Source organism: Glycine soja, chromosome 11 (assembly GCF_004193775.1).
Source record: "Glycine soja cultivar W05 chromosome 11, ASM419377v2, whole genome shotgun sequence".
NCBI classification, from domain to species: Eukaryota; Viridiplantae; Streptophyta; class Magnoliopsida; order Fabales; family Fabaceae; genus Glycine; species Glycine soja.
The window spans coordinates 36,902,971-36,955,449 of NC_041012.1; the positions used below are offsets into that span (position 1 = coordinate 36,902,971).

General features: G+C 30.4%; 6 protein-coding genes and 1 non-coding gene across 9 annotated transcripts in view; 4 read left to right on the forward strand and 3 right to left on the reverse strand.

Moving 5' to 3' along the window:
* Positions 1-746: 746 nt before the first annotated feature.
* LOC114377037 (probable RNA 3'-terminal phosphate cyclase-like protein) lies at positions 747-3,140 on the reverse strand. Its single transcript, XM_028335416.1, has 6 exons — positions 2,893-3,140; positions 2,613-2,765; positions 2,338-2,516; positions 2,077-2,252; positions 1,721-1,937; positions 747-1,313 (listed from the first exon to the last, which is right to left on the reverse strand). The coding sequence occupies exons 1-6, from the start codon at positions 3,095-3,097 to the stop codon at positions 1,104-1,106; spliced, it is 1,140 nt and encodes a 379-aa protein (XP_028191217.1). The 5' UTR covers positions 3,098-3,140; the 3' UTR covers positions 747-1,103.
* Positions 3,141-8,730: 5,590 nt separating this feature from the next.
* On the reverse strand, positions 8,731-11,415 carry LOC114374736. Its single transcript, XM_028332406.1, has 3 exons — positions 11,042-11,415; positions 10,065-10,296; positions 8,731-9,378 (listed from the first exon to the last, which is right to left on the reverse strand). The coding sequence occupies exons 1-3, from the start codon at positions 11,324-11,326 to the stop codon at positions 8,906-8,908; spliced, it is 990 nt and encodes a 329-aa protein (XP_028188207.1). The 5' UTR covers positions 11,327-11,415; the 3' UTR covers positions 8,731-8,905.
* Positions 11,416-17,540: 6,125 nt separating this feature from the next.
* On the reverse strand, positions 17,541-17,611 carry TRNAG-GCC. The gene has a single exon. It is a non-coding gene; the product is annotated as a tRNA-Gly (tRNA).
* A 5,267-nt stretch (positions 17,612-22,878) lies between these two features.
* Positions 22,879-29,647, forward strand: LOC114376712. 2 transcript variants are annotated; one of them, XM_028334956.1, is made up of 9 exons: positions 22,879-23,558; positions 24,186-24,422; positions 24,642-24,855; positions 25,028-25,137; positions 25,216-25,415; positions 25,759-25,862; positions 27,921-28,108; positions 28,195-28,394; positions 29,001-29,647. In XM_028334956.1, exons 1-9 carry the CDS (start codon positions 23,384-23,386, stop codon positions 29,220-29,222), a joined length of 1,650 nt encoding a protein of 549 aa, XP_028190757.1. In that variant the 5' UTR covers positions 22,879-23,383; the 3' UTR covers positions 29,223-29,647. The 2 variants fall into 2 exon arrangements, with proteins under 2 accessions (XP_028190757.1, XP_028190756.1); XM_028334955.1 differs by having other exon boundaries at positions 22,881-23,572.
* Positions 29,648-31,382: 1,735 nt separating this feature from the next.
* LOC114377489 (GTP-binding protein At2g22870-like) lies at positions 31,383-34,439 on the forward strand. The gene is made up of 4 exons (XM_028336020.1): positions 31,383-32,025; positions 32,160-32,229; positions 33,275-33,437; positions 33,530-34,439. Exons 1-4 carry the CDS (start codon positions 31,551-31,553, stop codon positions 33,737-33,739), a joined length of 918 nt encoding a protein of 305 aa, XP_028191821.1. The 5' UTR covers positions 31,383-31,550; the 3' UTR covers positions 33,740-34,439.
* Positions 34,440-39,793: 5,354 nt separating this feature from the next.
* Positions 39,794-42,994, forward strand: LOC114373685 (50S ribosomal protein L21, mitochondrial-like). Its single transcript, XM_028331199.1, has 5 exons — positions 39,794-40,282; positions 41,048-41,128; positions 41,411-41,512; positions 42,431-42,505; positions 42,595-42,994. Exons 1-5 carry the CDS (start codon positions 39,857-39,859, stop codon positions 42,712-42,714), a joined length of 804 nt encoding a protein of 267 aa, XP_028187000.1. The 5' UTR covers positions 39,794-39,856; the 3' UTR covers positions 42,715-42,994.
* A 7,234-nt stretch (positions 42,995-50,228) lies between these two features.
* The window catches only part of LOC114376506 (probable ubiquitin-conjugating enzyme E2 24), a 7,747-nt gene continuing 5,496 nt past the window's right edge, over positions 50,229-52,479 (forward strand). The window contains exons 1-2 of one of the 2 annotated variants that reach the window (XM_028334669.1): positions 50,229-50,951; positions 51,650-52,433. The gene's annotated coding sequence lies outside the window, so the exon portion shown is untranslated. Of the gene's footprint in view, positions 50,952-51,614; positions 52,434-52,479 lie in introns of both variants that reach the window. The other variant, XM_028334670.1, reaches the window with a different exon arrangement.

The window sequence follows — 52,479 nt, forward strand, 5'->3', positions numbered from 1 at the left end:
TTATTCCTATCATCCACCATATCACACATTACTCTCAATACTTACTCAAAACCAGTTTAACAGAGGAAAAAACACTCAAGCCTAACCCGAATTCCTCCCTAATTGAACCCACAACTTCCTAGTGCAAACTGCATTGTATCCACCTTTCCCTTTCAGCACCAAAAAGTCAAAAACTTATACGAATCCAAGTGTTATCTATCTCCCAGTAATGACGAAAAGTGCAAGAAGCAATTAAACGCAGAATTTTCACCTCAACAAGGAACTTCACTGAACCTTATCATTCGAGCCTCCAACAATGTAATCACCATCTTCTACGAGACTCCATTGTCAAGTAAGAACCGGCCTACCATGGATTTGAATTCACATACACAACCCATTGTTTTTGTTCCACCACCTGCATTCACAAATAAAAACTTGACACCAATGACCCATGCCAAATCAAGGGCCATAAACGTCAAATCCGAGCATGCATCATTGTCTCCATGGATTCTCCCACAAACCAACTCGAGGGCCATAGTTCGATGATTACACATTTTGAAATCATTCTGACAGACGATGCTCAGAATAATGTTTAGAGCTCAAGGCTCTGGCAAATTTATTTATCTTATTTTGAAATTCAGATTCTTCAAACTATCAGTTTGTTCCAAGAAATTCTACTTAATTGCTAGTCATATTTATGTGGCCTTTTTGGAAAATGAAGCTCACAGATGCATTGAAATAAACTATGGTGCAGCTTATCTGCATTAGCTTTTGGAGAATCATAGATTATAAACTGCATGATCTGGTATACACAAGGATTTCTTTTATAGTACTTCAAAATGGAAAAGTGTTTGGTGTTCAGGATCAGAAAAATGCTAAAAGGAAGTAAAATCATGTGAAAAACACTTAATTATATATATTGCTAGCAATGGGTTACAATTGAAACCAAACTTCACCTGTAATTCATTTGGGAGTAGGGGGAGCGGGGTAGGCCATTATCATTGGCATAATACTATATATTGAAGCTGCTTGAGTTCTTTTCCAGGTGCTGAAGTAGCAGTTGCTTCAAAATTACAATTCTGTCAGACTCGTATTTTGAACTATATCAGACTGTTGACCCCACTTTATGATACCTTTCGAGAAAGGTTCTTCATGCCATAACCAATACACTTTAGAAAAACCGACTGTGAGTTTGGATCTGGTTTGATAATAAACTTCAAATCAAGAAAATCCCTTAGGTTTCTGAGAGTTTCAACTCCATGCTGCGAAAGTTTTCCTACACGAACCTTGGAAACATCTTGAGGGCATAGAGCACATAGAAGAAATAACAAACCCTATAAACCAAAACATTAAAAAATATATTAGGTAAGCCAAAGTTCCACAGATGGAAGCAATTTTCATCTTACTAGTCCTACAAATCCAGGTGCAAGACAATAAAATTGAAATAGCTACTTATTTCAGCACCAAAGAATAGAATTTGAGTCGTAAAACTTCCAGGGAGGGTACATCTCTGCTGCATGTTCTCTTTTCTTTTCCTTTTTTTCTACCTGTTCCATAGCTTTTCATCTCTACTATCTAAAAAAATTTAAGTCTATATTCTCTCTCTTTTACCAGTATCAGTCAACCAGGGTAATAGTTTTATGTTTGTTAAGAAGCTTTCATCCATAATTATGAGTTTAATACCAGTATCAATCATTTGGTAAAGAACCATTAAAGGGGATGAAACTGCTAATAAACTAACCTGATGTGTTGAATCTACCACTCCACTTTGAGCTATCTCCCCTAGTAAAGCACTAGCAATCCCCACACCAATATCATCTGGCGGCATTAAGTCTCGTTTCGCATCATCTGCAAGGCCAGAAGTATCGTCATCCCTCACTTGAGAAACAGCAGTGTCTACAGAAATGAAACAACCAGACGTAGTTTCCGCAACCAGAGAAATCCCATATCCAGGAGAGCTGCAACAGCAAATGACAAATAAAAGGAATTACAATTTAATACAATACAATATGACTTACACTTTTCTACCAAATATATTTCCACAATTCAAATTTAAATATTCAACAATTTCCACTGAATGGAAGGAATCATACTTACTTTCCAGCCTCAGGACCTGATCTGTGATCAGAGAAAATGTGCACATCAGAAACCAGCGGATTGATGATTCCACGGGCAGCTTTAATCATGCCATATTCAAACTGAACAGACACTCTTGTTGAAAAAGAAGTTCCCCTAATTTTCCTCACAAAACCCTCATCAATCCAACTAACCGCCTGTTGGAAAGAACATACATATATAAGGCATTAAAAAAATTTAAATTAACCATCAAATCAAATTATCAAAAATTCAGAAACTTACCGTTAGACTCTGAACAACAGGAACAGACAAAAGAACTTCACCACCACCATTGGGAGGTAATCCACGACTCTCTACTTTAATCTCCAAGCCTTCAGATGGAACTCCAAAGCGCTTCAATATAGGTAAAGTCGTTGACTTGAAGGTATCAACAGATGGATCTTTAGAATCATTTGTAATTCCTGTGCGAACAGTTTTTTTTAGATTTAAAGTTTAAACCACCACAATATCTTCGTTTTTCTACATAAATAGGAAGTAGAATACAATTACTATTATACCTTTGAGCCTGATAGTAAGGGGCTGCTTGGCAAACAAACACAACACAATGAGTGGCTCCAGAAAGTAACCAATGGACCGTGAGACGCCGCAATCGTGTGCACTGTGTTGTCTGCCACCCATAATAGTTCCCGGTTTGTACTTTAATTTGGTACCTGCCCAAACCAAACAGAATGAATAATCAAACGGTCGTTGGTTCGAATCCCCTCGCTAACATTCTAATATGAAACTAAGAAACAAGAAACATAAGATTTGGCGATAAATAATTAAGAAAATGGTTACCGGTTTCGTTGATTTCGACGTGGCAATCGTCGCAGACGGTTTCGAAGAGTCGGAGGAGAGAAATTTCGTGGTTGCGGAGGCCGGGCCATGTCTCGTCGGCGCGAATGTCCTCGATGAGAATGGGAGTGGAGGAGAGAGTAGAGAGAAGAAGGCGTTGCCTGAAGCTCTGGCTTCCCTTCAGCCTCTTGTAAGCCGTTTTCCCCATTCTGTGCAGCAACTCAAACTCACTCGTGCCAACTTTATCAAGCTGCACATATTTATACGGACGGTTTTCGGGTTCAGACTCGGTCTATTTTTTTGTTGTAGGGTTTCTAAAGTGTGACTCAATCTGGGCCAGTCGCCCATTCTTATTGGTCCCAACACTATTGCTATTTGTCCCTTTCAACTGGCTCAATTTTATTTTTCTAAAGATACCCTTTCCACATAATCATGTTTTTTTACGTGAAAATGTGTTTTCATTTTATATTTTGTTCGCACCCCGCACTATAATGGAAACATGATTCTCTATACAAATTTTGAAACGGAATTACGATTCCATTTTAGATTTTGAACACGGAATCACAATTTCATTTTTTTTTGTTTTAACTTTAAATAAAAAAACAAGGAAAACATGATTCTGCGTATAAAATATAAAAGGAAAACATGATTTTGTTTCAGATTTTATACGCAAAATAAGAAAAGATTTGGTTCGATGAATGGGAAAAGAAAGGGTGCAATGGGTTTGAATTAAGGGGCAAAATTATCTCTCCATGAGCTTTAAAAGTTGATAAGGGTCCATAGCAATTATTGTTGGAGTCAATAACAACTCTTTGTTTGGTTTCTCAAGGAATTGGACTTCAAACAATTACTAATGGCCCAAGCCTTATATGCTGAAGGGAGTTGATATTGGCATCAACCAAAATTGTTGTTGACTCTTACAAAACTTTAAAATCCCTAAAAAAAATTATTTTATCCCTTTGTTCAAACAGTCTATTCCTCCTTCTGTCTCCTTCCTCCTACATGTGCCCCTTTCTTTTCACCCAATGTTAAATGCACAACAAAAACACAATTACACTGATATTTATTGAAATACACAATAGAATTATATTTTTATTTTATATTCTTAAAACAATAAACAAATAGATAATGTGAATATGATTTTATTGTGATCTTCATATTTTTGTTTTGTTTTTTTTTTGTTTTTATGATTTTTTATCAGTTATAAATGTAAGTTACTTTTTTTAAAATAATCAAATTAATTGTGATATAATTTATCATTTTTAATAGTACTTAGTATCTTTTTGGCTAAAATGTAATGCTTGTTTCTCTAATTTTTAAAATTCGTGACTTTGGTCCCTGAATTTTAATTGTAATGTTTGGTCTCCCTCCCCAAGTCTTATAAAGCGGTGATTTTGGTCTTCCAGATAGACGATTAACAAATAATTTAGATTAGTTTAGGTATTAAGATAATTATGAATTAACCAAAGCTATTAATTATTAAAAAATGAATAAAAATTATTAATCATAATTTCCCATAACACTATATTCCTCTTCTTCTCCACAAACACTTCTTCAACCTCCTCCACTATCGCACGTGACAAATAGATAGTAATACCACATTAGGATTAATAGTCTTTTATTAAATTTTTTAATGATTTATAATTTTTAATTAATTTAATATCTCTAATAGTCTTTTATGATACTAAGGGAACTAAATGTTACAATTAAAAATAAAGGAAATCAAAATCATGGATTTGAAAAATTAAAAAACTAAAATTACAATTTAACCTATTTCTAATATTAGAATTAAATTAATTGGATACAAGTTATCATTTATAAAGATAATCAAATTAATTATTATAAGAATTAAGTTTATTACAATTAAAAAAGTAATTTATGTCATCATTAATTTAAATATAATTTATGTAATAATTAATTTAATTACTATTAAAAAAATAATATGTGTCATCATTAATATAATTTGTATAAAAATTAATTTAAGTTAAAAAGATAACTTATTTGTTACAATTCGTAAAAAAATACCTAACGGTATAAAAAGGATCGGAGGTACTATTTAATAATAAAAAATTTCAACTCTTATGTGTGATAAAAAAACGTATTCCAAAATCATTGTTATTTTAAATTTTTAATATAATATTAACTATTTTTTATTTATATTCCTTATAATATTAATTATATGATCTATGAAAACAAAAAAAAAATAATGAGAATAAGATTAATTTTGTAAAATTATTATTATTTTTTATTTATTTAATGATTTTCCATGAATGAGACAAAATAACATAAAGATATTAATACATATAATAATTAATTTTAAAAGTTTTACATATAATAATTAATGAATATAACATTTAATAATAACATTAAAGATTATTATTTATTACATATAATTAATAAAATATTCAATACTAACATGAAGTCAATTTTACTTCTGTACATAAATTTAATCAACATACATTGCGTATTATTTAACAGTAAGAATTTTCAACTCTTTTGTTGACATTATTCTTGACAATTCAATATACTAATACTTGCATTTAGTTTTTATAAGAGTAACAAGGAATTCATTTATAAAACATGTACAAAAGATTTGTATTTTTTTAACAAAACAAAAAAAAAATATTTAGTAACATAGAGATATTAATACATTTATAAGTTATAACAAACAATATATTTTTCTTGGGACGGCAGCAAACAATATCTTGGAACGACATATCAAAAACTTTATAAAGTTATATTGGACAACATATTTTTAACTATTTTTTACTTTTTTATTAAGGGAAAAACTCATTTGATTGTTTGATAAATAATTTTTTTTTTATTTTTAATGTTTTTTGAAATATTATTTGAAGTAACCCTTTTTAAAATATTACCTTCTAATTTTTATTTTTTTTATATTTTATTTCACTTTTATTATTGATATATTTATTTAAATTTTTTATTGTCTTTCTTAAATAAATCATAATTTTATTATTTTTATATTATTTTACATTTTTCAACTTTTAATTGTTAATTTTATCAAATACTTTTAATTTAATAAGTTATTTTTTTAATTTTTAGTTACTAGCTTGTCTATATGTTTCAGTTAACTTTTAAATTAATTTTATCAAACATAACCTATATCAATTTCTTCATAAGTATTATTAATAATATGTGTTGGCAAACATTTTTTTAACTAATTTCTAACTTTATTATTAACTAAAAGATCTTGTTTGATCATATTATTAGTGTTTGATAAATAACTTTTTTTAACAACTTGTAAATTTTTTTAAGACATTATTTAATTTTAGGTTCTTGGTTCTTACATTTTATTTTTTTATTTTTGTTCTATTTACTATATTTATTTTATTTTATTATAATAACATTGTAATTCAAGATATTGATAATTGACTAGTAGGATAATACTAATATGTAATCATATTTTATATTGATATTATCATACCAATCAACATAATAATAAAAATATAATGTCTGCTTAAAAGTATATTATTTTAGTTTAGTTTAGAATTGATGGAGAATATTTAAGAAATAATATAAGATTAATAGTAGAATGTAATTTATGAAAAAAAATAATAACTAAAAATTGTAATTATAATAACTTATCTTTATATAAAACTATAATAATTAAAAATATTTTTTTAGCCTTGCATAAAATTAAATTAAAATTTATATAAGAATATAAATATGTCTATTTTTATTATTTTATATTTCTTAACTACTTCAATAAATAATTTTATCGAATATCTATGATTAAATAAGCTAGTTTAAAATAGTTTGCAGCAATTATTAACTTTTTTAACTTTTAATTGATTTTTTGGCTTTTAGTTAATTGTTTACCTACATTTGACAAACATAATTTAATCCACATAATTAAAAAGTTACTTTTCGAACATCGTCTAATGCAAACATAACCTACTTTTGTGAGAACACATTTTTATGGCAATCCCATACATCTATGTAACATTCACGGCTACAGAAACACGTTTTATATCAATTTTGGAAGACATTTTACATTGATTCCAAATTCAATGTAGTATAACGCGATGTTAAATGTAGGAAAGATTCTGCATATATCACAAAACAGATGCAGAATCCCCAATTTCTACATCAATTCCTCCAAATTCTCCAATCCAAATAACTAGGACATATATGAATATTGAGAAAGTGTAAAAGTATAAAGAAGTAACCTTCTATGTTAAAGCATGTGAAATTGATCTAGATGTTTGATTTGTTGGATTGGAGAATGGTGAAAATTTGATTTCCGATAAAACTAAAGTTGTTTGACATTATGTTTCAAGGTAGAGAAGGATAGGACTATCCTAGAAATTGAGGCTACAAATTATAACAAAACTAGTCTTCGAATAACAAGCACTAGAATTGCAGAATGCTTATATACGACATGATCATGATCAGGGGCGAAACCAAAATAAAGTGCAAGGGGGAAAATCTTTATCGCAATATAAGTAAAATTACCAATAACGAATTTCATTAATCGTTTAAATTTAGACTAATTAATGAAGAACAAAAGATCATATATCAAATGAAAGTAAATATAAGTATTATTGATGCAAAGAAGACACGCATACAAACAAACAAAAAAATATATTTTCAATCGTTAAGATTATGATTTTTAATTTTTGATTTGATAAAACTCTTCTATAATTATTTAACAAAGGCCAAGCAATCTTGAGTGATTATTCAGAAGAGTTTCAGCAAGTAGACACTTTCTCAAACACTTCATCACCAAATGTTTCATGAATTATGCTAAGAGCATATTGAACCATATATTATGCTAAACACATTTTTTATTCATTCAATATGATGAGATGTTTCTATAGAATTCTTCTCTTAATCTCTAAGATCTATTATAACCTTTCTTCTCCCAAACTTATTTAAGCTTTTTTTTATTGTCTTGATATTTTTATTCTCTTATTCTGATTTTTAATTAATTTATAATAAAATAAATAACATTTGAATTATTTTTCATTGATGAATAATCTAATCCGTGCACAATACATAATAATAAGAATTTATTTGAATAAACTTTTCATAGGCAGATATAGAAGGAGAAAACTAAAAAGAAAAATGAAATAAGCTTATGGAAATATAAGTTAAAATTACTTTATGCATAAAATACTTTATAAAAACTCTCTCATATATGTTTTAACTTTTGTAAAAGATGATTTTTAACTTATACGTGGGTTAATAGAAAAATCTATCCTGGCATACCCAAATTATATAATAAAATCTCTTCATAGCTAGTGATCAATTTGATAAATTGATAATATCCTAATGAAACAACAAATAAAGATAAAAATAACTATTGTCATTAATCTGCATTTCCAGATATTACTTTTCATGCTACTTTGAACTAATAAAGGAGCAAAAATTATTCATCCCCTTGATCACCTATATGATTTTATAAAGAGATTAAAGCAAGGTCATTAGATTTAATTAAACTAGCCCACCAAAGGAAAAAAGAAAAGATTTTGAATTTATAAAAATATTAGGTAGATCTCTTTAGGAGATTGGCAAAATAAATATGATTTTAACCTTAGCTTCAATTGTGTCATTATATATGTAAAACAATCTACTATTCCGAACCTAATATAAGTAAATTAACTAACTTAGGATTTAAAAAATTAGTTAATATCATTAAATTCTTTTAATAACATTTAAAAAATATTTTTTTCTGAAGTACTGTTCATTAATTAGTACTTGATATTAAGAATAAAAATGAGTTATTAAAATTATAATCACAATAAATTAAAAAGTATTTTTGTGAATGACGATGTCAATAAAAAGGATGAAAATAATTAAAAATACTTATATTTGAGATTTTTTTTTTATTATATTTAGGTCTAAAGAGAGTATCAATCAACAAAATAGCTAGGTAAATTGTTTAATGGATCTTCCAAATTCAGGGCAACGACTTTGAAGTACCAACCTATTGCTACAAATAATTTAATTAGAGATTAGAGAAATAAAACCTACTTTTCTGTAGTAATTACAATCACAAAACTTCAACAGCTGTACAATGCATATTGGGAAGCTTCAACATTTCTGTCTTAAAATTATTATTTTCTAGCATCAGATCCACTGTTAGCAGTGATGCTCTAGGCTTTGGTTTTGGCATCACCACCTCGGAATACCCCATCATTGAATTAAGTGATGAAGTAGTTGTTGAGGTGTTCCTTTTGCATGAACCTAGCCACTTAGCTTGCATGTACTTGTGCTTCCTCCATGGTCCCATGTGCATTTTGTTTTCCTTCATGCACTTTTTTGCTCCCATACACAACACCTTGATGATGTTGCTTAATCTCTCTATTTTCCCCACGTACACCTCAGGGAGCTTGCTCACTAGCCCGTTGTACTCTTCACTTGCCCTTGCCATCTCAAACTCTGCTCGAAAATTCAGTTCTATGATCACCCTAACTTCTTGCTTTTTGCTTGTGCTGTCTATTACATCTAGGAAAGTATGCTCTCCTGCACAGTCAATGGTAAAATTAAGTTAACTTTTCATTTCTTTAACTGCTACTTATATGTGTCTTTTTTATTCATAGAAATTTGACTCGTATATTTTTTTTTTACAATAACACATACTGTTTCATTCACTAACTAAATTAGACACTGAATTACATGTATCCGTCTATCAAAAAGTTTGAAGTTATTAATTATTTTTGTGAGGGACTAATAAATTTAAAGTTTGTTTGTACCGAACACCTTAATTAAATAGTTACTAGGAAGCCAAGTTGTCCTAGAAAATATGTATGCACCTAATGCCTAATATAAATTATAACTGACATGGAAAATGATATAATTATTTTTTATAATAGAGCTACAAAGGAAAGTGACAATAGCTATTGATATGAAAGTGATTTCTAGATTAAAAAATAAATGAGATAACGTTGTTAATTAATAATAGTTTCTTTCTGATTATATATGTTAATTATACATACATACATATATATATATATATACCTATCAAGAAGGCTTTTTTTTCAATTTTTAAAACATGAAATAGGAAAAAGTGTTACGAATGTCAAAAAGGGAAAAAGAATCAAAAGGTACATTTGTTGGAATGAATGTATATTGTCTTTGACTAATTCTTGAATAGGGAACAGATAGAGTTTTTTTGTTTATTATTTTTATAATGCAATATAGCTGTTTACCTGATGGAATATTACTTGGTGAGCTTCTCCATTTTGTTTTGCAAATGGCACTGTTATAACCAGAATTCTGAAGGCGTCTTGAGACTTCTATAATGAAGCAGTTTCTACAGGATCTGGAAATTATCTGTCTACTGCAACTGCACACTATTTCTGCGTTTTGTATTTCCTGAACGGCTTCTTTGGTGGCATTCCTTATCCTTGACTCAATAGAAGTTGATCTATATAGGTAGTTCTGCATAATTAAATAGAAAAACCAACTTGGTCAAAACCAACGCGTCTAAAACCTCATAAGCCAACTAAGATTTTGGAGCAACAAAATGGAAATGATAAAACTACTAATCAAAATTACGTTTTAAATCAAAATGAAATTAATTATTAACGATGTATTAAATTCTAATTAACAAGATATTTCAAATTTTAATCATGTATTTCATGTTCATATTTTTCAGTATATATACGTTAAACCCAGTTTATTTTAAAAAATATATTTTTTTCTTTTTTTCTCAAGAAAAAGTTTATAACTTAATTAGAATGCATCGAGAATATGGAAGAAAAAAATAGTATATCATCTACTCACAAATTTTCAAATATAATAAGTTTGTCGATGTTAAAAATAATTAAAATCATATCTGATATAAATCTTGTTGAGTTGAAATGATAAAAATCTCTATGCAAACAATGGATATATGGAATTGGATACTAAACTCAAACTTTTGAAATAAAAGAATTGGATACTCTAAACACAGGCTTTAGCTTCTGTAACTTGAATTTAAATTTGCAGATTTCAAGTAGTTCAAAACTTCATTGAAACATGCATGTGGGAGATAAGAATTAATGAAGTACCAATAAAATTAATTGATTGATTAATTTCCTTTGCATGCATTAACATTGATCTATTGAACAAATCAAACAAAGAAAGAATCAAATACCAGAATCAATTAATCAAGAACATTATGCCATGTTAGTTAATTAATTACCTGCAAAAGCTGGTGTTGATTATCCCAAAAGCTTCTATTCTCCTCAACGCTGCCACCATCAACCCTCTCACCATCATCATCATCATCCAATTCCATTTCATTGGATTGACGAAACTCATCGCCAGAACTTTCATCACTTTTGACCAACGACATCATCATCTCACCATCATCGAGAAATTCAAACTCCACATCTCCAACTCCAAGTTGTAGTTTCTCGCACCCCAATGATTCCCTTCGGGGTAGAAACCTCGTGACTCCTCCTCGGACCATAGAGGTAGCACCCATTTAGAACAACACAACAACCGAACAAGGTGGTCTTTTTTCTTTTACTAAAACAAATTAGAGTGTGGAAATTGGATTAAGGAAAGGGTTATTTATATATACGAAAAAAAAGTGAGTAGTGGTGAGATATATCAATCTCTAATCGCCGCGCACATGTAAGGGTAGATTCTGGTAGCATATACGTAGTGGCGTGACCCTATTGGTTCATTTATTAATATTTGGGGTGAAATTCATATACAGCATGGATCCACGTCAGTGGTTTGCAATAATTTCATCCAACTCATCATCATCACACTGTTGCAAACCATGTTGATCCTGATCTAATTAGAACAGCGGAGAATGATAGAGAGAGAGAAAAGCTTATACGTTGCAATTGCAAGCTCAACTATATTTTGGGCTTATCTCTTGTGGGGCTTACTTGTCGCTTTGTCCTTTCAAATAAAAATTATAATCATGCATGTGTATGAAAAAAAAACTGCCATGTCATAATTAAACAGCAATATGCATATACGTTTCTTCATGATTGTTCCAATAACAGAAAGAGTTTTGGTTAATCAATATTAAGACATTAATTAAAAAAATATTTATTATTAAAATTATAAGAGAAAATAAAAAAAAATTATGAATAATATAAATTTACGTATCAATAATATTTTTTTTTAATTCTTTAACCAATGTGTGAAGACATTGGTTAGATTTGTCTACTAGAAATGTTATATAATTATTAGTTGTTAATTAATAACAAATAGGGGCGATTAACTAATTACAGATAGTTCAGTACAAATAAAACTGATTCAAATAATAACGTTTCTAGGTTTCTTGAAATTGTGACTCATACTCCCGCAAAAAGTTCACTTTTTTTATTTGGTAAAGATTAAAGAAAATTAATGTAATCATTCATATGTAACAACTACATATAAAATAAATATATTAATATGGTGTTAATAGATTGATAAAAAAACATTGTCTTTTTTAAGCATGTGATCATAAGTTTTATTTCCAGTTGAAAAAATTGATTTCTTTTTGTAATTAATATATATATATATATATATATATATATATATATGGTAGGTACCAGTCAGCAATACCAATTTTGATAACTCAGAAATTTCCCTCACTAATATTCTGCCATCATAATCAGCCAGACACATATTGCCATCAAGGCATCCCTATAGACACACTTATCCACAACTTCCCAAGGCCCAATACAAACAGACAGTAGCATGTCTGTCTGCATGTGTGTCGAGTACATGAGATGATATCTCCAAACACATTCAATTAGGCCACATCATACCTTCTGCTACAAACTCTGTAAACATACCAGTGGACACCTATGCCATTTATAGAATGAAAAAAGAGAAAGAGTTAGATTTGTTGGTGTTCCACAATCAAGATTTAAATGCAAGACTTTCGAACACCTTATCAACATCTAGTAAACTTTGATCAAAGATAATCCGATTTCTATGGTTCCACAGTTCCCACACTGAAGCACACCACATCCACCACCCACCACCAAGCAAGCAAACCTCCCTTTCTCAAGTGGTAACACTCACGTTGGAAGAAATGAGTTGTAGGATCTTCATGTTATGAGAAAGAGATGCCTACCCAGCAATAAATACAATTCCACATCTTAGTTGCAAATGTGCATGTAAATAATACGTGATTTACAAACTCCTCCTGATCTTGGTAAAAACTGCATAGATAACCCAGTTCATTAAGTGCCACACCTCATTTTTTGAGATTCTCTTTTATAAGTAATTTATTAAGAGAGATCCTCCAAACAAATGCAGCAATATTTAATGGGATATGCAAGCTCCATAACAGAATAAAACCTGGTTGGAACATTCTCTACCACCTCCATTTTTGTCAAATAAGTCGAGTTAACCGTATAAGTTGAGTTGAAAAAATTGATCTCTTAAAAAAAAATCTCTATACGTACCTCAAAGTATATTATATTAATCACGAGCTTTCACTTAAGAATATTCTAAAATCATAAGAAAAAATTAAAAATTATAAAATAAATATATTAGTGACGAAGAAAAATAAAAAAGACAAAAAGGGCAGAGTTTTAAATATCACTTATTGGGGGTATAATAATGAAAGAAGTTGAAGTACCAACCACTATCATGATAACTTTATTATAGTAAAGTGTACGTGGAATTGGAAATTTTTTTATTTGGGATTGACATGGATAAATCCGCTTGCTAGTGTCAAAGGATTTGTTTGTAAAAAATTCCTTAATTCAAAGTGGAGGGTTTATTTGTAATTTTGTTAAGGACACAATAATTGGATTGGCAGCACTGCAGTAGCGTAAGTGCGAAACTTTGATGATGCATGCTGCGCCGCGTAAGTTGCACAAAAGACAAATTTGAATGAACGTTCTCGTGGGGGAATCTCAGGTTGGGACTTGAAAGCCAACCTTTTTCTAGTTCAGTGTTTTCCTTGTTTTCGGCATGATTAATTGCTTCTTTCTCAGAGATTATTCATCAATATTTTATGTAATTATGATTGTTTTTTCATCTTATTCTTAACCGTCAAATTCTATTCGATCACTTGGGTCTTGTTTCAGAAACGTGATGGAAGAGTTTGTAAAATTGTTAGCATCATGGAATCAAAATATCACGAGGCAGGGTTGTTGCAATGTTACATTGAATCAATGAAGTTAGCCTAAAATCACCATTTATTTTACATATTCTTGATCATATTGCTTCTTTCGTGTTAGAATAATTATCGTTATAAATTTATATAAATTAATAAAAAGTAATAAATAAATAATTTTATAAAATTAACTTTATATCATCATTAATTTATTTATAAATTTTGTTATTTATCATTAATATTATAAGAAATATGAATGAAAAAAATAATTAATATTACATTAAAAAACTAAAATAAAAAATATTTTTGAAAAAAATAATCTTACACAACAATTATAATAAAACAAAAAGAATATGAAGAATTAATAAGAATGAAATTACAAATAAAACTCAAACACATATTTTGAAGTATTTTGGATTAGTATCTCAATGTACGACATGATTCAGTTGGGCTAGACCAACAAGCCGAGAAAAGGGCATGTGCAACATGCATTACCCTTGACCTTGAGGCAGGTCCCGAGGATCGTGTGACCATAACCAGGGGTGGAGCTTGAAATTTGGCTTGAGGGAGACCAAGAAAAAAGTATAATTTAATAAATAAAGTTTACATTTTTTTACGCATAAAATATAATAAAAAGTTATAATATATTATATATTCTATTTTTAAAAAAAATATGTTTATATAAAATATAAAAATAATACTATCTTTTATTCTTTAGATAAGAGACAATAGATTAATCTCTTTAGTTATCAACAAGGTCTAATACAGTTAGTAGATAATTGAGTTCCTTAAACATGTTGATATAGAGTTTGATTCTCTAGTCATGCATATGAAGAAGATTTTATTGGAAGAGACAAAACACTTTTATGATTTCTATGTTTTGAGGGTTAATTTATGATTTTCGGTTATGTGAATATCTTGTTTCTAGGGAAAAAAATCTCTTGATTCTAATTATAGAAACATAAACTCATTTTTAAATGTATTAATTATATGTTTTCTTTTATACCCTTAGATATTCATTCGGAAATTTATTAATAAGACACTAAATTATTTCACAAGTAGATACATTCATTGACCTAATAACATTTTAAGTTACACTCGGTGGTAAAAAAGTTATTCATTAAATTACAAATAATATTATCAAATATAACTACTATTAAAATTAATTAATTCTTGATATTATTAATTAAAATTAACTAGCTTAATTATTTTAATTGACTTTAATAAATTAATTATTTGTTATATATAAATAGAGATAGTAATATATGAGAACAAAATAAATTAGATAGATAAAATAATTTTGGATGATTATATATCGACATCTCAACATCACAAATATTCCATTAAAAATTATAATTTTTAAAATAAGAGTGAAATTTTGGTCTAACAAGAGATTGAAGACATGTCCCTTATTAGTTACTAAAAAATTCAATTTCCATTAGATCAACGTTAATTATTAAATATTAGATGACAAAAATAATATTTATATACTATATTTTTTTAAAAAAAAGTATATATTTTTATTTAAAATATGAAATATGGATTGATGATATTTTGTTAATTATATTATATCATATATTTTATAAATTTTTAATATATATTGAATTAATTGAACTAATTAGTAATCTACCGGTTTGACCTCTAATTTATTGATTCAGTCCTTCGATGGAATTGATGTTCGGATCAATTTTGATAACACTAATTTCATGTATAATTTTTTTAACATATATTTTTTTTTATAAATTTTAGGAAAGCCATAAAATTATTTTTATAATAATTAAAACACTTTTAAAAAAGTGTGTGGGGGTGGGGGATGGAATGGCCCCTACGAGTCCCCTTTCCCTCGACCTCTAACTCTGTTATTGCCTAACTAACTTTTCTTTTCTAAATTTGAGTATTTAAATAAACACTACAAGTATAACCATTTAACTTTGATCTCATTTACACACATTCTTCTTCCTCTGAAACGGACTTAAACATCGGAGTATTTGTAGATGTACCACATGATATTGTACTTTGCCGTTTGAAGTCAAGATCTACACCGAAACTTTGTATGAATTATAATATTGACTTAATTAATTAGTAGTTGAAAAAAGAAAGAAAAAGAAAAAAAATATCAATTCAAAATTTTCTTATTAAAAAAAATTATTAAAAAAAATTAATAAATTAATAATTAATATTTCTCTATAAAAATATTTTGCCGTGACAATGAATCTATGATTCCACCTAACAGCAGAAAGAATGTACTTAAGAAGGAATCACCACTAAAACATTTTGAATTTAGTTAAAGTCAGCATCAAGAATCAAACACTTCGGATCAGTTCAAACATAATTTTCTTTCGTTTAATATTTTTTTCACGTATCATGTGTGTGATGATTGACATATGGGTCAACATGTGCCAACACCAAATATTGAATATGCATCATGCATATATGTTTAATTTCCTTATATGCAATACATTAATTAATTGATATAACTTTTTCATTTATTATATTTCTTACCCTGTAATCTTTTTATTGGTGTATATCAATGTCGACGTACACACATGATGATGATGGAACACAGATCTCTGATTATTAGCAGAAAACAATGCCACCAAACAGATAAGATAATTAAGTATCATGTGTGCAATCTGGCCTTTCGATCAACTTCAGGCCATGCTGTTTGGTTATTTTTTAGGTGCTAGCTGTGTGAGTCAGTGAATGTTAGTGTTTCTTCTGTGGTGCATAACACAAGTCCACGTAGTGACCAATTCATTGTATGGCTATATATTGAACATCCAGGTAAAGTACCACGTGGTTTGTGTACATGTGCTTCCTTCATTTACAATCGAAAACATATAAATAGTCAAAAATATTTTGTTTGAGTTGATATCTAAAGATATCATATTATATAATTTTTTTTTAACTTAATCAATGAGAAATTATGTGAAATGCAGTGATCGACAATATATGAAATGCAGTAGTGACAATATGTACTAAATTATATGAAATTATTATGATACATAAGAACAATAAATATAGACTATTAGGAAGAAAGTTTAATAAATATCTGTGGAGGTAATTAAATGCATCCGTAATTTTTTTTTTGACAAACCCGTGATTACTTATTTAAGGTTAATGGTAAACTGTAAACTTATATACATTGCATTTTTTTATTTGTAGATTATTTTTTATGCTGATACATAGAAATTGAAGACACCTAAAAGAGAATTTACAGCAAATCATACATTTTTCTAAATCAACTAAATTAGATATCTTGGTGCATTTGAACACCTAAGACAATTTCCGGAAAAAAAAAATACACATCCTAAAATCTTGTAGTTACTGTCCAGATTACCACCCTAAAATCTCATTTTATGTATTACGGGGAACAAAAAAGTTAAACCCTAGTCGAGACAGATGGTGTCATTTGGATTTTAGTACTAAAAAATTGAAACCTAAAATCATCACTTTTTTTTTTCTTCAGAAATCAGCAAGGCTCGCTAGTGTATGGCCTTTGGGCTTCTGTTTCTCGTCTTTGGGCGATTAGCCTTTTGCTTCTGTGATGTAATGACCCAAAGCAATAAAACTTAAAAAATTGGCGTCTTTCAAAAATAATAAATAAAAAACGAAAATTTGCACCAGCCGGAAATCGAACCCGGGTCTGTACCGTGGCAGGGTACTATTCTACCACTAGACCACTGGTGCTTGTTGCTTTGTCCTTCTTATTTATTAAATAAATACACATATAAACATGATTAGATTGGTTTATTCACCTTGCATGTAACGTTGCACAATTAGGATGTGTGTGAGGACAATAATAATAGGATTGAAAAATTGTACTGCTTCCATCTGTCGTGAAATTTCAGCCATAAATTCTCACATTCCATAATTTACCTGCAATATATATATACTTTGGGAGTTGTTGTGAAAGCCTGAAACCCCTTATTCATGTCATTTATACAATTTCTAATCTTATATTTCTAAGAAAAGTTAAAAGTCAAAACTTTTATCATTTTATTTTACTTCGTTTTTTATTGTTCATTAATTATTTTATTTATTGGTCATACATTATATTCATCCATGGAGTTAGATTCGTTCAATACATATAATATATTTAAAAGAGTAAATTATAGTCGCACCTTTCTTGTTTTATGTGAAATGTGTCTAATATTACTTCTTTTTTGGGATTTACAGAAAACTTCCTAATTATTTGGTTTTAGTATTTAACAAGTCAGGTCAATTTTTTTTAAAAAATTAACATCAAGTCAATCTATGTAAATAAATTATTGTTGTATTAAAGGTCTTACACTTAATATTTTGATATTACATACTTGTTAATTTATTTAATACTTAAATTCATTAGTTTACAAATAAGTTTCACTTGTACTTATTTAGAGGTATGTTTGTAACTTATAAATAAATGAACCTAATTATAAAGTTTTTTTTTTGAAAGGCAAGCATCCAACTTATATAAATGATAACAGCCACAAAATGTAGCCCAAAGAGAAAATACAATAATCAAGATCCAAGAAAAACAGAAATAAAAAAGAATCAAGAAATGATTCAACTAGCAAAGGATAAACCACTTGAACAAAGCCCTTTGTACTTGGACCAAGTCCAAGACAAAGTTTGGATATGCCAAATCACATTCTCTATTAAACAAGTTTTGTCAAGCTTTTAGAAAGGTTAGGTCAAATAAAAATCTTTCGTACTAAGTAAATAGTTCAATTTAATTTGAAAAACATGTCGACTCTATCCTTATAAAATTTAACTTAATTTTTTTCTCCCTTAACTGTATTGGCTTAGAGAACATTTTTTTAATAAAAAACAAAAAAAATATGAAACCAGATATAATTGAATATTACATATTACAATTAGTCATAACTCGTGAATATAATTACGTATCACAATTAATTATACTATGTAATTATAATTGGCAATATATAAATTAACTTCTTGTCACCTAGGATGCTAGCAAAATACTCCCTGTCCATTTGAAAGGAGTATATGTTCTTACAATTAATTTGCCAACAACTAATTAACTGATATTGAATTTAAACATTTGAAATTTGAATGGACCATCTCCCATTCCATTTTTCTTCTTGGGAACTAGATCTGGATTCTGGAGGAGTTAAGCCTCAAAAGTAAAAATCATACAAGAAAGGAAACTCCAAAAGAAACTTGAACAATATAGAACAATAGCAATTCATCAGCCAATTCCAACTACCCTATTTAATTTCCTTCGCCATATGCACGAAAATACAACAAAGACAAGCTTCCTTGATCAAAGTTTGTTGCCTATGAAGCAATGCGTTACAGCAGTGTATACCATCATCAACTAATTCGACAGCTAACCTAGCTTGAATCACCAACCAGTTGCCCAATTAAAGTTATGATATGACTTCCATATTTACAGATGTACTAAAAACTTCGTACCCCATTGTCCAGAGGCTCTTCGCTATGTGAAGGTATGGGGGAGGGATGTTGTACGCAGCCTTACCCTTGCATATGCAAAGAGGCTGTTTCCGGATTCGAACCCATGACCAACAAGTCACCAAGATGTACTATAAGAACAAAATTGATATTAGTTAAAAATAACAAACTTAACTTAATTTCTTAAGATTTTTTCAGTTTTTAGTTTTCTAATTTTAATATTTTTAATTATTGTAATTTATAGCATTAGATTAGGTTGGTCTATGAACATTTTTTTATTCTTTTTAAAAAAATCCTATGCTAATCTAGTAATTAATCAGCGTTCTATAAAGTTTAGATAAAAGTATGGATTTGCTTAAAAAGTTGTAAACCAAGGGCTGGAAGAGGCCACAAAACTATCGGCCACAAGTCCCAAGTGTAGAAGGAGAAATGCATTTTGTTTATGTTTTTGTTTTTTAACAAACAAAAAACATTACAACTTGATGAAGGTCAATAATGTCATGCTAATTCAACACAGTCAAAAACTATTGAAGTATATCCCCGTCCTTGTTTTTAAAATATCTTCACTAAATAGACGGATATTATGTTAATATGTTTTTATTTAGTTGCATGTTAATATTTGTAGGGAAAGATTTTATTTAACAGTTAGATTTTTTATTATATTAATTGTCAAAAGAAGAAAGTATTTGAAATATTTTTTTTAAACACCATAAATATTTTTAACAGAAACAATTATGTTCTAGCCGTGAAAGATCATTATGGGCAAATCCTTCCTCCACTTTTTTACAAGATTTTTTTTTTAATTTGTTAATACGAGGGTACAAATTTGTTAAAAAAATTTCTTAAGACACCAGGGTCTAGAAGAATCGAGGGTTCTTTCGAGTTGGTATTTTGTTATGTTTTTTGCCCATTGCTTTTAGGCTCTTAATTGAGTGTTGTTTTGAAGAGGACGCAAGGATAATGAAAGGTAGTCTGCTTAAGGAGGCAATATTAAAGACAATAGTTTCACCAATTTGACAAAGAGACAGAGATAATGCCAATGTTCCAAAAATAAATATATAAATATGATGCACCTTGCACACACAAAAGGTAAGAAAAGATTATGCACTTAACTTGTACCAACTATCACTGCGACTGTTTTGGTTCCTAGATCTTGAAAATCATATTAGAAAATATTCTAACAACTTTGAAAGAAAACCCTAAAATTAAAGATTTGAAAATTGAAAAAGAAACCACTTCTCCATTTTAGGATAATATTAACCAATTACTCAACCGCTTCATCTAAGAATTAGGGGTGTTTTGATGCTAACGATCCCAAAAATTAGTCATGCCGTAATTTTATTATAATTCTAACTTCTAACTAGATACTGTTAGAATTTTTTTTAGTGGTGGAGATTCTATATTAATTAGTGATATGATCAAATTAATATATACAGGAGTTTTAAATGTTGGATTCAACCAGAGAAATATGAGTGTAAATTAAAATTAGAAATCATGGTACAATCGAAACAATAAAATAAACATTGTTACAATAAAAATGAATAATAATATTTAACGTGAAAAGTTCTCCAATACCCAAAGAAAAATCACAAAACAAACTCCAAAAAATATCACACTGTATTAAAGAATATTACAATATTTTTCTCTACTCTTTTTCACAAATAAGAAATACAATATAGTGTTTCTTGTGAGACTTGCTCCTATTCAAATACTATATTTTTATAGTACCAAAAAACTATAGAATTGATTCCCACCTTGTTGTATTTTTCCCACACTATTAGAATTTTCTCAACATTCTATTTTTCCTCTCACTATTTTCTCACAACTATCCAGAAAATTTACTTTGCTTCTACTCAATACATTCCTGCATTTGCAAAATCCTCTAGTTATAGAACAATTTGCTAAGCTTTTCAACAAAGCTTGCACCGTAAAAATGTTTTTCATACCTTTCAAAATTAATTGCGCCTCTAGCTATAACTTTAAGTAGGGCTAGTGTTTTTTTTTTCAAAGAGGCATGTAGTGCATTAAATGCATGGTGGACTTTGGTTGGACATAACACTAACCTTATAAGTTACATTTATAAAATTGAATTAAATATTAATCCAAAATTCTGAGAGAATATAAGAGTCTATTCTAACAATTGTTGTTAAGTCTATTGAATTAGTCACTATCAAATCATTATTGAACCATTGACAAATATTAAGTTTTTTCAATCCTCAACGTGAGGGGAGTATTGAAAATTCCGTATTAATCAATAATATGATCAAGATAGAGTCTTTAGAAGTTGTTCTCACCAAATCTTTGTCAAATTGAGGTTGAAGTATAACTTGTAAAAGGTGTGTAATGACTTAATGAATTAAAATTTGATTTTTTTTAGTTTATGATTATTTTCTAATAATTTGTTTTCATTTCAACCTTTTTTCTTACATAAAAATTGTTTTTTTAATCCAAGGTAGAGATTCTAGCTTAGCATTTGTTGTCTAATCCAATAAAATGTACCTCAACCAACATAAAAGCTATTAATCATCACAAGACACGTAAAGATAACATTTTGAAGACTTTTGTCCATAATCACCTGAGCTTGATTAAGACAAGAGCATTACTAAAATTCTATTGACAAGAAGATTATATTTTTTGTTATTTTAAAAATGTTTTCTTATCATATCCATTATGAAGTGTGTGTTTGATTTTGTGTTTGAAATCATCAAACTTGAATCTAAAGTCGATCAAATTTAATTATGACTTTGTTTAATATGTTTGTCACTTTTATGTTAATGTGATTAAGTGGAACAAATTTGAGTCTTTATTGATATTACTTTGAATAACTTTTGTATTGGATCAAAATGTTTATACTGATTTTTACTTCTAATTTGATTTCATAATAAAAATATCAAAATATAAATCATATCACTTTAAAATCAATTTGATTTAAAATTAATTTTATCAACACTCATTTAAATATGCAGGAACTGTAAATGTGACTACAAAAATAACACAATAATCATAAATAGTAAGCAATTAAGATTTCAATGTAATTGAAATAAACCTCTATTATAATCCATATCTACCAACATCTCTAAATAAGGTCTAAGCACACTATTTTCTCCCTTAAATTATCATCCATCTGCCAATTTTTTTTTTCCTGATGTAGGCATCGAAATATTAATATTTTCTTACAAGAATCTTCTCCAACAACCAAAAGACTCAGTGTCTTAACACAATTCAAAGTATCCTACCAATACCATGAATCAGTTGATCAATCACCACGTTAACAGGGAGAGGCAAAGCATCATGGTTGTCCACAAATTAGCCACTACAATACCGACAAACAAATTTTAAAATATTTTATTATCGCCAGATTCTAGACGCCTTTTGGCATTAAACTCTAATTACTAACACCATTAAGTTAACGAAAATAATTTATCATAGTTACCAGATGTCAAACTATGACTAGTGCTAGTGCCATTTTTAAATCCCACGTCATAATTGTGCACACTATAATCTTCGCAATTTACATATTTCCATGTTTCCATTTTTTTTAATTCTTATTTTTATTTCCAATAACGTAATTTACTCTCATATAAATAAACATTCTATGAAAATTTCCTGAGTCTGACTCTGAGATCATCATCATCATCCTCACTTCCGGATCAGCGGAAAAATAAACAATAATTTTTTGTTTTCACCACTTGAAATTTGCGATCTTGGATTTCAGAAGAAAAAAAATCCTACAGGGGCCAATCAGAAACCCTAGATTCATAAAAGGGAGATTTTGTTTTCAGTGTAATATAACCGTATTTCAGTTGATTTTTCAGGAAGCGCGAGTTTCAGTTGATTTTTTATTCTGTTATTTTGGGGATCTCGAATACCGAGAAAGAAATCAAATTTTGTTTTGTTGTTTATCATTGTTTGTTTTTCCCATTGTTGGAGTTGGGGGTGTGAGAGTGTGGGATTGGTGAGGGTGCAATTGGGAATTGGTGTGAGGAATGAGAGGAGGGGCATAAATGTCTGCTCCATTGGGTATTGGAATTCGTTCTGGAAGTTATGGGTCTTTGGATAAACAGGTACATCAGAACGGGACTGCACGGAAGGCTTCAAAGATGCTCAAGGAGAAGGAGAAGGAGAGGCTGTTCCTTTGGATCTGCAAGTTCGCCGGCCGCAAGAAGGTCGGAATGCTCTTCCTCTGCCTCATCTCCGCCGCGGTTTTCATCTGGGTTTTGTATGTTGGAAAAGGTTCCTCCTCACTTTCTCTCCTTCCATTTGTTTGTCTATGGTTACTGTGCTAAACTTTAATTATGTGATTGCATTAAGTGTTATGTTATAATTTGAGCACGAATGGGAGTTGGGTTTAGCAGAAAGGACTAGTTTCCGCATGTGGTGAATCAAGGTTCAAATAATGGCTGTTAGAAGAGGTGTCTAGTGTCTGACGGTGCATCGAACAGGATTGCCTCTGATGGAAGGATAACTAGGAGGTATTACAATAGTTAGAAGAGGTGTCTAGTGTCTGATAGTGCATCTGGATTGTCTCAGATGGAAGGATAACTAGGAGGGATTACAATAGTTAGAAGAGGTACCAAGGTTCGGATATATTTTAGAAGAGGTGGCTAGTTCTGATAGTGTATCAAACAGAATTGCCTCTAAAGGGGATATCCAGTAGGGGGGGGGGGGTTTGGATTACAATTTGAGCTTTTGTGTTTTTAGTGTTAATATGCCGTTGTTATCTAGTTCTTTTGATTGGCTCAACCGGGTATGCTAGAATGTGCTGTGAGTTGTGATTTACAACTGTTGCTTGGTTTCTACCTTAATTAGAACATAGCATGATGTTCGTGGTGTGGCTTGCTTTCAGCTGAAGATTCTCAGGACGGAAACACTGTGTCAAGCATTAATGTTAATGAAAGTGTATCTGCAAGTGATTCTACATCTGAGAACTCAACGACAAATGCAATGGGCTTAACTAAGAGATCGGTATTACCCCCTCCACCCGCGGGTTATTTTTTGGGCTACCGTCTTCCTCCAGGGCATCCGTGTAATAGCTTCACACTCCCTCCCCCACCTGCTGATAAAAAGCGTACTGGGCCACGTCGTAAGTTTTAGTTTACTATTTTGCTGGATAAGATATCTTTCTTATACACTATTTGACACTTAATAATTTGGAATAGTTCCCATCATCCATGCATATATCAATTAGTTCTTGGAAGTTGTGATTCATGACTGTATGTAGGGCATGAGATATATTTTAGATTGCGTAATGTGTATGGTGTTTCTACTTTGTACTGAATATTCGGGTTGTTTTATTTTTTAGCATGCCCGGTGTGTTACCTTCCTGTGGAAGAAGCCATTGGACTGATGCCAGCCTTGCCCTCACCTTCACCAGTCCTTGGGAATTTAACATATGTCTATGAAGAAAATTTAAGTAGAGATGGAGAATTTGGTGGTTCAGACTTTGGAGGGTATCCTACTTTGAAGCAGAGAAATGATTCTTTTGATATACGAGAGTCGATGAGTGTGCACTGTGGGTATGTTTTGCTTTTTGTTGAATGTTTCCCTTACTTATAAGTTACATCTATACCCACTGAGGAATGTTCTTTGTGGTTATAATTGTCCGTGCTAGTAATTAAGCATTCTTGTACCTTTTTACTGACATGAATTCATTCTCCATCTTCAATAATGAATGTGTATACCAATCAGATTTGTTAGAGGAATTAAACCTGGTCGCAACACAGGATTTGACATTGATGAAGCTGACCATTTTGAAATGGAGCAGTGTAATGGAGTGGTTGTTGCATCAGCCATATTTGGTCTGTATTATGTGATTTCTTCATTTGTTTACTTGTTTATAAGCTTGTAATTGATTGTATATCAAATTTATTGTTCAGGAAACTTTGACGAGATAAATGAGCCAAACAATATAAGTGATTATTCGAGGAAGACTGTATGCTTCCTTATGTTTGTTGATGAAGAAACAGAAAAATATCTGATTAGTTCTGGCAAATTGGGAATCAGCAAGAAAATTGGTTTATGGAGAATTATTGTTGCTCGTAATCTTCCTTACCCAGATGCAAGACGGACAGGAAAGGTCAGAATTACATATTTGACCCGAACCATTGTGACTGAAATAGAAATTAGCATATGGGATGCTAGCCATTTTTGTTACTGAAACATTTTTTGCTATGTGGTTCTTATGATCTGAATGTTGCTGTAGAAAAGTAATATTGTTTGGCTGCGGTTTCATCTTTCTGTAATCTACCATGTCAAGGTTAATATTGCCGTACTGATTTGTCCTCAATACACAGAAAGGGGACACGAAAATGCTATGTATGAATTGAATAAAATTAAACTTTTGCCTAGGTGCTGATGTGTTTTCTCATTCCTAAAGTAGTACTTTGCATACTCTGTAACTTTTACTACCTTTTCCACAGATTCCAAAGCTTCTGTTGCATAGATTGGTTCCGAATGCTCGCTATTCTATATGGCTTGATGGGAAGCTTGAGCTTGTTGTGGATCCATATCAAATTCTTGAAAGGTATACTCCGGTGAATCTCTTTGATACTGCATATAATATACCACTATACATATTCATTCTATATGCTAAAGGGATGTAAATATTCTCATTTCAGTACTATGCTTTGTTTTATATGTAGTTTAGCATGTGGTTTACTGTTCTATCCACTTCTGTATGAGATAGATATGATGTCCCTGCTATTTGGCTTTAAGACTCATTACATGTTTTCAAACTAGATCCACCGCTAGATGAGGTGATAAGAGTTTGATGTTTGTCAGTATGCATCCCTTGCTTTAACTAGATTGGTTATTCATGTAGTTTGCTACGTGTCACACTTGCTCTGTAAGTCTATATACTAATATTCTCTTCACAATGTGTATGATTTGTTCTCCAAGATTGAAGGTGCAACTCACACATATCTCCATATTATATGCTTGTTGCTCCATAAATATCTTTCTCTGATAACATGGAAATTCTTGAAGTCCAAGTATGGAATTTCTTTCCTGCCCTAGCTGAAGGTGACATATTAATCTATCTAGACACAAAGTCCCTTCAGATTGTCTAAAGATTATGTCTTCAGTGTAGTTGCGAGTTTTCAAAGAAAACAAATGAATGTTCTTACCACAGAGCTTTCTGCCTTGAAATGATTGCCAATACTCAAGCTGTAGATTTCCTTAGTTTTCTACTATTGTGTGTTGCTGAGTAGATTGCTAACCAATGATAAAATAGACTTTTCAGAGTATAGCAGTGGAAAGTGAGGATAACTTACTCATCAACTAGATTAAACTCTACTCTAGTTCCACTTTCAGTTAATCCCCGATAGACTGCTAGTTTAACTTTTAAGAACCTTACAAAACAAGCCCTATAGTTTATTGCACTTGGGACTCAACGTTTTCAGCAGCATGGGCCCAGAAACACCTGATGCACCAATTCAATCTCCATGTGCTTTTTTGGAATGAGAAAGTAGGGAAACAAAAAAAAGGAGAGTAAGAAGTCCTCTAAGAATAAACCAAAAGAAAAGAAACAATAGCTCTGTATAGCTCTTACATGTGACTCATTTTCCTTCCTCCCAAACTTCCCATCTGTTCTGCATGGCATGCCTGCTTGCATGTCCCAAAATACCATTTATGACAGCTTGGTGTAAAATTGTTTGTCTTGGGGGCTACAGAGGTATGGTAACATAGAGACTGGAAGCCTGTGATTACTGGCTAGAAAACAATACATGCTGTAGATAAGATTGGATCAGAAGTCTTGATCTCTACCTCTGTTTTGTTGATATTAGGATAATTATCATCTTGTGGTGTAGGTATCTCTTCAAATTGATAATTCTCTGACATTAAAGCTCATTGAGGGTTGGCATAAATGGAGTTTTCAGTTATGGAAAAGTTGAAAGTGAATTTGTCTCTGAAGCATACAAGTAAGGGTATATCCACTCTCAATTCAATTTAAAATACATTGTGATCATAACTCACTTAAATACAATGGTGGATATACCCTTCTTTGAGCACGAAAAAATAAGCTTACTTGAGAGAAGCCTTGTCCATCAATTATCTCCTTTATTGCCTTGCCTCTAGGAAATATTTATAGGCCTGTAGCATTAATATTACTTATATGCAAGTACTAGAATCTTGTCAAATGCCTACCTCAGCTCATAGGACTGTCATTTAGAGGTTGTGTAATTGAAATGTTAACAGCTTTGATGCTTTCATTTTTTATTTAGTTGTTTTTTACTGCACAATATTGTTGATTTTGAAATTGGTTTTGTTTGATTCTTATCTACCCTCCATTCTATGCTGAATTTACCTTCCATTTTGAGTGACTTTCCAAGGTGTAACAATTTCTTCATAGATGAACAAGATACTGATAATACATAACTGTATTTTTTCTATGAAAATGAAGCTTTAGATTTTACTGGATTTATATGTATGTTAATCTGTAGTGTACCAAATTATAATTAATTTGAGGTCATATTTCATACCTATGCTCTTTCTGACTTTTTACAAGCTATATTTTTGCTTTGCCTATCCATAAACCCATAATACATGTTTTGACACCTAAACTCCCTTCACACTTATCTAGGTTTTTGTGGAGAAAGAATGCTACTTTTGCAATATCAAAACATTATAGACGCTTTGATGTATTCATTGAGGCTGAGGCAAATAAAGCTGCTGGAAAGTATGAAAATGCCTCTATTGACTTTCAGATAGAGTTTTACAAGAATGAGGGATTGACACCATACACAGAGGCTAAGCTTCCTCTTATAAGTGGTAGGTAGAACTGCCTTCCTGTATTTATCTAGGATGAGTTGCACCTGTTTCATTGTTTTTTTAAAAACTTGTTTCAAATGCTGCAGATGTTCCTGAAGGATGTGTGATAGTACGAGAGCATGTTCCTATTAGCAACCTCTTTACTTGTCTTTGGTTCAATGAAGTTGACCGATTTACTTCAAGGGACCAGATTAGTTTCTCAACCGTCAGGGACAAAATTTTGTCGAGGGTAGATTTTCATTTTAACATGTTCTTGGATTGTGAGAGACGCAACTTTGTTGTTCAGGTAACTATTAAAATTGTTTCAATATCTGACTGAAACTTTCTATTGCATTGATTTCCAGAAGGTACATGCTGATTCTGAACAGACAAAACATTTAGTAGTGCAATAAAGATGAGCACATGCATGTGCATGATTCTGAAAATAAAGATTTGCACATGCATGTGTGCACTCTTTAGTAAGCAACTAATGTGATAACATTTTCCATATTGATGATTACCCTTTTATATTTTCAGAGATAAACCCCCTCTTTCCGTTTCATTATTTTTCTCTGTTTCTCTAAATGTTTTCACACTTAGATATGAACTTACCCTTATTTCACTATTTAAGTACTTGAATTATTTTTTACATTGCTTGGGGAGGATATGACCTATTCCATCATTAGTTTTATGATAATAGCATTTGCTTTAGTTCACAAAATTTGTGTTATGAAAAGTGTACTACAACCACCTTGGCTGGGAATTTGCTGAAAACCTTGTCTCAAGGGTTATTGTTTCTTACTTATTCTGAATGTTATATTTTTTATCTGAACTTCCTTCATTGGCAATGGAATTTCATGGTCACTTTTCTCTCTTGTTTACCTTATTATACTCTATTTTTGGGTGCTTACAGAAATACCACAGGGATCTATTGCTGCGCCTGGCTCCACCAGCTTCACCTCCTCCACCATCTCCTCCTCCTCCTCCTCCATTGCCTGTGCTTGAAACATCACCTGAAAAGGGTGCAAACTCTCCCATTAGAAGAGGCCCTGGAAGGCGTGGAAGAGATCGAAGAGCTGGTTCACGGCACCACCGCAAAGTTGTTGCTGGAAGCAGAGAGATGGAACCAAGTTAACAGTTTTGTTTGGGCGAGATTATATTATTAGTAGTTTTGTTTAAAATTCCACCTACGGAAATCATTCGTTGCAGAGCTGGAGGGAAAATGTGCAAGATGAGTGTTGTATTGTTTCCACATATAGACGCTCTCATTCTTTTGACTATCCGCAATTGTCCATTTTTGTTAAATTTTTTGCTGTATATATGGTAATATTTTCAATAATTATACGTAGCAACTCATTTTGCCATTCCGCAATATTACAGAAAAAAGTGTACTTCCTCTGTTATACTATACTCCAAAGATATATTCAAGACGGGTTAGTCTCCATTAGGAGAGTGAAAAATACAAGTTGTATGTAGGACCCACCTGAATTATTTTTGGTGTATAATGGTCGAGTTTGAACTTAAGATCTTGTGGGTATTATCTCAAACCTCTATCACTAAGTCGACTGTAATAGTTATCACCTGATTCTATTTAGTGGAGAGGATCTCTACTCATTCAAGACTTGTTCATTTCTATTAATAGAAGTAACTTTTTTACATTAATAGATTTCTTGACATATTAATGGCTAATAACTGGTGTAGAAGTCTCTCTTTCACTAAATTAATGGTTTATTAAGAAATTCTAAAATTATAGAAGGCCTGTTCACTTTACTCCATGAAAATAAAAGAAACAAGAATCCCATAACAAAATCACATTGTTCTAACATACATGTCAACATTTTATCACTCCTTTAACATGTCAAGAATGAAAATAGTTGAAGTTCTATAATTTCAAAAGAATAATGTTTTATTTTACAAATCTCATGGAGTAAAGTGAACGAGCCCTACCTTTAACATTCTTCTTCCTCTTCTTTTTTCTCCATGCAGCCTATCATTCCCTCCTTATGAGATCACCCATCGCCGTCTCTCCTTTCTTTTCCTCTTAAACATCTTTTCCTGCGAAATATAAATTCTGATAGTAGATGAGATCATGTGAAAAACTATGTTCAACACTAAAACTTGCACTTCAATTCTTAATATCAAACATTGTTACATAAATAATTACATAACAAATCTGTCTTTTTTTATTGCATAAAAAAGGAATATAAATTTAACAAAAACATACATTTCACACTTTCTTCCATCTAATAAATCACCAATTTCTTTTATTTAAATAATAAAAGAAAAAAATATTTTTTTTCTCTTAATTGTATCTTCAATTCATTTTTTCCGAACATTTTCTCTAGTCGTATTTCCTATAACTTACAAGTGAGTAACCACTGAGGGTGTGTTTATTTTACCGTTTCAATCTATTATTAGCATGTACTTTGATGCACTTTTTTTAGAATCGTAACCGTAGGTTTGAAGCTTATTGAACGGAAAAATAAATACTACACACTAACACTTAGGTTATGTTGGTCTCAGAGGAAAGAAATGTGGTGAAAGTGATTGCACCAATGGAAACGAACGAAAGAAATCGTTTTAGTAGAAAGTTATATAGAAATTTGTATAAAATCCGTGGGATCCATGCTTTTAGATTTCTGCACTAAACTGAGAAGAAATGCGAAGAAAGAATAAAATAAAAACGTTAAAATGTTTCCAAAACTAACCCTCTAAGCTAGGAGCACTTTTTTAATTCATCAGGCATGGAACAAAATCAAATATAGCGCGGACAAATTCAAATATGGGAATATGCCTAGCATAATATAAAATTGAATATGCCTATGCCTAGTAAAATTTAATTTCCATACAGCATCCAATTTGATGGCAGTAAAAATCGATTATATATATATATATATATATATATATATATATATATATAAAATCTAATATTAGTTAATGTAATAAAAAATATTTATTTTAAAAAAAGCAAAATCATTTTAAAAATAATATTAAAACAGAAAAAACATAAATATAATTAAAATTTCAAAAATACTTTACTTATAAATTTGATTATCCAGTAATTCAATTTATGAATTTTTTTTTCTATTTTGTAAAATTGTAGAATGTTGATCAACATCCAATTGTGATATAAGGAATCAATATTGCATTTTTATAAAATAAGAAGACCATAAATTAAATTATTAGAAGATTAAATTTAAAATTTAAAATAAATTAAAAGATGAGAAGTATAATTTTACCTTGATTTTATTATCTACCAAGTCGTGAGTTTCTTTCCTCTCATCAGATCTCTCCCTTTCATTTCTATCCCAAATTTTCATTTTCCACTCTCTTTGATATCTTTTTCTTTTCTATCATCACAACAAACGAACAGTGTTACCATCCAGAAAACACAATACGACGTCGATAAGAAAAACGAACCCTATCATCGCCATTGGAATTTGGAAGCTACGAAGTAGGAACGATGACAGCGCTGGTGAGAAGTGGAGTGATGAAGCTCACTCTCCAATTCCAAACCCCTTCTCCTTCTCTGTCTCTCTTCTCTTCTTCTCTCTCCATTACCAAAACACCATCACCACCCTCTTTCTTCTCCTTCCGCCACCCTCTTTCCCATTCGAGCAACGCCTCCAAAACCCCCACCACCAACCCTCTTCCTTCTTCTTCCTTTGAATCCCAGCTATTCATCCCTCCGGGCATTGAACCCGACGAGGTCGATGACTCCACGGTCCTTCCCAGCTCCAACATCGCCGTCGGACCCTACGCCGGCGATTCCCGAATCAAGGACGTCCAGTTCGTCAAGAGCAGCGCCCGCGCCAGGGATTGCCCCAAAGACGACCTACCCGAATTCGCCGTTCTCGGTCGCTCCAACGTGGGCAAATCCTCCCTCATCAATTCCCTCGTCCGCAAGAAAGAGATTGCTCTCACTTCCAAGAAACCAGGTTAGTCAGTTAGGTTAAGCTTCTTTTAGGAGATATAAGGTTCGTCTAGTGTTGAAGAGAGGTCGCCAACAGTCTATAACCAACGGTCTAAGATGTAATAATGTTGTGCTGATTTTTGGTAATGGTGGTTGCAGGGAAGACGCAGCTCATCAATCACTTCTTGGTCAACAAAAGCTGGTACCTTGTTGACTTGCCTGGTTACGGGTCAGTCTCTATTTCTTAATTTTTTTCTGCTTCATGTCTTCTTGTTCCTATGCTTCTTTATTATATATCAAAAAGATTTTAAATTTATAAAAGTAATAAGTAGTTATATTCACAAATTAAAATGCTCTTGCTGCATTTGTTTGGCTGATCGTTTTGCACAATTGGTTTTGGTTAATGGAGAGTTTAAAGTTAATGTTTTCAAGTTTTTATCATATAAGCAGAATTGTAGTATGAGATTTTCAAGTCGACGTAAGAGTTACATTTTTCACTTTTTGTCAAACGTGCTTTCTGTAGTAAAGTTAAGTGCATCTTTGGATTCACATTTTTAAAATCAAGTTGAAATACCAGTTAACATGACTTTAGGTACAAAATATCCTAAATTGAGGAATTGATTTTGACTTAAAATAACTTTAAGCAGTTTTTGCATTGGGTTCAAAATCTTATAGTTTATGTATAGTTTTACCACTAACTTGCTTAATAATAAAAACATTCAAACATAGGTCACTTTACTTCAAAACCAATTTTGCGAACGTTCACCCACCCACACTAATTTTAGTGAGATGCAACCAAACATTATGTTTCGTTGCAGAATCTCAGTGTTTGAATGTCTCAAACGCAAATACAAACATAGCATTAGTGAGAACAGCATTGGGGGGAAATAAAAAATATGACGTAATACATACTACATGGAAATGTAATTTTTATTAAATCTCAAAATTATATGGATAGATTCATATTGAGAGAGGTCTTCCGATTCCCTATTTGCTTAATAAAGCTGGTTGATGCAGGCCATAGATACCCTCTTTGGTTTTCAAGTTTCTCGAGTTGTTTAATAATAGTAGCAATTAATTTTTTTAAATGCTTAGTAGCTGTGTTGTATGTTTACTTGTATCTCCCCATTGTCGGGTTTCATATATGTTTTCTTGAATGATTTTCTTCCCTGTATTTCCACCTCCTTCCTGGATTGGAGAGGATTTGGGATTAGTGGTTGGTGGTGATACTGTTAAGTGTTTTATCTACTCGTGAAATACTGTTTTTTATGCAGCTTTGCTAAAGCACCTGAAGCAGCAAAAACGGATTGGTCCTCATTCACAAAAGGGTACTTTTTGAACAGAAGTACTCTGGTTGCTGTCTTGCTTCTCATTGATGCAAGTGTTCCACCCCAAAAAGTTGACTTGGATTGTGCAAATTGGCTTGGACGCAATAATGTATGATGTTTTATACATATATAGTCCCTAAAGTAATGTTGTCAAGGTACTGAAACAGGTCTAAATCCTGTAAAAACTTTTGTGAATTGCAGATACCAATCACTTTTGTTTTCACAAAATGTGACAAAATGAAGGTGGCAAAAGGGAAACGGCCCGATGAGAACATAAGGGATTTTCAAGAGTTAATCAGACAAAACTACAAGCAACATCCTCCATGGATTATGACCAGCAGTGTCACTGGAATGGGTAGAGATGAGCTTCTCTTGCATATGTCTCAGCTAAGAAACTACTGGGATCAGTAGGAGAAAAAGCTCAAAATTAAGCAAGATGTGAGTATCTATGAGAAAACAGGCCATGCGGGATCAAAGTTGAAATTACAAAAGATGCAACTATATGGAAGAATCATGTGAAAGAGCTATGGGTTGGGTTGAGCCTTGAAATATTTCAGCTGGATCTTTCTTCAGGATTCGGGATCTTTGTTCTTCTTGAACTGCAACAAGATATATAACTTGCATGGGAATCAAGTTTGAGTTGTTTCTGGATAATGAATTTCCACATACTGACACTGAGTATTAGGGTTAATGGTAACGTTTTATGCAAATGGGGATAAAAAATCACAGGAAATGTTGTATGCTTTCAACTGGGATATAGTATTGTGCTAGCTTTATTTATCTTTAGTTGCCTGAATACATGTTTTGGGTTACCATTGTATTGGGTTCAGATTGTCTTCAGTTACTGGATTTTTCCCGTTGGAGGGACACACCCATTGTGTCTTTCTCTCTCATACTGGAAAAATCCAGTACTGGAAAGGAGTACAATCCCATTGCTTTGGCATTTATTTAGGACTTTCTGGAGCAAAAATGATCTTTTTGCATTATGTAAACATTGTAGATGTTTTGATGTATTTTTTGAGGCTGGGATAAATAATGCTGCGAAGTGTGCGCATCTGAATTGCCGTAGCATTTATTCCGAGGCACCTTCAACACATAAGGGGTTCCTTCCTTTTGCCAACGTCCGGTTTCATCGCCTGATGCAAACGGTTACACAAACGCATGAAAAATGTTAGAAGGTTATTCACCATCTTATTTGCAAACACCTTGTTATCATTACTATTCCTCACAGCCACCACTGCCGAGAGCTTCAAGGTAGTGGACTCCTTAGAGATAACCTCATGACCCTCATTGAGTGCTACCATCATGCTTGCTGAGGAACTACTTTGCTTCCCCTTCTTCTTCACTCTTAAGTTTCATCTTATTACCACTCCTACTCAGTGTTGATGAGCACACTAATGGAATGGCCGAGACCAAGAAATTGGCAATTCAAATGAATTTTGTTGTGCAGCATGCCATTAATATTGCCAGAACTCGTGACCATGAGAGTCTTTATACCAGCCATTTCTGTATAGTGTATACAATTGTTAACCTTTATATCAGAAAACAAAAAATGATCTTGTGACACTGAAGGTGATAACATAAATGAGAAGTTTTGATGGGATATAATGACTTAAATATGTTACAAATTTATAATAAATGATCGAATTTTTTAAAATTTCTAATAAAAAAATTTGTTATATTAATTTTTTGATATATTAACTGATCGGTGCAAATTCAAAATAAAAGTTTTAATAGAGTAGAGATTTAATATAACTAGAAAATCTATTAGAAAGGTAAAACAAAGATCGAATATTTATACGACACTAAAAAATATGTAAGTCAATATAGTATTTATAAAGGGTTTACAAAGATCAAACATTGTATTAAGAAAATTAAGCACAATCACGAGTCACGCCACACGCCGACACCAAGGCCATAATTAATCATTTTCTAGTACGTTTAACTAAAATTTGTCCACGAAAAATATATGGTGTGTGAATCAGATTTGTACTTGAACAACGAAAATTAAACATAGGTCTCTTGACTTTTTCTAGTAGTGAAATTTATCCTCGAAATTTTGAAGACTAACTTCTACTATATGGTAAAATACAGATAAATTTAATAATATTAATTGTGAAAATTATATTTATTCTTTGAAAAGAATGTAATATTATAATAAGTAATTTTTATTAAATTAAATGATTCTATTAACAAATAAATATTTAAAGATGAGATATAAAATTTATTTTTGATTATAAGTTTTTTTCAATCAAACAAGTAAGTTTATAATTTTTGACTGATGAGAAATTTGTCTAATACTTAATATATATGGTGATAATAATTTTGGTAAAAATATTCATAGATGATTCTAATTATATCACATAATGGTTGGCATGATCATTTCTAATTAGATTTTATAATATTATTTTTTATTTTAAAGTTAATTTCGATAATGATTATACTTTGATAGTAATTTAAAGGATAAAAACATGAATTTATTAAAAATGAGAATAAATACATACATGATAGCCTTATGAACAATTAGTTAATTTCGATGTGCGATATTATTGATGTTTGAGGAATTAAATGATAATGATTCAATTTCTCAAAAATTGACAATGGTCTTATTTATGAATTTCTAATATTAATGGTTAAATTCTATAATTTTGACACCTGTATAATAATAATTCTAAACACACATATCTAATGTTATGTGATGTTTTCGTATAATTGTTTTTATAAAATATAGATAAGTCTCTTAAATATGTTAATCAGGTTTTGATTTCTAAATAAGCATATGAAAAATACTTTTATCTTTTGAATTTATTTTGAATTTTAGATAACGTTAATTTAATTTATAAGCTGAATAAAGAAAAAGGGATAATGTTGCAAAATACAGGAAGTTGCAAATTGAGATAAACAACAGCACAGTAAAAATTTAATACTTTTTTATACTTTCATCTCGCTTCATTTTTTTAATACTTTGATATTGATTTATTCTTATCAGTATAGCATCATCATGACATTTTTTATTTACATAAAAGAAACATAGAAACATGCTCTAATTAAAAATAAACATGTTGAACATTTTATAGGTTGTTAACTGTTGCTGTCCTTTTTTTGTAAAAAGAAAAGAAAAAGAAAAACTGTTTCTATCACGATTAAGGTCAACAATTAATAGGTTGATTTATCAAAATGGGTTAAAAACTTGAACTAATTAATGGATTGGTCAAAAAAATATTTATCAAATGAATAATTTTTGCCACCTAAAAAATAGGAGGCTCAACTCCGGTTAATATCTCTTTTTTTTTTTAAGGTATTTAGTGCCAGCCGTCAAGTCAACACTAACTATATTTAGAGTCGGCTTCAAGATAAATATATAATTAATTAGGAAAAAAATACATAATGTTAGAAACAAACAATCTAATAATAGGAGTATGTATTTTTATTTCTTTTAATAACAAAGAATGAAGTAATATGAGTAAGTATTAATATAATATACTACAAATTATGATAGATAAAAATCGTTATATTCTTTTTTTCCTTTGGTAATTCTTTGTATATATTATTAGTCTAATATTGAGTGAATGTTTTAGCTTTAAAAAAAATAAAAAATATATTTTTGAAACAAAAAATTGTTTGAACCTCAATCATATATAATAGTTTTTTAAAATCTAACTGTACACAATTCTTTCAAGTATCCTATGACACATTTTTTAGGCTTCATTTTATTTATATTATATATACATATATTTGTGCTATAATAAAGGAAATTTATTTACTTATAATATTATTTTATCTAAAATATCATCATCATTATTTTTTATATGTAAAAATCATGTTAAGAGATTTACAACAACTCACATCGCACTCAATCAATTGAGTTAGACTCTTATGAAAAAATACATTATTTTATTAAATAAATATATTTTTTTTAAAAATTAAAATTAAAATTAAAAGTGCAGTTATAACAATGTTTGCATTATTGTTTAACCTTTCATTATATAATTGTATTTCATTGTAAATTTTGTAATTATAATATACTCTTTATTTTGAGTAAAAATGCCATTAAATAAAATATCAAACATGATGGATCTTTTGAAGGTGGTGCTTGAGAAGCACAAGGTAACACTAAGGGTGACACCTCTACTTACTAGTGACAACAATCATATATTTTGATAAATATTTTCTTGATCAACCCATTATGATAATTTGTTTTCATTTTTAACTCATTTTAATAAAAAAAGATAATTAATGGCCTGACCTCATATGTAGTCTTTAGATCAACACCTTCGCTAGTGTATTTATCAATTGTCCCAACAATGCTTTGGTCGAAAGTTTAAAAAGTGTCTCATTTTATTTATTTATTATGACTTTTGTTGGAAATGTTAGAAACTTAAAAAACTATAACGAAAACTTTTAAAATTTAATATACTTTAATGATATAATTGTGAAATATAATGAATAAAAATTGACATTAAGTCAAAGTTGAAAGAAAACGAGTATGATATTGCATTCGCATAGGTGACATGGCTACTTTCACACGTTTTATACACAAGTAAATAATATTATATATTTTTAATTTATTATAGTCTTTGTTGTTAAAAAAAGTCGATGTTTAAGAGAGTCCATTGTTATGCGGTAAGTATATAGTTTACAAAAGTCTAGTCTATATTTATTTGTGATCAATAACAACATAGCAATAAAATCCCCTAAAAAAATATAATAATAAAATGAAATCCTTTGGGTAGGAGAAAATGTAATAGAAATTTTTATATATTAAAAAATATGATACCATGCAAGATATATATGAAAACCTTTGGGTAAGAAAAAATGAAGTTCAAATGTGTCTATATATATATATATATATATATATATAAGAAACACGTTATAGTTTATTTTAAACATGAACAAATATAATAAATTACAAGCAACAATAGAAAAAGATAAATATGATAAATTATTTTGTATATAATGATATGATATAATTAATCTAATAAAGACATGCAAATAGATCAATGTATTTTTTTAATTTAAAAAATAAAACTAAAATTGGAAAATAAAATAATTAAAAGATTAAATGATATTTTAATCTTATCCAACTATATAATTATTTTAAACTAAAAAATATATAAATGACGATGATACATGACAATAACACAACAAAAGAATACATATGTTATTCGCATCCCCATTTAATAAAATTGAAACATAAAAAAATAAAATAATTAAAAGAAAAAAAATATTTTAATCTTATCCAAATATTTAAAATAAATATATGAAATGATATTTTTATTTAATTTGATGATAAATAAGTATATTATAAAAAAAACTTCTGAACATGTATTAAAATTTGCCAAATTTCGACTTCTCCTGACTGTTTATTTTACTTTTACTCACTCATTTTAACTCCCAACCAAACAAATTCTAATGGCACCAAATTTCATGTAGACAAGTTTTCGATTTTCAGTAATATCAATAATGGAGGACATGATAATAATAGAGAAAAATGTTTATGCTCTCATAATATAAAATAATTTCACACACAAACGGTTTTATGATTGTATTTAATGTTGTAAAAAATCGGTGTCAATTTAATTGATTCACTTAAAGTTAGCTTGCTTTTAAATTATATAAAATTAGTTTTAAATTATTGAATGTAATTGAAATATGTGATAAGATTAATCTTAATTAGAATTTTTTTCTTTATTAAAAAAAGTATGAAAATTAATTTTTCTGCTATAAAATAAATAGGTACATGTGCGTCCTTATATTTAGCACTAATAATTTTTTATATATAGTTTTAGTGTTTTGGGTGAAATCGGGCATTCTTTGGCTGTGAATCAATGATTAATTTCATGAAATACTAAAATCTATATTTATAGGATTGATCTCTTTTAGTCATGTTTTTTTCATATGCATAGACTATAATTGAATCCTCACCACAATCTTTAAGTGGCAATGCTATTTGTCAACTATGTTACATTATCTTTGGCATGTAAGTTTAGTGCTGTCTGTTCTTCCGTTTAGTTTATAATAAATAATCAAATTCGCCTCTAAATGTGTAAGGTGTTGAGAAATTAATTTATAAAAGAAAAAAAATTTAAATTTATTTTTTAAATGAATAAAAAGTATGACAAATTAATCTTATAATAATTTAATGAGAGATTAGTTTATAAATTTTATAACTTAATATTAAATTAGTCATCAAAATATATAACTTATTATTAAATTAATCTTTAAATATTAAAACTTAATAATAAAATAATTTTATAATAAGACTAATTTTTTATTTTTTAAGAATCAATTTATCTCTCATGTCAAACTTTGGGAAACAAATTTGATTATTTAGACTATAATTTTATTCTGTGGTCGCAAGAGAGTTTTTGTTTTGTCGGCTTGAATGGTGTTGGGCCCAAGAGAGCGAGTCACATCATCTTATGGGCTTGCATTTCATGCTTAGTGGGCTGAGGCAGTGCAGGTGTAGTTGCTGTTTGAGGGATCAAAACAAAAACCTAGTTTTTAGACACTGCAACACCAGCATCCATGGCAAGTAGGAGGTGTCTGCGAGCGTTAACGCAAAAAACGACACCGTTTCTCTTCCGAAACGCATCCTCTCTCCGCTCACTCACCGTGCCTCCGTTTCCCAACGCCAACGCTTCTTCCCCCGTTTTCACCGTACGCGCCTCTGTCTTCGCGCAATGGCCCCACCTCCGCTATTTCTCTTCCGAGAAAAAAGACGACCACAGCGACGAAGACGATGATGGCGATGAGGATTACGATGATGAAGAAGAGGATTATGTTGATGACGACGACGATGATGACGTCCCTGTGTCGAGAGGGAAAAAAGTGTACACTGCGGAGGAGAAGGAAGCGGAAGCCGCGGCAATTGGGTACAGAGTAGTGGGTCCCCTTCAAAAGGACGAAGATAGCGTTTTTAAGCCTTACGAGCCTGTTTTTGCTGTTGTTCAGGTTCCAATTTTCAAACTTTATTCTTTTTAAAAAATAATTTTTGATTTTTTTAATATTATTTTAAAACTTGTTTGATTAAACTTTTTTGTAGTTTTTTTTCAATACCCGCAAGTGTGCCTGTGTCCACAAATCAACCATGTTTGATAAAACAAATAACCCTCTTTAAGAAAATAGTTTAAATTCATGTGCATATTAAAAGTGAGAATGAGAACTTCTTTGGGTTATTTCTGTTTTTTGCTTTTTAAAGCACTTGTTTAGAAAATAATTTTCAAGACTTGATAGATTTTGATTGAGAAATTAGGCATGAAATTGCTATGAAGGACAGACTCTGAAATGTACACGGACACTTGGACATGGCCAATGTCCAAAATATAGGACACGGGACAACGCGAACACAATACACACATAAACAAAGATTCTAATTAAATGAAATATGAGTAACATATAACAAAATATCTAAATTGATGGTACATTTATCTTTTTAAACCAACTTTTTTTTTCAATTTTTTAGTTGTGGAAAAGTGACAACTTAAGTGTTCTAGTTAACAAAAATAATTTTTAAGTTAGACACCTAATAAGAAGCTTTGAACAAGTGTTCAGGTGTGTCGATGTTGAAAACACGTCCCACAAGGCGATACTTTGAATAGAGGTGTCTGTGCTTCATAGTGAAATTGTTTTAGAAAACTGTTTTAAAAACTAAAAAGTTGAAAGAGAATCAGATTTCGGCTTTAGTGATTGTTTGTGTTGCTTTTTTTGTTGGTTCAGATTGGTTCGCACCAGTTTAAAGTAAGCAACCGAGACAGCATTTTCACTGAAAGATTGAAGTTTTGTGAAGTGAATGACAAGGTGAGTGTCTCTTTTACTAGAAGATCCTAACTCTTGTATGTGCTAACATGTGCAACAATTGTTAAAGTACAGTTGCTTCTTACCATTTTGATAGTTCTACAAACTACTTTGTTTGCCCTAGTTGTTTGTGTGATTGGAATATGTTTTATAAGTGTGTCAGCAATCTTAATAAATAATAATCAATGGCTTGTTTTCTTTGTACTAATTATTTGCTATTTTCTTTGTTATGGAATCTTTCATGCCAGTTAATTGAATATTTCATTGCATTTTTGCCCATTGCAGTTGATTCTGAACAAAGTTCTATTGCTTGGCTCTGCTAGTCAGACAATTATCGGCAGACCTATAGTACCAGATGCAGCTGTTCATGCTGTTGTTGAGGAGCATGTAAGTGTAGAACTTCCCATTTAAATTGTGTAGAATCAACTTTTTTTATGATGGGAGTAGGAATAGCATAGGCTTGGATAGAATGATCTGCTCTCTCAGTCTTTACTGTTCCATTCAAGACTTTTTTTATGGTGGGAGTTGCATCTATGTTCCATTTACTGTTTTTTCTATTCATTCATTTGCATTCATAATGAAAAAAGGAATTAAATTGCCAATTGTGACTAAATGACATAATCTCCTCTGGTTTTCAAAATTAAAAAAGAATCATATATTTTGCATTTGTGTTATAAGGAGGGTCTCTTAGGAGCTGTTTGTTTGGTCCACTTCCTCTTTTCATTTTCAAAGAAAATTGAAAATACAGTTGAAAATGTTTCGTTGAACTTAAAAAACATTTTTTAGAAAATCTTGCTGAAATTAAGCCCAAATCTGAAAACAAAAAATAATAATTTTGAGTGTTTTCCTATCATGCTACAATTTGACATCTCAATGGCTTTTGAGTTCTGAATGCTGCTGGTACCTCTCCACCTATGTTGCAACACTCTCCTTCGCCACTCACCATTTGCTCAAAGTTTACAAATTCTCAACCAAACTAGATCCAAGTCTCTGACTCTATTGCCATTTTGTCCTAATGCCATTTTGATCCATCGCACCCATCCTTGTGATTTGGTTTTTGAAATAGTAGAATAATGGTGCTCATAATGATTTCCTTTTATCATGGTCTGTGTGTGCTGCCCCTCTTTCCTGCTGGCTACATTGCCTGTTCCTCTGAACTGTATCCATGCATTATAATTGTCCTATTTCTAATAGCTTTAGATTTCCATGTGATGCAATAATGAAAATTTTCTGGTTTTTCTAACCACTGTATATTTGATTTCTTTCCATACACTTGCATGTGTGCTCATTTTCCCTTTATACCAGGCACTTGATGCAAAGGTAATTATTTTTAAGAAAAAGAGAAGAAAAAATTACCGAAGAACCAAAGGACATCGTCAGGTGTGTTGGAAATCAATTATTTTATCACGTAAAGTTTGATATCATTTATTTGATGCTAATTCTACTTGATGCATGGTTATCATCTTCAGGAGTTGACTAAGTTAAGGATAACTGATATTCAAGGAATTGAGAAACCTCAAAATGTATTGCCTGAAAAACCTCCAAAACCTGCTAAGAAAGAAAAGGAAAAAGTTGCAGTTACAGCTTAAAAAGGATGTACCTACCCCCTTGGGTGTTGATGGTTATTGCTATCTTTTTGTCTCAGTGAGTTTTGATAGTTGGATGGCATGTAGGAGCATGGTGGTATTGCTGGTGATAGTCAAAACCATCCACTCAGTAGTAGGGTTTTGTAGAATTGTTACACAAATTTTCTTTTCCCTCTGTAATGCTATAACTAGTGATTCGACGTTTGAAACGTAGATCCATTGATTCTTAAATTGGTTTCAAGAAATTTAATAATGACTCCTGTACTATTTTGTTAGTCAAAAACATGATACTAAACAATGCTTTTTACCAATTTCTGACAAACAAAAAAATGCAAACTTTGACATTATCATCCTGTGCTTCGAAAAGCAAAGGTTCTGGAGAAAAAGGATTCTGACATGAACTATAGAGTGCCGTCTAAAGATGCAAATGAGTTGAAAAAACTTGAATGCCAAAAGCTCAAGCTTGGCCTGTGAAAAGAATTATGGCTCTCAGGATTTATTTAAGCTGGAGCTTGGTTTGTTAGAAAAATATAAAGTTTGTACTTAATAACTTGTTAGGCTAAAAAATATAGTAATAAATAGAATATTTAACATAGGAAATATGTAGTGATGATTTATGAAATTAACATTTTTTTAACATTATATATTCACTCATTATTTACCAGTTTTTAATGTCAAGTTTGAGGTTTTTTTTAGCTTATCGAATACTTAACAAGTTGGGTTTAAATAATTTAAAAGTGCATTTATACTTTTACGGGAAATTATGTCTTTATCTATATTGATATTAGAGAATTTGATTATTTATATAATTGAGTTTATAATTAAGTTTGAAATTAATATTATATTAAAACAAATGAACTAGGTCAACATTTAGCAAATTGTGTTCAAATACTTAACAATATCTCAGGTCATTTACACTATATTGACTTAAGTGCAGTGTCTGAATGTGTCACTATTGTGGAAATCTCTTCCTATTTCTTAAAAGTTGAAAAACTCTATTAGGATTTTTAGGCCCAGAAAGCTTAAATAAAGTGGCATCATTTCGAGATTTCTTGAAACTAAGATCAAGTTCCATCCATGTCGACTTTTCCAGGACTTTTCTCATCTTCCCACAGTGGGGGACATATGGTTTGTAATATTGCATCATGAATACAAGAGAAATTTCTGATTTAGTTATTATTACCCTTTAACAAAGTTTCTCAAAAAACACAAAATAAAATAAATTAAGGTAGTAAAATGAATCAATGTTTTTGCACAGTTTAACTTCTTTAAAACTCTTACCTAAATTATTCATAAATACTTACAAATTTAATAGATTAACATTTTGCTAGTGACAGATTTTTATGATAAAAAACCGTCCATAAGCTAGAATACAATAATCTAACTCTTTGAGGTGGTAAAGAAGAAAAACAACAACACAATCTATTTTATGAACGATGAATCTGGTATTAGGATAATACTCTTTCCAGAGGCTATAAATGAATTGGTGGGTCTTGAGATATCTCTTTCATTGATAGCCACCCCTATATGAAAAATAAAAAAGATCAGACTTGTCAATTGTCATTGTCAAATGTCCATTCGATTTTATATCCAAACTTGGGACTATTACTCAACTTTGGATAGAGATAGAGACAATGACTGAGTTTTACGTTAATTTCCACAGTTTACTATGGACAACAACATCAGGATTCAAGTTCAACCTATCCTCAGCAGACAACTAGTTCCCTCTACTCAAGTTCTTGATTATTCCGAGAGTAATGCAAAAGGAAATGGATCAACATTCATGTCTCCCCACCCCTTGGTTGACCTTGCAATATAGTATGGGCCATTTCACACGTGGCCATTATCTCTATGTTGGGAAAAATTATGATTAGTGATAATTAAATATGTTATTATAATTTATAAAACCAGAGGTTGAGAAAATTTTAGGAACAGTAGATGGTAGCTCAGTTTAAGGCAGAGAAATTTTCTAGCCTCAAGAAACACTTTTAAAGAACTTCCATTTATCTGCATTCCAATAGATGAGTAAGGAGTTAAACCTACAACTTGTTACTGTGGAGTATAAATATAAGGGGAAGTTTCACATCGGATAAAAATGAAAAAATTAAATATTATATAAGTGAAAAAAAGACTCATAAACCTGTATCTTAAGGTTTTAAGTTAAAATGTGGCATCAAATTTTCTTACCATGATTGTCTCATGGCTGCCTCGTGTGGATAGTTGCAATTAAGGGTTAAATAAAATAGAATAAGAAGTATCTCCTTCCATGGAACAAAGTGGTTCTAAGTGGACTTACTTTCTGTGTCACATGTCAATCTCTCCTAACTACATACAAGGAGTTAGTACATTGTAAAGCACTTCCGCCTCTTCCACTTTCATTTTTATTATTATTATTCTAATAAATTATTTTTTGCAACAGCTACTCCACTTCTTGCCACTGTATAAGATATAAAATAATAAAAGTTTGCTGTTATCTGATTTAATTACTAGTATAATTGGTTGTGGTTGCAATGAACTTGCTGTTTCATGTGACCATTATTTTGTTTTCACTGTGCACCATCCGCAGATATATATCTTTCGCTTTTTAATTTGATGGAACATACGGTGGATTTTGATTAGACTTGTGGTTGTATCACTCAACCTTTTCCTATATCTATATCAAGCAAACATGGGCCACTATCAGAAGGGGTTTTCATTTTAATATCTATTCCATTATTAAATCGTTTAATTTCTCACTAATGACATTCATATCAAATAAATTAAATAACTAAAGAAAACTATTTAACTTCTCACAGGTGTGTGAATATTCAGTCTTTTATAGCTTTTGTATGTTTAGATACTTTATTATATTTTTATTAATTAGCATTTCCTATTACTAAGTTTCATGGAAGAATATATCAAATTTAAAATAATTAAACTCCTTTTTACCTTATCTTAATAAGTTTTGAAGTGAAATTTATATAAAAAAAATTCTTATATACATAATAAAATTTATTAATAAATATTTAACTAAGTTTATTATTTATCATCAAATATATGAATCAACTCACATAAAATATATTATTTTAGTTTAACTAGTTATCGATCTCTAATTTGAATTTTAAGTATAAATATACAATTATATTAAATATTTTAAAAAAACTTTTCATGGATCCTATCTGACTCGAATTTTTGATGAAAAATACATCCAATGTATATAAAAAAATTAAACTATTATTCAAACACACAGAAAGTTGACATGCATGCTCTAAATTCAAAGCAAACATACGTATAACTGAAAATCCGTGCATTACCAGGCTATTATTGTTCATGAATACTTGAATAGCATGCTATATACACTCTCTTGAACTTTTGTACATTGGTATGTTATTCTTGTCTTGTGAAAGACATCTTAGTTCCAGTCTGTCAGCAAACTTTGATCATAGATCTTCTTCAATGCTCAATCATTAGAGTATCTAATTCTTAAGTAACAAGTCCCATTTAATTATTAAATATGGACAACATACAGCCAAGCTACTAGCTTTTGCAGTAGTTGACGCAGACCCTGTCTTTGTTCTCAACCTTGCATTTTCAGTGCTAGTGTGCTACACATGGTTTTGTTGGCCATTGCACTGACCAGCCTTAGTTTCTTGTTGAGATCATAATTTATAATTAATTAAAGTGCTCATGAAATCACATTTAGATTTATTTTCACCGTACCGGTAATTATTAATTTTTTTCAGCCAGAACATAAAGTTGGTATTATAGTGGGATGACTCAAAATGGATTTTAATTATGTGAGTAAATACTACATGTATTGAGAATATAAAAGATTTTTATATTGTCATAACTTAAGATTTTAAAGAGAAAGCATGAGAGGAAAATGAGGTAATAGAAATAAAAATGTTAAAATGGATTGGCGTTCAAGAAAAGATAAAATATGAAATAATATTATACGAGAGAACATTGGATGTAATATATATTGAAAAAAAGATGACAAAAATTATTTAAGATGGTTTGAATATGTACAAAGAAGATCATAATTAAAAAACATGGTTATAAGAATGGATAATATAATTTTTAGTCCAAAAAAAAGAGAAGAGGGAAACCAAAAATGACATGGGAGGAAATTATCAAGAAGACCTTAGATTCAATAATATGTTTAAAACTTTGATTTTCAATGTCAAATGGTGTTGTATATTCTATATAGCCGATTTTACTTAATAGAATAAGATTGACTTTGTTGTTATTGGTTAATAAATTTGTTAATTTTTACTATAATTGACTTATAGTCATATCAATTATAATTTTTAATTGGTTAAGAATGTAAAGGTTCTTTACACGGTTAATACTTAAAAATTAAACTCTTAATTACTGCAATATTTTCCTCAGGAACATGTGTTCCTCAAAAATCAGGGGGAAGGGGGGATTAATTGGTGAACAGTTTCAGGATAAGCATGATTTGGGAAGCACTTTTAGGTGATATTTTCCTGCACAAGCATTAATATTGTCAATTTAAAACGTGGGCAAGCACTTTTGTGACCTTTGATTATGCATTTCAGACGCAGAGTATAATTCCATATCCACCTTCATCGGTTAATATCGTTTTCCATGAGTGTCACAATCTAACAAAATTGACACGCAAGCACCCATTTCAAAAGCATATAATTATATGCTACACAGGTGGCTCAAAGCCTACCAATTAGGATCTTTCACCTTATTCTGTGAAGATTGACATCATGCTATCCGAATTATAATGCATTATGCATGAAATGCAGCCTAAATAATAGTGAGATACAGATACAAAATATGTGAATATTCGAATTGGTACCCCTGAGGGTTTTCTGGTGTTATTTTTACTTGCACTAGCAATGGCCTAAATGTTCGTAAATGCAAGCCATCCACTATGCAAATAATTTATTAATGTGCCAGAGCCAAATTGGAAAAAATAAATAAAGAGCATTAGCAATGACAAATACTGTAGATCCTGGAGCATATTTATATAAAATTGTTTCTTATGGCCATGGCCAATAGCACATATGAACCAAAGTGGATTAGATGAAAGTTGCAATTAGTCATCCAATTTACCTAACGTGGGCGTGCCATGCTTGGATACTTCATTCAGTCCTCACTGCCCAAAAAATCTAGAGATGCCTCACCATAGTTTTATGATGACTAGTCTAATTTCTCAACTTTGACTTATCATTCTTGTACGGTTAAATGTTTTTAGAAGAACAAAATAAAAAGTAAATTGAATTATTTTTTTTCTATAAACTAAAATCAACTTATATATTATAGATTAAAAAAATCAACTTATATAAATTTTTACTAAGATGATTTAATTTAATTAGTTATACAGGAGTATGTGTGAGTTATTGTAAATTGTATGATAATTATCATCAATTTCTACGGATGAAAAAACTTATATACTTCTCTTATAAGTGCTTATGAGCATCAAAACAAGAACCTCTGGTGGTGCATTTCTTATTGGCAATGACCCTATGGGATTTGGTTGAATCAAAGAGTTAGTGTTTTTTTTTCTGCATTGGTTGTTTAACAAAAAAGTAAAGCAATATGAAGGGTGGGAATTGAAGCAGAAAAGTTGAGTACAAACAAATGGGTTATACAGGTAAAGTCAGAAGTCCAAAACATTTCAAGAATTGCTATTTTTAAATGCTTAATTGACTAATATAGAAGAACATTCATATCTTTCCATAACTTGGTCGCCTAGCAATCATCAAAGGTCATTCAAATTTAGAATCAAATCTTGGGAAATGCATGAATATGCATAACATAACAAAGTACCAAAAGCACTATCAATCTGGAATCCACTAAACAAAAAGTAAAAAAGAGAAGGTTTAAAATTCCATTTAGTTATGGGAAGAGAGATAAGTTGTTAGGAGTTGGTCATTTTCAGTTCGTGGCCTGTTCTACTTTTCCAACTAGACAGTGTCTTAGTGCTTAAGTCACATTCTTTAAATATTGGCAACTAAGAAAAGAAAATCCTCTAGTTTTGTGGTTTAGTTCATATTACTACACAACCATACTGATTGGCTTCTAAGATCCTTTTTGTTTCTGTCAAGGACATTAGGTAGCATATTCTGTCTATTAATAGGAAATAAAAAGATTGAATCACTTGTCTCTGCAAACATTCTTAACATGTTTGTCCCTTTGTCTTTAGATCATGCTAATGCTACATTTTTATGTAAAACCATTCCACTCAGTTTTGAAGCATCAAGGATATTCTATGGTTTTGGCTAGAAAAGTAGCATATGCATGATAAGAATACGAATATGCAGGAGAATAAACTTGAGATATCCTTGCTTAATGACTAGAAATTGCTATATATAATTGGCAAACTTAATTAGTGCTTTTTATCACCAAAGTACACGTTTTGGTGGATTTAGATTAACATCTGGTATTTATTTATTAGAAAAGTGAAGTTCGATATATACTCCATTAATTGACAACACGCAAGTCATTTAATGCTTCAATCAGCAAGTATATTAGTATATGCATGAGGTGTTTAATTTCTTTTCAAGTCTTTTGCATCTAATTTTGTTAATTAACCCTTAGGAAGATGACTAATACTAATCTTGAATTTGAATATGAGATTCTTGTGTGAAAAAACACTTTTATAAGGAATGTCTACTTTAGTACATGACTGTATTTCGAAAGATTATTCCCTCACTTATAAAAAACAGAATATAATTTTTTTTCTTAAAAACTTAGCATATTTAAAATAAAATTTTGTTTAAAATTATTTTTCTTGACAAAAAATTTAACACATTTTATTTTAAACATTTTTTAATGCTAATCCAAATACACATTATTGTTTAAAATAAGTACTTATTTTCAACAATGTGCCAACATTATCATGCATCCATTTATCTATTAGCGCCGAAAACCAACAACTAGGCCATTTAAATTTAATAGTACAAAAAACAGGACGTGTAAAAAAATTGTTATAAAACCAATTGAACTAATTTAAAACCGGACATAACCAATTTGAATTGGTAAATGGTTTGTTGGATTTTTTTTTTCAATTTAAAAATTCAATATTATGATAATTAATGTAATTCTAATTTAATATTATAATGATTGATAATTATATTAGTTACATGAATTTATTTTCTAATTATAATTGTTAATAAATATTATTGTGTGTTGTTGAACTAAAATGTAATAATATACATTATATTTCTTTTCATTTTTAATTTTGAATGTTATGTGTTATAAGTTATGAATTATAATATTTTTGAGTGAAGTTTAATTTTTAATATTATAAAATTATCAATATTGTTGTCTTTAATTTGTTTAACGTTACTTTTTTTAAAAAAAGGCATTTGTTTAACATTACTTATATTATATTTAAAATTAAAATTTCATAATTAAATTATAGTTAGATCATTAAAAGAAAAAACTGACAGATGGCAGTGATCATACAAAGTTCCTAGCTAGCAATTTTACCCAAAAAAGTAAAATAAAATAAAACCCCACATGCACACAATCTTTGAACCATTGGTACTAACCCACATAATGGTTTGATATGAGTCAGAGTAAATTGTAACCAAATGACATCAAATCTTTCATTTAGTCAATTCGATTTCAATAATTCATCCATGAAACAACACCACAAAGGAAAAAAGGTGACACATAATAAGAATCAAAGGAAATTTCCCAAAATTATAGTCATTTTCCTTGTGGCTTCAGACCAGTTTCAAAATTTTGACTTCTGTATGAGACACATAGTGAGGGCAAACAGGTAATTACACACTAACTGTCTCCTCGTAGTATTTTGTGTCGGATACTATCTGGTATATTCTTTCAGTTGGTTCAATAGTCACACTATTTATATGTAACAAAAAGTCTCCATTTGTTACACTAACACTACAAGTTCCCATCTTCACCACGAAGCATTCTTAGCATTCTACAGAGAGAAAAGTGACACTCTACAATGGTTCCAAAGCTTAGTGGTGACGTGGATGATGGTGGAACTGGGCTTGAAACTAAGCCTATCTGAACAATACCCTCCTCTTCCTTCTTCTATTAAGGTTGAAGTTCTTAGATAAGAAGAAGAAGAGAGCATAAGATAGCCTTTTGAAGCTGAAAGCAAATTTTGTGAAGTAGCATATATACTTTCAATTTGTTTAGTTCTTATGGGTGGAGTTCCTTCATTTGGTGTTTGTAGTCATGGAGGTTTCTTGGTTCTATACCTTTTGCAGCTTTTTATGGATCCAACCATCCCAAATGTGCCAATGGTACTTTCCCTTTCTCTTCTAATTTACCTTGTTTCATTTAACTCTTAGCTTTGATTTCCTTGTTTTGTGAGTTTTCGTTGAGTTCATTTGGTGTTTATAGTCATGGAGGTTTCTTGAGGTTAATAGATTATAACTTTCTATTGTGAACTCATTCTGTTGTGCTGGATTCAATAAAGTAGATTTCTACATAACATAATTACGATAGATGCTATTTCATATGAATTCCTAGATTCAATAAAAAGGAATGTTTTTGGGATTATTCTTCCAGCTATAGCAATAAAGCTGTATTAGATTTGACAGTAGCACTAGAGATGATGAGAATTGATTTTTTTTTTTTATAATGAAATTTGAGGTGAAAAATGACCATGAGTTGTGTGCAATGTTTTTCCTTACAGAGTTGGATTTTCTAACCTATCAAGATAAAAGGAATTAAAGAGATTATTGATTCTAATTTTCTTTAACTTTTAGTTTTGAATGTCAAAACTCGGGTACGCCTTTAGATTCTATTTCTTTGTTGTGCAACTTAAACTTATTTATTGAAAGCAGTTCTCTAGTTTAATCTCAATCTGAGTTTTTTCCTCCTGAACTATGATGTTAAAGAATAAAATAGTCAGCCTAATCTCATTCTTTTGTTATTTTCATTTTCTTTTCATATTGTAAAAGGTTAGAGGAAGCACTCAGTAGTCATATTGTTGCAGGTTCAAAAGAAATGATATGATAACAGAAGCTCATCTCCTTTGTTACCAGATTGACCTGATAGAGTGTTAGACTTATTTGTAGAGGCAGATCTCCTTTGGAAGTGTAACCCTCAATATTGGAAAATGAAGCTTCATCTATTTCAGATATCTATTTATGATTGAAGATTCAGCTGTACTGGGCAAATCTTCTTTGGCAAAAGTTACTTAATTTTCCTTTGGTTGGATACTTGGATTCCAAGTAGTAAAAATATATCAACATTATTTTTTGCCTTCTTAAAATATTACCATTCAGAGATAATTTCTCTAGGAACTCCACCCTTTCTTGGGGGGCAAATCTCCTTTGGCATCTTTTGCTTATCTTGGTCTGTTTCCTCCAATAGCCAGAATTTTTTTCTTTCTGTAAACCACCAAAAAAAAAAAAAAGAATTCGTCTGATAGTTGTTGGTACTTGACATTTTGTTGTTTTAAACCTCTCCCAAAGGTTTCTTTCTGTGAAATTCCAATTCAAGTTGGGCATATCTCCTTTGGCATTTTGGAGTCCTTGATTGATTCCTATAACCTATTGGGCAAAAACAGACCAAGATTTGAGTCCTATTATCCTGGGAAAATCTTCTTTGGCATCAGATCTCCAGTTTCATTTGGAGATACTATCCGTGACAAAAAGCAGTATCAATCAGAAAAATATTCTGTATTACCCACCGTTATCCATTGAAATCAATATTGGCATAACTTTTGTGATCACTATATACACATTGGGGTTTGATTCTTCAATTTGCTTGACAAGGTAAGGATCTTCTTCAATCACTATTTACTATTATTGTTCATTTATG

Coding starts and splice junctions, on each gene's coding strand:
- LOC114377037 (XM_028335416.1), bottom strand. CDS start 3,097: ATGGGGAAAACGGCTTACAAGAGGCTGAAGGGAAGCCAGAGCTTCAGG. Junction 2,517..2,612: donor CCTTACTATCAGGCTCAAAG/GTATAATAGTAA, acceptor CTGTTCGCACAG/GAATTACAAATGATTCTAAA. Junction 2,253..2,337: donor CTGTTGTTCAGAGTCTAACG/GTAAGTTTCTGA, acceptor TCTTTCCAACAG/GCGGTTAGTTGGATTGATGA.
- LOC114374736 (XM_028332406.1), bottom strand. CDS start 11,326: ATGGGTGCTACCTCTATGGTCCGAGGAGGAGTCACGAGGTTTCTACCC. Junction 10,297..11,041: donor ATCAACACCAGCTTTTGCAG/GTAATTAATTAA, acceptor TTAATTATGCAG/AACTACCTATATAGATCAAC. Junction 9,379..10,064: donor ACCAAGTAATATTCCATCAG/GTAAACAGCTAT, acceptor TTGACTGTGCAG/GAGAGCATACTTTCCTAGAT.
- LOC114376712 (XM_028334955.1), top strand. CDS start 23,344: ATGTCTGCTCCATTGGGTATTGGAATTCGTTCTGGAAGTTATGGGTCT. Junction 25,138..25,215: donor TGTTGCATCAGCCATATTTG/GTCTGTATTATG, acceptor TTTATTGTTCAG/GAAACTTTGACGAGATAAAT. Junction 25,863..27,920: donor CCATATCAAATTCTTGAAAG/GTATACTCCGGT, acceptor ACACTTATCTAG/GTTTTTGTGGAGAAAGAATG.
- LOC114377489 (XM_028336020.1), top strand. CDS start 31,551: ATGACAGCGCTGGTGAGAAGTGGAGTGATGAAGCTCACTCTCCAATTC. Junction 32,026..32,159: donor TCTCACTTCCAAGAAACCAG/GTTAGTCAGTTA, acceptor TGGTGGTTGCAG/GGAAGACGCAGCTCATCAAT. Junction 33,438..33,529: donor ATTGGCTTGGACGCAATAAT/GTATGATGTTTT, acceptor TGTGAATTGCAG/ATACCAATCACTTTTGTTTT.
- LOC114373685 (XM_028331199.1), top strand. CDS start 39,857: ATGGCAAGTAGGAGGTGTCTGCGAGCGTTAACGCAAAAAACGACACCG. Junction 41,129..41,410: donor TTTGTGAAGTGAATGACAAG/GTGAGTGTCTCT, acceptor TGCCCATTGCAG/TTGATTCTGAACAAAGTTCT. Junction 41,513..42,430: donor ATGCTGTTGTTGAGGAGCAT/GTAAGTGTAGAA, acceptor CCTTTATACCAG/GCACTTGATGCAAAGGTAAT.